Raw genomic sequence first — 60,948 nt, 5'->3', positions numbered from 1 at the left:
TTGCTACAAACAGGAACTAACAGCAAAACGAACTGGATAGTCAGCGTTAGCAGGGATACCCTCTTCTGTGGGAACACGCCAAAACACCACTTACATAAGCTGAAATGGAAGTGTAAGTTCACGTCTGGCTACGTTGTTAGATGTTCAGCTGACCTCTGCAGCGTAGGAACACGCTTGCTGCGAAGGCTTAGCAACCGAAACAAGGACTAATGTTGCACGTATTATCACGTTAATCTCATCCACGCCTGTGAAACCACCTCGTAAAACTCCCCCTTTCTGGTCATTTCATTCCTTTGCTGTACACTGAAACTCCTTTTACCCCTCTTCTTCCCCACTCTTCAAACCGCCGAGCTGGAGACCTTGAGCCAGCCCACATCCGTGTAGGCCCCCGTCACGTGCCAGTACAACGCCACCATCAGTTTGGTCCACACCATCTGCACCTCTGCTGGGAAGAACTCAGGAAACTCTTCAGACAAGACCTCCAGTATCACTCCGCTCAGGATCTGGTTGGTAGAAAGGAGGAAAACAAACTTTAACATGAAACAGAAATAAAATCGGACTGAGACGTGGAAGTGATACTGGGAAACAAAGGTGAGAAGAGACAAACGTGAAGCACGACATCTAATGAGACTGAAAAACTGGCAACGTTCTTCACTGGTTGGACTCCTTTCGCAAAGACCGGGACTACTTCATCTCAATAAATCTAAGAGAACATTTCTGAAGGAATTTTAAACAATATCAAGGCAGTTTATTGGTGTTTCTATGATGACATAAAGATTCTGTGACTCACTCTGAAACAGACACAGATGAGTGAAGGCTGAAAGAACTCCTTGGACAACCAAGCGCTGTTCGCAAACAAATGTTTGTATCAGGAAAATTCTAGTATGGTGAGCGCCAGAAGGGATGGAGGAACACATGGATGTAATTTATTTGACCCTGATGTGAACAGAATTTAAATGGGGGCAAGTTAAAAGCACATGTGAATTGCATTTCAGTCTGAGAATGACATTTTTTGTTGAATGTGAAATGATGCAAAGTAGATTTTCTGACGCTTGGAGCACGTCCCAGCCTATTCGCATCCGAGTTTCAATTGAAGCCAACTTGTTTTCTGATGTTTTCAGATATAATCTGTGTACGTACAGGGAAAACTGTGAGCGTGAGACTCTCCTGTTTGAGAAAAATTTTTAGCCAAGCTTTGGAATGAGTGATAAAAAGTGGAGACAATTTTGGGCTGATTTTTTATTTTTCCTAAAACATAACCTGCGACTTTGTCAAAACCGTAAAGAATATCAAAATGTCCTATTCGTCAAAGTTTTGTTCTTTTCTGACCTGTTTAACTTGTGAATGATGGTTTAAGTTGAAAGTAAGCCTGAGCCGTAGGTAGGGTATTTCGCTGATTCCCATTCAGTCCTATAGGAAAAAAGTTGCGATGTTTTGTAACATTACATAAACACTATATGATGTTTGTTTGATGTAACTTTAATGGGGGTACGACCAAAGCTACGGACAAAGTTAGATGCCAAAATTCCTGAAAAGTGATGGTAATATGTGTCTCTAATGCTTTCATAATCAGCACCAAAAACAACCAGTGGCGTTCCATTATGGGGCTCCTGCTGTTTTTTTTTTTTTTAAACTATGTGCTCCAATTCGCTCCAGTTGTGAAAAACACACAATACGTTACCATAACTGTACTGTTTACACATAAATGTACAAAACCACCTCACTATTTGTTATAGACTATTTTACATTTCAAAAACTGATCAAATGATGAATTTTATTCTATTAAAGACTAAACTGAAATGACAGTTCTTGGTACAAAAAAGAAAAAGATTAAGCGTAGAAGTCTGTGATATATCGTTATATAGTTAAATGTCATTAAAATGGTCTTTTTAGTGGTGTCTGTTCCCATTACCAAAACAAGTGAGTAAGTTACATCTACTGGCTGTGGGTACACATAGATGATAGCTGCCATTTTTGTGCCATCATTTTTACATCAGTGTCTATGAATGGACAAACAATTGTGTGTGTGATGCAAGAACCTCTGAGCTTTTATCTGTATATTACGTCTATATGCATAAAAACTCATCAAATCTAACTAAAACAAGGCATTTTGTCATTGTGATATTCATTAGGCAGTTGTGGGCAATATGTCATAAGTTATCACAATATTCTACGCAGTCATGGGCATTATGTCGTGTAAGTTATCAAAAAAAAAATTTACGCAGTCGTGCGTATAATGTTACAAGTTATCACAATATTTTACTCAGTCGTGGGTGTTATGTCATGTAAGTTATCATGATATTTGACGCAGTAGTGGGCATTATTTCATAAGTTCTCACATTATTTTATGCAGTTATGGGCATTATGTCATGTAATTTATCGCAATATTCGACGCAGTCGTGGGTATTATGAATGTAAGTTATCGCAATATTTTACGCAGTCGTGGGCGTTAGGTCGTGTAAGTTATTCATTCATTCATTCATTTTCTGAACCGCTTATTCCAATTCAGGGTCGCGGGGAAGCTGGAGCCTATCCCAGCTGGCTTTGGGCGACAGGCAGGGTACACCCTGGACAGCTCGCCAGTCCATCGCATATTACATTTAAGTTATCACAATATTTTACGCAGTGGTGGGCGTTAGGTCATGTAAGTTATTGCGAAATTTTACACAGTCGTGGGCTTTATGTCGTGGAAGTTATCACAATATTTTACGCCATCATTGGCATTATGTCATTGATGTTTTTGCAATATTTTACGCTGTTATCGGCATTATGTCAATGACGTCGCAGACTAATACAGTTGTAAAACAGACACCAGAAAAAGGATCAATGTGAAACTTAACCTGTTTCTTTCTTCATGTTTTTATTACCCGCATTTCAATTACATTTTTTTGCTAGATAAAAGCAATATTTCTAATATTCAACAAACAACGGTTGCAATTTGCAGGTGTTTCTATGAAACAGTGCATGAATCTCAGTTCTTGTGAAATTTCACCAGATTCGAGGTTTATGCGAGGTAGCCACGTAGAGTTATTTTGAGGTTTTCTACTTGCTGCTGTGAATTTGCTACAGATTTCCGAAGCTTTTCTCCCTTATTTTATTTTTTTAAAACTCGAAAATTGGCTGTTGTTTGTTCCACACATCCTTACCGGAAATGAACTGGTCATGATCTCCCACGTCACTTCTGGGGACACGTAAATACAAAAAAGTTTCCATTACACTTTTGCGGTATATTTCTATATTGAAATGTCTGAAAAACCCCCTCATGAGAGCGTTAAAACCTTTTAGCCACATTTGAGATTTTTTTTCATAATGTAGATGTTTCCATTGCCTTTTTTTATTGAGATATTTAGTTTTTATTGCGATATTTAGTTTTTGTGCATTTCTAGATGATGGAATTGCACCATTGTTGGATGATTCCAGTTTAATGGTGAGAGCTAGTGAGAAAGTAACCATAGCAACCACAGGTGGGTGTACCTGAAGGCATCGTCCGCAGATGGTTTAGACTAAGTGCAGCGAGTCACAGTTGCATGTTTACTGACTGTATTTTAGCTTGTTTAGATTTTCACATGAACCAGTAAACTGAACCAGTAGATCACCTGTACTGGTGAGTTACTGAGCGTTCCTCTCTGACTGGATGTAGAAGCTAATCGAGTTGTTTCATGGTGCTGAAGCTGTCTGTGTTGCTTTAAATCAGCATTCATAGCGTGTTAGCTGCGTACATCTTTGTGTAGTGAAGCTGGATGGTGTGTTTAGTTTGGTACCTGAAGTGGAACTTTAAGGGCTGTTTTCGGTCGACACAACGCAGACGACATCCTCTAAAAACAGACCTTATTGTCTCGTTTCGCCTGTGACTCATCGTCCTCACATTGTCTGTACTGTCTGCTGCAGGTGCAGACAGTAAAAACTTCACCTCCAGTCAAAGTTCAATAAACAAACAGCTAAATCTCTGAGATTAGATCATTTTAGCTCTGATTGGAATGAACTGTTTCCATAATTTATCTGTACGTGTTTGAGACTGAATCCAGAGCAGAAAAGTAAACAAGAATATTCAGAGAAAGTTATTACCTGAGTCTTTTAAGCTTTATGTAAATGATGAAATGAAAGAGTTTCTATAAATACTGTGACTGTGGATGTGGCGTGCCTGCTGTAGATAACCAGCAGGTGTTCTAAAACCTCAGCTTTTATTTATTATGCTGCTTATTTTGGGGCTTTTGCAAGATTAAAATAAATATCTGATGTTTTAGCTCCTAGGATTTGAGAGATGGATGAAAATTTTAAGTAATGTGTGAATGTTTTACTCGGTGTTTTTAAAGCTGAAATCTGAAGGCTCAAGTTTTCCCGATCAGACTGATCTGTTGGTTCGGTAAGGTGGCCAGGAACAACTTTAGTGTTACGTCCCATAACTTCCTATGTAAAACTGATTGTGTGATCTCCACTAGACCGTTGGTTGACTGCTTTGTTTCCACCCTACTACTGGCTGCACTGCTGCTTCCAGGATTCGTTCCCTCATCATCATCATCATCATCATCATCGTCTTCAGCTGGGCCAGCTCGTCAGCCCTATTTAAGAAGCAGGCTGGCAATCATTCAGGGCAGCTGAGTGTTGATGGCTCAGTTTGCCTCACTTTGTCTTGGTTGTCAGCCTGGGAAAATGGTTTTTGTGGTATAGTACGGATTTGTACTTTGAATCTTTCTGTTTGTGAGCCCAGTAGGGGTGTTTTGTAAACTGTCTTTAAAAAAGCAGTGGTTTGGTTGTGAATACTTTGTACCCCTTTTTGTTGTTTAGGTTGTGACCTGAAGCCTGTTGCAATTTTTGTTTCTTTATTCCTGCCTGTTTGTCACGGGCAACAACATTCATGCCTGCAAATAAACACCTTTTTATTTAAAAAGAACTTATTTGTGGGTTTTAATGCTTACAAACCTCTCCCCCTTTTCACTGGCGAGCTGAGGGTTTGTAACATTAAGTGGGGGCTCGTCCGGGATACAGTAACCTGATCCTGTGACATATAAGGTAAGAATTGATTGTGTTTTGTATTGGATCCTGGTTGTACCAGTTACATTGTAGAAATGGCTGAATTGTTTGATGTGGCTCACTTTATGGCACAGCCCTCGCTGGAACAGCTAGATCAGTGCCATAAAGATGAGCTAGCGCAAATAGCTGCCCACTTATGTGTCCTGAGGTGTGATATGAAACACCTTTACAATCTTCGGGACAGTTTGCAAAGCCATAACCTGCAGGTGATATTGTGAGGGGCTACGTAGCTTTAGCGCTTCAACATCAGGCGGTTCATGACATGATCGTCTGACAGAAATTGATTAGACGGCCACGAGAGTGCGTGCAGAATGGATAGGAAATCGACATGGTGTCATTATGTGTGTGTGATGCAAGATTAGCAAACCATGTATACTACGGATGAGCAATACCAGAACTTTTCCTGTCGATATACCATTTATAGTATTTATTCATTATAATACTTCTTGCCCCTAAAAGGAAAATCTCGATCGATGAGCAAATGTACTTTGCCAAGTAGGGTATTATGAAAATAAAAGTAGAATCCAGAATATAAAGGGGAACATTATAGATATAATGCTTGATATTCAGGATTCTATTTTTATTTTTCCATTTATTTTTGCATAATTGTTTGTATTTCAGAGTTTGCACTGCTGGACCGGACTGGAGAAGATAGAAGAGGGACAGGATTTGCTCAGCAGAACACAGCATCCAGTGAAGTTTTGTAATGATAATTTACTGGTTTAATGCAGATTATTGCACATTCTGTTACATTTCATTTAACATATTTTTATATATCATCATTCTGCTTGCCTAAATGCTAGACAAGACAAAAAATATCTTGATTGTACGGTTCTCATTATCATGTTTATTATAAAGGTATATGGAACATAAACAAAACTGAAGAAAATTTATTTAAAACAAAAATCATACTGATGAGTAAATTAAACAAAAATAAAACTGAATAAATCTGTTAAAAATGATAAAATAACTAATTGCAGAATAATATATTTAACATTTATTAAAAACCATCATATATAAAAATATGTTAAATGAAATGTAACAGAATGTGCAATAATCTGCATTAAACCAGTAAATTATCATTACAAAACTTCACTATGACTAACAGCATAATCATGGCATTTGATAGGCTGCTGTGATCATGTGACACAGAAGGAACGCCATGCGGCTTCACAGTGTTTTTGTCTAAAACTCTCAAAAGTAAAAGAAAAAAAAAAAAGTTTTTTTTTTACCAGCAATACTCAAAATATCAAATCCGCTATTTTGAAGTACCATCTGCAGAGTATCTACACACATATCTCTGGTGTAAACTCATTTGTGTGTAACTTTGTGTAGTTGTGTTTAGATGCACACACAAATATTTAGAATTTACACAAAAAATAATGTACACATGCACAAATTATAAAAATGCACCAACATGAATAAATTACATCAATGAAAGTCTAAATCTGAACATTATGACACTTTTAATGTAGTAAATTCTCCATTTTTTCCTGACACACTTGTAATTTAACTTCCAGCATCCCTGTGTACCCGGTCTGTACCGCTACACTCCCTGTCTTCCTACTTTAGGTGGCGGTACGATGTTGGTCTTTCCTCGGATGGAACTGATCGCATGGTGTGTCCATCAAAACAAAGCTCCGCCCATCTAAAGACCCAGTTCTTTGGCAGGAATCAGTTATTCTCGTTTGTTTCACAAAATCGCCCAGACTCAGTCCAGCTGAGGACTTGGTCCAGCTGTAGGGGGGTGTATCCATGTGGACTGAGACCGTGTTCACGCTGCACTTTGGTCAAACCAGCCAAACCATTAGAATAATATCTCCCCATTCCCACCAGAGGTGGCGCTGCACTAGTATTTAGCAGAAGAGAGGACCAGACCGGCGTGAAGAAGAAAACTCTGTTTTCCTCCACCTGCCAGTTAAACATGGAGACCAAACTATGGCTGTTTTGGGTTTTTATTGTGTCTTATGCAAGTATACTGCAGAAATCCACTGCAACAATGGAGGCAGTATGAACACCAGACGAGGCAGAGGACCCTTAACGCCATCGCTATGGATTTACCCACAATGCAATGCTACGCCACATGCAGGAAGGGACTTTTTTGTAGTCCGCTTCCACTATTTGGTCTGATTGAAACGGGCTGAGACCTGCGTTTGTAGGTGGACTGAGTTGCTTCTTTGGTCTGAATCAGAGTCGGCAAATTCACATTTCACCAAACGAAGGGGACTTCCTGAGCAAACGGAGTGAGATTCGGATCAGAAAGGCTGATGTGAACGTGTCGTTAGAGCCGACTCATTGATGCACGACTCGTCACTAAAGTGTTAAACTCAACATGATTATAATTTGTTTTGCACTTTGCCAACCGTTGTAATATGAACGGCGCTGTTTTTGCTGGTTGTATTAAACTCTGCTTTTTTCTTTTTTTTTTTACCCCATCAAAGGAGCTTCATTATGTTTGCTGATTTTATTGTTTTTATTTAAGCTTTTTTTGTCTTTTTTTAAAAAAATAAGTCAGTAGATAAGCAGATGGCTGCCTGTCCTTGAGCCGGGTTCTGCCGGAGGTTTCCTTCCTGTTAAAAGGGAGTTTTTTCCTTCCCACTGTCGCCAGTGTGCTTGCTCAGGATGGGAGATTGAGTTGGACTCAACTCAATCTGTTGGTTTCCTTATATAGGCTGTTATGAATTGGCTTTCATTATGTTTTCCCCTCTGTCTGTAAAGCGTCTTGAGATGGCATTGCCGTGATTTGACGCTATTGAATAGCTGAATTGAATTGAATCGAATTAAAAGCTGCAGCAGAGTTTGCTCCTGTCCTTGTCTCTCTTTTTAAAAATGATTTTTAAAAAAAACATAAAACACTATTTAAAAAAAGGACAGCATCTCGAAACACTAGGACCCATCAAAGCCTACATTTCTAACCAATGTTGTCTTTTTAGTATGTTACCATTTTTATTGGGGATAAATAAAGTATTTTTCATTTGATTCATTTCATTATTTATGCTAAAATTCACATAAATAAATAGAAACTAAAGTTGGAAAAAAAAAGTGTCTTAAAGTAATTTTATGAAGGTTTTAAATCTGTCTGAGCGATAGATAATCATCTTTGCCCATTGGGACTTATCTGTACCGTTACTTTATAAAAGACGGATACATCTATCCTCAGAAGTTAATTTAAAGGCCTTTTCTTCACAGCTGTGTTCAGGAAGCAACTGTGGACGGCATTCAGAAGGCGTGAAGAGGGAAATAATGCGCTTCCCTCTTCAGGCAGATGAAGAGGGAAGTTCTATGCTACATATTCACCATAAAGCATTTCGTTCACATGCAGCTTTTTGTGCCTTAACATGTAATTTTCCACCATTTTCACCTTCAGACTTCACCTCATTTATCGACTCCTTTCAGAGATTTAATGGTTGAATCAACTCGTGTATCTGCAGCCTGAGTTGCTCGGTATCTTCAGGCATAAAACGTCTCTGAAATGATTTTGATTTACACAATAATGCATGACAGCAGCTGTAACTCATGAGAATATCGATACTCTGGAGTCGATACGTCGATATCAGTCAGTCAAAATATCCAATTTGATACTCGTTTGAGGACTGAGATACGACTCTGATGATATAAAACATAAATTTTGTTTACATTTCTGAGACTTTCAGGTAATACAGTTACTCGTAAAACCCAGAAACGCGTTATGTTGATGATGATGCTGTTAGTGATGATAAGGTATTTTACCGGTTCAATGCAGATTTTTGCTGCAATACTTTTACAACTTACATATTTTATTTTCAAATAAATCTATGTGGAAAATTAATTAAATTAATCCATAGTTCAATTATTTTTAGGATTTTAAAGTAAATTACTTCTAATATTTGGTTGTATAATTGCTTTAAAAGCATTTCTTTCATATCCTGATGTTCTGAAGTTATATTTTATCCCATAATCTTGTTGCGTTTAGATTTTATACTCACTGTGAGATTGTAATTTTCCTTTAAAAAGTATCAATATCAGTATCTGTATCACTGAAAAAGTATAATAAACAAATGGTGTCGTATGGACTGAGAAGGTTGAGGTATCACCGTTCCTTATTTCTCACCTTGCTGCGGTCGCACTGTAATAAAAAAACTGTCCTTAAATGCTGTTTAACTATGTTTTATTATTTATATTTCTTTCTTTTCTTTGTTTTAGCTTTAATAATTTCAAACTAGAGAAACTGTAATATCCTTTATAATGTAGTTTATAAGATAATGAAGGTAAATGGGGCTGGAGCTGCTGATGCATGTAGAAAAAAACAAACTCCATTATAACACCACCCTTTCTGGATGGAGGGCATGAGACAATTACTTTGTCTGACCTTATTTGTTTTTTATTTTCACACTGATTATGTTTCCAAATGAGAAAATGTCCCCTCAGGGAGACACAAACCCCCCGTGGACATTTAAACAGAGACGATCAGCGTAGCTGATTAGTCTTTAATGTTACCTTGAAGTACATGGGCTCCACTTTGTGTTTGATGGCGTGGGCTTTTCCCACCACCGCCAGCACGGACGACACCTTCTCCGGGTCGTGCAGGTTCTCCACCACGGTGTTGATGGCGTTCATCACCCTGCAGGCGTGTTGTCGAAGCTGGCTGCTTCGCTCCATCTCCTCCGGGTCATCCATGTGCTGAAACTGGCTGAAATACTGTTTCGCTGACGGGAAGTTGACGAAGAACCTAAAGAGGCAAATAAAATGATGAAAGATCAGAGAGGTGGGAAATGAAGTATAAGACCTGGAAAACTCACTGTTTTTGTTTTTTAAATAAACATAAACATTCTTTAACACTTCTCTACTCTTGTGGTTCCCAACCTGGGGTGGGTCCCAAGACGAGTCACAGCTGTGTTTTTGTCATCTTTAGATTAACAAAAAACCTATTTATCACAATAATATCGCGTCACTGAAAGTGATATGGGGGTCACATGATCACTTCCTTTCATTTTATGTAAAGAGCCCTTAAGGACTACAGATACATGTCCCACGTTTGTTTGTCCGGTTTCCATAGTAACCACACCTGTGTTTGCCCCATAAACTGTATATAAAAGATGGGCGGAGCCTCCGTGACGTCACCCGTAGGTTTCTGAAGAGCTGAATAGAAGCTCGGTGGGCGGTTCCTACCATCACCATCTTGGCAGGGGCATGCGTGTCGTCGCTCCCGGAAAATACAAATATGGGCAAAGAGGTGGAGCTGAGAGGGGGGCTGTGAGCGTCATGGTGGATGATTGACATCGAGCGAACTCCGAGCTTTCTGTAGCTAAGAGCTAACCGAGATAACCCGGAGATAACAGGAGCTAATCAGCTAACGGAGGTAAGCGGGCTAAAGCTAAGTCACGTTGTTAACTGGCTAAAAACCGTGGTTCTACGTTCTTCTGACTTGAAGCGGGAGATTAGGTACCTGTCAATCACAAGGACACACCCCTAAATATGCAGAATTTCGAGAATAAATTACTTTTAAACGGGCGAGTTAGAAAAAAATTCACTCCCCCCACAGTTGTCATGAAGGTAAACCTGACCTGTTAAACCTAAAATGGATTTTTGTACCAGGCTGTAAACATGTTTATTCCTGCTGTAAACATGTTTATTCCTGCTGTAAACATGTTCATTTCTGCTGTAAACATGTTTATTTCAGCTGTAAACATGTTTATTCCTGCTGTAAACATGTTTATTTCTGCTGTAAACATGTTCATTTCTGCTGTAAACATGTTTATTTCAGCTGTAAACATGTTTATTTCTGCTGTAAACATGTTTATTTCAGCTGTAAACATGTTTATTTCTGCTGTAAACATGTTTATTTCAGCTGTAAACATGTTTATTTCTGCTGTAAACATGTTTATTTCAGCTGTAAACGTGTTTATTTCAGCTGTAAACATGTTTATTTCTGCTGTAAACATGTTTATTTCAGCTGTAAACATGTTTATTCCTGCTGTAAACATGTTTATTTCAGCTGTAAACATGTTCATTTCTGCTGTAAACATGTTTATTTCTGCTGTAAACATGTTTATTCCTGCTAAAAACAGTGGATGAGGGGAGAACTGCAAGCTTTGGCTTAATTTTTAACCGCTGCCGGAGGTTGCCGCTTGGTTTGCCAACATGGTTATCAGCGGGGACCCTCCTGGACAGGATCTCCGTGGCAAACGTTTTGTTTTCAGCTCGGAAATCTGGTTGCTTTTGGTTTCCAGAAATCTTCGGAAACTTTTGTTTTTTGACAGATTTCTGTTTTTTTTTCTTTCGCTGTTGAGAAGAAGGACAGGTGATCTCCCCATAGACTTAGTTAAAAATGATAAATATCTATTAAAAATTCTTCTTGCCATAGCAAAAAAAAAAACAATCACACGAAAATGGCTTCAAGTGGACCCACCATGTATCAAGGACTGGTTGGACCTAGCTGAAGAAACTCATAACCTGGAAAGACTGACATTTATGCTGAGACTACAACCTGGACTCTATTTCTCAAGATGGGGCAAATGGACAAATCAAATTCAAAGTGAATAGGGGGAAAAACAAACCAAGTAAACACACACACACACACACACACACACACACACACACACACACACAAAAAAAAGGATATTGTTCCCCAATTTTTTGCAATAATATATTTGTATTATGACATTTATTTTTCTGTCGCCAAGTTCATATTGTGCAAACTGTACCAACTGTAACTGTTATTGTTTATGTAAAAATTGCTTCAATAAAAATTAAGTATTAAAAAAAAAAGAGAATAAGGACAGGTGTGACTGAGTGCTCTTAGATCGGTGGAGCAGAGGATTTTACCTGTCCGGAAGACACCCAGAGGAGAGTCTTTTCAGTTCTAGCTCCATAAATCTGGAGCAGTCTCCGTCTGCAGGTTAGACAGGCTAACCTCTTCGCTGTTTTTAAAAGTCATTTAAAACTTATTTTTATTCTCTGGCATTTAAACAAGACTGAGTTGTCATCTGTTTCTTTTCAGATTTATGTATCTCTCTTTATTTTACCATTTTATTTTTTTACTTGTGCTGTTTTCACTCACTTGCTGCTACTGAGCAGCACTTTGTTGAGCTGTTTGTTGTTTTTAAAGTGCTTTAGAAATAAAAATGTTGAGGTAAAGCTTCACTCTTAGAGGAACATCAGATAATCTGGTCTCTTTTTCCAGATGAGGGACGTAACAGAAGAGTGGAAAAGCAATTCTCTGTGAGAGTCCTCCACATGGACGTTCATGCATTTTAATGTGTTTGTTTCTTCACGCTGCAAATGATACTGTATACTACATTCTCATACTTTAATCTCTCTGTTCTGTAAAAGAATAAATGCTGCTTTTTTTTAGTCAGAGGAATCCGATGAAGAGGCTCCGCCTTGACTTCTCTCTGGAAACTATGTCATAGAAATGCTCATTTGTTTAGAAAGCAGGAAAAACATCTGGTTGCTTTGACTTCTAGCTGCTGTTTGGAAATAACAGTGAAGGAAATAAAGCAACAAAACAAGTCGAAGAACGGTGAAACTGTCCGTCAACAAAAAGGCTGATTTATTTTTCTCTCATCTGTTTGTTGTTGCTTCCAGTGAACGCGTCATGCTGCACTGCAAGTCGTACATAATCACGTGAATGTGTTAATATTTAGTTTGAATGTTGCATCAGATAAACATGAACATAATTTAACCGAACTACGTTCATTTAACTTGTTAAAAACCTGTTGGGTCCGTGTGTCGTTCGTTCATTGAATAAGCAATTCAAAACCAGAAATAAAAACATAGTCAGCTTGTTTTCAGTCTTTTGTCAATATAAAAGAAATAATTAAAAAAAAAAAACAAAACGGGCTATTTTTGCAGTTTTGATTAAAGAAAATAAGAACGACAGACGGACAGGAGGTTATTTTTATGTTTAATTTGTCTGAAGTTGCCGTTTCCTGTTTGGCGACATATCAGAAGCCACGTTTACACGGACAATCAGTTTGACATCATCACGATTTATGATGTCAGAGCACCTGTTTCCATGGAAACTAATCTATTCCAATATGGCATGTGTGTGCGCTAAGGTTCAAGCAGGATGTTCCTGTCTGACATGCGCAGAGAGAAGTTTACATCACGTGATTGATGACAGATGGAAGAGTCTACGATCCAGTTAGCAGAACTTTAACGCAGCGGCGGGATGCTAGCACGCTCCTGCAAACGACGAAGAAAAGTCGTAGAAACAGAGTCTGAATTAAAAACAAACTTTCTGCGGATGAGTGGTGAATCTGCTTGTCCGCTGCCATCTTTACCAGGGGAAGAAACGTCGCTCGCAGAGCATCAATGTGGTGACGCAACCTGCCGACTTTCTGATTCAGTGTTTACACGATCCCATCGCTTTGGGAAAACACTCTCCGCCTATGAAATTCCTTTGGCGTTTCATTCGGAACGACGTTGTTTCATTCTGACAGTTTCAATCGGCGTATGTATCTCCATGTAAACGTGACCAGTGGTTTCCAAACTCAAGCCATAACCCCCCTAAAATAACATGAAATGGTTTTAACTGGTTTTCCTGATGCTTCCATCGTGTTCCAGTCACAGTCGGCTGTTATCTTGGATGAAATCTCGTTTCCTTCTTAGCAGCATCTTGGTGCATTTCTGGCACCAACTGGTCAGCAGTGAGGATGTCCGAAGCCAAGACGTGCTGTACGATACGTCACGTTTCATCTCTTTATGTTCGGCTGGAAAACTGAGAATCTTCAAAAGTAAGGAGGATAAAATGGTGTTTGTGGATTCGGTTTACAGCTAAATCAGCCAAAAAAGGCTTCAGGATAATTCTGTTCATTTGTTAGAAAGCCTGATTGAAAAAGGAACACGTTGTTTTATAAATGATTGATTGATTGATTTTGAAAGTAAAAAGGTGGCGCAAATACAAAATATAGATTCTTAAAGTATCAATTATGACAGTAAAACATGAATGTCAACATGTTGAATAAATGCACAAAGCCAACAAACAAGAGGCTGTTTTTCTTATTTCAAACATTAAGAATGTTTTTCAGCCAACAAAACATCCTGCTGCAGCTTTTAATCGTTCTGAATGCAATAAATCTTAATCAATCTTTTCTTCCTCCTTATTTAAAGTGCAGTTTAGAAACGTAGGTGAGATTTTTCCTGCCAGGAAAGTGTAATTTGTCTTGACAGTGTCAGTTTAGCAGGAAGTTCCCAGCAGAGACCTTTAAAGTGGAGAAGTGCTGATGAGAGCCTGTCGGTAAAATTGATCAGTCTCTCACAGTTTAATTGGATGCAGGTGTGCTGAAAACGGTGTCTAATTTTCTGGCTTGTTTAGTGTTCGCCGTACGCAGCAGAAGCCGCCTGACAAATATACACGAGGAAGATTAAAAAGATGCGTCTGTGGTATGTTTCAGGTTTCACAACCACTCTGGTTCTGATGCTTTTACTCAAAGAAAATTGATTGAAAGGTGAAGAGTAATTGCTGAAACTCTGTTGTGATTAATTATCACTGTTGGAAAGAGCAGAAAAACATTTTAGGGTTTTGCCTACTTTAAGTTTTTTTAACAACTCCTGCAGCTTTTCATTTTAGTTGATCATTTAATCAGAAGAACGATTCACTAACGCTGCAAACAGTCAGCATATCTTCTGTCACCAGGTCCACCTTCTGGGTCCACCTTATGGATGTTCAAAAGAACAGTTCATGATCAGGAAGAACTGCACATGTTCAGAAAGAACTGTGAATGTTCAAGAAGAACAGTATATGTTCAGGAGAACCATACATGTTTAGGAAGAACCGTTAATGTTCAGAAACAAACTTACATGTTCAGAAGAACTGTTCGCGTCCTGCGTAGCATAAAGGAAAACAGTCAGAAGAAGTGTGTGATGTAGAGGAGTTGAACCGAACTACCAGGGTTCATCATACGTGACGTTTGGCGGTCGCAGCTTTGGTTTTGTCCTTCAACTTGTAAATGAACTGATACTTATGGCGTTTTTCTAGTCTTACTGACCTCAAAGCACTTTACACAACATGTCACATTCACACACACACACACACACACACTGACACATCGTGGGGGCCAAGGTAGGGTTCAGTACTTTTCGGCTTGTAGTCGGGGAAAGCCTGGAATTGAACCAGTGACCTTTCAGTAGGAAGATGACTGTGTAAAGAGCGGTCACGTGAGATGACAAATAAACCACAATCAGACACTTTGATTCTCTAATGGCCATTAATTTGTAAAATCTCCTCAAAATGGAACAAAAATCAAAACAAATTTTCTTGCATGAACCGAACTTGACTCATAAAACTGTAATTATGTGTGAAACTTGTCTCTAATCCATCCGGATCATGTCTGACGTTTATCCACTGAGTGAAACTGGAGATATACATGTTGTATATTCCAGCCAGTAGGTGTACGAGGGGAGGTAAACATGGCTTAAATCGTCTTGTGGGATTGTAGGTATAAAGTATTGTTTGGATTTGGGCTCCAGCAGTTTTATCTCAGCTGTCTGTGGCGCTCAGCGGCTCGGTGGAAAGAGGATGTTTCTGCAGGATCACTTCAGAAACTAATTACTGTAGGAAATTTACTGACAATGCAAAATGGAACTGTTGCCGTTTGCTTTTATCTTTTTAGATTTACAGTGAAACTGAGACGAACGGTTCCTGAATCACTTTAAGTCCATCGATAAACCCAAACAGATGCAGTAACTTCAGAGGTGCTGACTCGTGTTTTTAAAGTCTCGTATCTCATGTGGAAAGATTATTCTGCGCCCACAGAGCTGCGATATTCCTGCTGTTAGCAGTGCGTTGCATATGTACGATGGCTGCAGCGTGTTCCCAGCGGTCGTTTGGCGTGTTGGCCGATCACGTTGATGCGAGATAATGCATCGCAACTTGAACGTTGGAGGCATTGGTCTGAACAGCAGTATGAACACACGAGTTCAGAGGTAAACACGGCGTCACAACTACCGGTATTTTTATGATTTCTCGTCTCTGTCGCACAGCGACAAACACTCTTACCGTAACTGTTAGCTGCAGACAGGTAAATGGTTGTTTACTTTTACTTTTAAATCCAAGTTAAAAGCATTTTTCTCCACATGAACTCTGCACAGTAACTTTAAACTTATTTTCATTTCATTTATAATTTTATCATGATTTTATTATTATTTTTACTGTTTTTTACTTTATTTTCACCCTCTATAATCTTATTAATTTTTTATGTAAAACACAGAATTGTTTGCAATGAAAAATTTTATTTCTCTATTTTTCCATTGTATTTCGTTCTTGTCTGCCACATTTTACTCATGTCTCTGTTTGGATTTTGTGTTTTATTTTCAGCTTTTTTTCATGTTGTTCTGTCTTATATCTCTGTGTATGTTTACTTATTGATAAAACTAATTTTAAAAAGTTGCCTTATTGATGTTTCTTCTTAATTCTGATGCTTAGTTTGAACAAAGCCTCCTGACAGCTACTCCTAATAATGCCTCCATTTATCTCGGCCTGGATGTTAATAAAAGCTAAATTAAGCCGCTTTAAGTTTTTTGTACCTTTTACAGTTTAACAAAGCAGAACTTTACAGTTCTACATGTTCTTTTTCTGATAACTTTACCTTTAGGAAGGCTACAGAAATAAAATCCTAATTTCCTTCATGTTTACATCCCCATCCTTCTGATCCTGTGTCATGCTCGGCTTACAAAGGCTCCGCTTGCCTGCAGCAGCTCCGACTTGGCTCTAGCAGCCGCAACGACGGGAACAGACTCTGCTGTGGTGACAGAAATAATTTAGACTGTCTAGTAGCTCGTGTTCCGCTGTGGCAAACATGAAAGCTGACTGCTGTGCTTTAATAAAAGAGCTTCACCTCTGATGGGTTCTCTTCAGAAAAAATGTTTGTCTTTGCGTGATCTTGTGTAGCCGAGACGAAGTCCAGGAACGTACAGCAGGAAGAGGAGCATGCAGAGGCTTTCCATCTGCTGCAGCGTGTAACTAATGAAAGGAAGGAAGAACTGCGTGGTCTCCCACGACGGCAGGAGTCAAAAGTTGCCCGTCTTTATTTTCAGAAGAACTGTTTTTTTAGGTGAACTGTTTATGGTCAAAATAACTTTCTGAAACCATTGTTGATGTTCATTCATGTCCTGGAGAATAGTTTGTTTCTGAAGAACTGTTCATGTTTAGAAGAACTGTTTATGTTCAGGACAATCCTTCATGATCAGGTGAATCCTCTGTGTTTGAGAGAGCTGTTCAAGTTATGAAAAACTGTTCATGTTCAGTAGAATCGTTCAAATACGAGAGAATCGTTCATTTCTGAAGACTGTTTATGTTCAGGAGAACCGTTTATGTTCGGGAGAATCCTTCATGATCAGGTGAATCAACTGTTCAGAAGAACTGTTTATAGTTCTCCTGTTTTTAGAAAATAATTTGTGTTTAAGAGAACTGTTCGTGTTAAGAAAAACTGTTCATGTTCAGAAGAATCATTCATTTCTGAAAACTGTTTATGTTCTGGAGAATCCTTCATGTTCAGGAGAATCCTTCATGTTCAGGAGAATCCTTCATGTTCAAATGAATAAGCTGTGTTCAGAAAAACTGTTCATTTTAAGAAAAAACGTTTTTGTTCAGAAGAACTGTTTATGGTTTAGAGAATCTTCTGTGTTCAAGAGAACTGTTCACGTTAGGAAAAACTGTTCATGTTCAGAAGAATCGTTCAAGTACAGGAGAATTGTTCATTTCTAAAGACCGTTTATGTTCTGGAGAATCCTTCATGTTCAGGAGAATCCTTCATGTTCAAATGAATAAGCTGTGTTCAGAAAAACTGTTCATTTTAAGAAAAAACGTTTTTGTTCAGAAGAACTGTTTATGGTTTAGAGAATCTTCTGTGTTCAAGAGAACTGTTCACGTTAGGAAAAACTGTTCATGTTCAGAAGAATCGTTCAAGTACAGGAGAATTGTTCATTTCTAAAGACCGTTTATGTTCTGGAGAATCCTTCATGTTCAGGAGAATCCTTCATGTTCAAATGAATAAGCTGTGTTCAGAAAAACTGTTCATTTTAAGAAAAAACATTCTTGTTCAGAAGAACTGCTTATGGTTTAGAGAATCATCTGTGTTCAAGAGAACTGTTCATGTTCAGAAGAATCGTTCAAGTGCAGGAGAATTGTTCATTTCTGAAGACTGTTTATGTTTTGGAGAATGGTTTATGTTCAGGAGAATTCTTCATGTTCGGGTGAATCATCTGGGTTCAGGAGAAGTGTTCATGATCAAAAGAACTTTTTGTGCTTAGAACAACCGTTCATACTCAGAAAAATAATTTATATTCTGGAGAATCGTTCATTTTCTGAAGAATTGTTAATGTTCAGAAGAACTGTTTATGTTCAGGAGAATCCTTCATGTTCAAGTGAATTAGCTGTGTTAAGGATAACTGTTCATGTTAAGAAACACTGTTCTTGTTTAGAAGAATCGTTCAAGTCCAGGAGAATCGTTCATTTTCTGAAGAATTGTTAATGTTCAGAAGAACTGTTTATGTTCAGGAGAATCCTTCATGTTCAAGTGAATTAGCTGTGTTAAGGATAACTGTTCATGTTAAGAAACACTGTTCTTGTTTAGAAGAATCGTTCAAGTCCAGGAGAATCGTTCATTTTCTGAAGAATTGTTAATGTTCAGAAGAATTGTTTATATTCAGAAGAATCCTTCATGTTCAAGTGAATCATCTGTGGTCAGGAGAACTGTTCATTTAAAGAAAAAACTGTTCTTGTTCTCGGTCCTGTCCGACATTCCTGGTATTTAGACCTTAAAATAAAAATAAAATAATAACTTAATAAACGTCTGACTTGATGCTGGTGTGTAGAAATGATATCTTTGGGCTCCATCCACGTCAGGAACCAGTCCTCCCATGTCCATAGTGGCTGCTGCCATAGCAACCAGTCAGCACTCCGGGGATGTCAGACCCCCTCCCACCCAGACAAGGGCCATCACCATGGCAACAACCCCCAGACCAAGCAGGCAGACCCCCGAGTGTGGAGGATCCTTCTGACTGGATTTTATTGTGGCCCAATTTGGAACCCATTTAGCCAGTCCATAATGGTCCCCCAGGACCACTCAGCCCACCTTCATCCCTGATGGGGCTCATACAGCCCACATGGGCTTCACACACTGGGCCCGCATAGCTGAAACCACATGCAACCTGCATAATCTGCCCAGTTCAAGCCCAGTTAGTTCCCACATGGCCCAGTTGTAACCCTCATGCGCCCAACGTGAACGTTCTTGGAGGGTTACAGACTGCGTTTCATCTCTTCACTGTGACCTCTGATTATCAGAGATTATTTCAGCCTACAGTCGTCAAAGCGCTGCAGATCCTCGGAGCGTTCTGACACTAAAACAACATTTTTCAGACCAGTGAATCGAGAGGAAATTAACTGATTTGTGTCACAGGAACAAACTCCTACAACGTCTTGGAAAACTGGCGTTTCTGTGAGGAGAAACTGAAAATGTTACGTCGCATCTGGTGACATTAAAGCCCGTTTTCAGAAAATATCTGCTATGTTTTCATCCGCTACATGTTGGCTGGGTTAAACAAGCTTATTGCGGGAAACCACGAAGCATTTAGAGGATTCAAATACAAACATTCGTGGGTCTTACTCTGCTTTGTTGTTATAAATACCTCCAATTAATCATGCATGAATATCTCCAGGCTCAGTATCTTTCGCTGGGAATGACAATGTGCTCAATTCCCTCCTTCAGACTACGACGCTTTGATTGTGCTCACAAAGACGCCATATGCAGGCTGTGCTGAAGCCTGAGGCGTCCTCACTCTTTGGTGCAATTGCATTTGTGCGCGATCAGCTGAGGCTTTTGCCACTGCCGACCCTCCGTACGCTTCCATGCATGGAAATGTGAATCTGTGCTCATATCTGAGATGCTGTGGACAGCTCTCGGTGGTGCGAGCTGGAGATTTGACCCCGTGTCAGCCTCAGGGACACATGCTGGATGACAGCTGTTGATAATTACACTCAGAGCTGGAATAACAAATATACCGTTTCATCTAATACTAATTGAAAATGCATCTTTTAGCAATCATTTTATGTTTCATATTATTATGAATACAATATATTATTTTAACTCTTTAAGCAACCCTGCAACAGACTGGCGACCTGTCCAAGGTGTACCTGCCACTCTCGTCCAATGATTGCTGGGATAGAATCCAGCTTCCCCGCGACCCTGAACTGCACAAAGTGGTTAAGACGTGATGTTTCAGCCTCAGCTGTCAGATTCTGAGGCTATAATAATGTAAAATGAACGAATGAATAGATACAGCAGCATAAAGAGCAACCAGAACTTTGTAGAAATATCACACAGATCAACAGCGACCAAGTCTTTTGTCATCTGCACATCATTCTCTCACGTCTGAAACAAACACACTTAATGTGAGACTTGAGACTTGAGTCTCACATTAAGCAGGTTTATGTTAACACATGCTGCTGCATCACAACATCAGGAATTCATTCATATGAAAAGAAAAGTGGGCCAAGTACAGATCCATGTGGGACACCTCTGACCACCTCTGAACTTAAAACTATTTACATATTTACACTTTTCACTCATTTCTACTTATTTATGCTACTATTTAGCTGCTATCCTCAGAGAAAGCCAACTCAGCTGCCTCTTGTGTTAAAAACGTCTTCCTGGCTTTACTCAAACCATAAAGGATCATTATTTTTCTACTTTTCTGCTCATTTTTTCTTGTCCATCTTTGGCTGCTCCTTATTACCGTCAGTTTAAAATCTCTGATTGGTGGAAAGTTTCACAGAAAGTGGCTTCATCATCATTTCCAGGTCAAAATCAAGGTCTCTTAGCATGGCAGTGGTTTTTTTATGATAAAAATATGATACAATGCCCCCCTGTCCCAAGGTATCCACCATGGTTTGGTGGTTGGTCCTCTCCTCTTCACTCTATACGCCCACCGGGTTGGTCAGATCGTGCACCGTCTTCATGTTATGCTGATGACATCCGACTCTACATATCTACCAAATCTGTCAACTCCCAGATCCATATCACTCTTTCAAACTGTCTTTTGGATATTAGGGTCTGAATGCAAACAATTTTCTCAAACTAAACTCGAGTAAAACTGAGATTCTTATCATTGGTCCAGATTTCCTCACCATCACAGTCACAGATTTCCACGTTTCATGTCACCTTCGCCCTACAGCCATAACCTTAGTGTTATCATCGATAACAAACTCACCCGACACATTAAACTGGTTTCCACCATCTGGAAAATAGAGCTCACCCCCACTCGTCTCTCTCCTTCTCAGCAGCTGAAACCCCTGTTTCATGCCTGCTGATTCATGCCTTCATAACATCCCACTTAGATTATTGCAATAGTGTTCTTATGGCACAACCACAAACTCCTCAATAGACTTCAGTTAATCCACAACTCTGCTGCTCACCTCTGGATCCACACCTGTTCCCGAGACCACATCACACTTGTCTTCCAAAACCTCCACTGGCTCCCCATCCCAGACCGCATGAAGTTCAAAATCCTCTTGTTTAGCCAAGAGGCAACCTCCTGTGGTTAAAAGCGAAGGTTAAAAGTGACGCAGACGTGCCAAACATTGTAGTTCCCCCTTCATCCACAATACAGCAAATCCCCATCGATTCCCATGTTGAAAAGACCAACTTCACAGCGGAAATAAACATGTTTACAGAAGATATAAACATGTTTACAGCAGAAATAAACATGTTTACAGCGGAAATAAACATGTTTACTGCCTGATACCAAATCCATTTTCAGTTTATTAGGTCAGGTTTACCTTCATGACAACTGTGGGGGGAGTGAAATTTTTTCTAACTCGCCCGTTTGAAAGTAATTTAATCTCGAAATTCTGCATATTTAGGGGCGTGTCCGTTTGATTGACAGGTACCCGATTTCCTGCCTCAAGTCAGAAGAACGTAGAACAACCGTGGTTTTTAGCTGGTGAACAACGTGACTTAGCTTTAGCCCACTTACTACCGTTAGCTGATCAGCTCCTGTTAGCTCGGTTAGCTCTTAGCTACAGAAAACTTGGAGTTCACTTGATGACAGCCATCCACCATGATGCTCACAGCCCCCCTCTCAGCTCCACCTCTTTGCCCATATTTTTATTTTCCGAGCGAGACGACACGCATGCCCCTGCCAAGATGGTGATGGTAGGAACCGCCCACCGAGCTTCAATTCAGCTCTTCAGAAACCTACGGGTGACGTCACAGAGTGTCCGCCCACTTTTTTTATATACAGCCTATGTGTTAACCCATATAGCCTCCCCAACCAGGCCCCCTTCCACCTAATAAAAGACATCCATAAATCCCTTCATACCCTTCCTTCCACAAATACCAACCTCCTGATCATCCCCAGGACCAAACATGGAACCTGGGGGAACGGAGCCCCAACCCTCTGGAACTCCTTACCCCAAGACATCCAAGACACCACAGATCCTGCCACATTTAAACTAAAAAGTCACCTGTTTCATTCTGCTTTAAACATTTAATTTATTTATTTTAAATTTATCATTTTACCTCTCTTTTTTCTTTTATGTGCTTGTTGTAATTTTTCTCCTTTTTTTACCTCGTCTTTTATTGTGTAAAGCATCTTTGAGTTTTTGAAAAAGTGCTATAAAAATACAGTGTTAATTATTATTTTTATTACATAAGGGTGTTCCCATGTATCACTCATCATGGACTTACCATATAGTCTCAGAATATTTGATGCTAAAAATATGGAAGTGCAAATTATTCAGACAAAATATGTGTAAAGATCTTTAAAGCTTCAATGACCAACATTTTTCTGGCTTACCAGAGACTGATTCCAACCAGGGAACAAAGCAAAGTTAGCAGTTGTATATATTTATTTTATTTAGCCAAAAAAAAAAAAAAAAAAGCAAATTGCATTGCTGTCCTTTCATCTTTGCACCGTCTGCATGAAACATTCTGGCATATATGCAAATATCTGCAGCATTAGCCTTTAACCGCGCAGCTTTACCAACCAAACCCTCCACTAAAATGTCCAGAAGGTCGTCGTATGAGACAAGAAGATTGTTGGACTAATGTTCCAAAAGCATTTACTTGCATTTGCCTGCTTCTCAGGTCCCTTTTTGTTTTAACCTTAATCTACCTCCCACTTACTGGTCTTGGATGAAGAAGGGTATGTTCTGTAACTGCAGGCAGAACCTTCAGACACACACCGCATGTAAATGCTAAATATGCTGAATAAAAGAGGGATAACTTCCATATCTGCTTTTTTCTTTCTGACGTCAGCAATGTGACTACAGTGTGTATGATGAAATGATCAGTTCAGGTGATCAGGATTACAACACACAGGTGAAAATTTACACATACCTGGGATTAAATGTTTGCTGGTTTTATAGATCCATAATGATCTGGAATTTATGCATCTGAAATGGATGCGTAACTATGTAAAGTTTACCAGTTAGTTACATAAAGAATAAGTATAAGAAAGAGTTTAATCATTTCTAATTATTTCACATATATGTGTGTTTATAAACCATAGACTGTATATAAAAGATGGGCGGAGCCTCCGTAACGTCACCCGTAGGTTTCTGAAGAGCTGAATTGAAGCTCGGTGGGCGGTTCCTACCATCACCATCTTGGCAGGGGCATGCGTGTCGTCTCGTCCGGAAAATACAAATATGGGCAAAGAGGTGGAGCTGAGAGGGGAGCTGTGAGCGTCATGGTGGATGATTGACATCGAGCGAACTCCGAGCTTTCTGTAGCTAAGAGCTAACCGAGCTAACCCGGAGATAACAGGAGCTGACCAGCTAACGGAGGTAAGCGGGCTAAAGCTAAGTCACGTTGTTAACCGGCTAAAAACCGCGGTTGTTCTACGTTCTTCTGACTTGAAGCGGGAGATCGGTACCTGTCAATCAAAAGGACACGCCCCTAAATATGACGAATTTCGAGATTAAATTACTTTTAAACGGGCGGATTAGAAAAAACTTCACTCACTCCTGCTGTAAACATATTTATTCCTGCTGTAAACATGTTTATTCCTGCTGTAAACATGTTTATTCCTGCTGTAAACATGTTTATTCCTGCTGTAAACATGTTTATTTCTGCTGTAAACATGTTTATTCCTGTTGTAAACATGTTTATTTCTGCTGTAAACATGTTTATTCCTGCTGTAAACATATTTATTCCTGCTGTAAACATGTTTATTCCTGCTGTAAACATGTTTATGTTCCGCATAGGCTTAATTTTTTCACCAAGGTTGCCGCTTGGTATAAACATTTAAAAACGTACTCCTCGGCTCTCAACTGCTGCTCGTTTCCTGCCGTCTTGTGCGAAATGAATTTTGGGAGAAAAGAAGGTGCGACGGATCCGTCGCTTGCAGGCCAGACGAAGTTTGGGTGGATCTGAAAGAGCCTTTGAAATGGGACGGTACTTGGCGCGACTATGACGTGTGAATCCGCACTTCCAAGTGTGCAGACCCTGAACTGGGACACAGCTTATATGTGCAGTGATGGCTACCATGGAAACGTGTCAGCCAATCGACGCCAACAGCCTCTCTGACCACCTTGGAACAGTCATACTCACTCATACCAGCGATACCGAGAGTTCAAACCTTGCTCGCTGCTCGAATAACCGCCAACCTACTGGCCATTGGACGACCCACTCTACCACATGAGCCACTTCCATACCAAAATCTCATCTCAAATACTTAATACTGCTGTAAGTGATCATAAGCAGATGATGAGTCTGCACTGATGTTGCTGCAGAGCATTGCTGATTTCCTGTACCGTGTACGATTTGTGCTTTAAAGTCGGATTTCCTGAGTTTCCGGCAACAATACTCACAAACTCGGAAAAGCTGCCAATTCCCAGATCTGACTTCCGACCTCCGAGTCCAGTCGAATGCACCATTATGTTCGAGTGCACAATGCATCATGGATAATGTCGGATGAAGCAGATGCAGCGCCTGGAAATGAAGCCAGGACCTGAAACAATCTGAACAAGTTCAAGTTCTTCATTCGCAAATATGTTCTGCAGCTGCAGGAATTAGAGGAAAAAGAAGTGAATGAAAGAGGAAATGAAGGCTTGAATGGAAGCCTGTAGGAGCCAAAGCCTGTTGTTATCATCCACAGATAAAAGTGCAAGACACTGAACGCTCTCCGGACCTTCTGCTCAGTCACTCAGGGAATCTCATTACCCCGAACTGAACATCAGCTTGTCTCTGCAGCATCCGTCTCCTTGGATACAACTCGCTGCCCCTTCGGGGTTTGATTATAATAATGATTTAATTAACTGTGAAGCTGGAAAGGTTTAGCTGAGGACTTTCAAAAGTTTCCTCTTCTTTTTTTCCTTCTTTTTCATTTCAGTCATTTTGTTTCTTTTTTCATCTAAATATAAACCCAGCTGCGCACTGAAGCCCTTTGCAGTGAAGTCAAATAGAAGAATAACACTTTCCAGTGTCTGCAGCCGGTTTGCTAAGAGGCTTTTGAAGATCAGACTCCTTGAAAAGTGTTTGAGATTATTTTGACTGACATATTCTCATAATTAAAGATGGCAGGGATGACAATGCGGTGGAGAAACAACAAACTGAAGGAAGCTGCTTAAGTCCGCCCATCCACAAGGGGGCAGTGTTGAATTCCGAGTTCGCTTCCATGTTTTGACACCAGTCGGTAACGGTAACGCACCGCTTCAAGGTTGTTAACAACCGTCTGAAAACACCAGAAAAAAACAGAAGAATACAGATGTTTTTTTGTGCTTTTTCTGCTTCTTCTTCAGGTGATTTATATTTGCTCCTCGTAACAGTGCGCCACACTGAGGCTCAGGAAGTAATTGGAGCAGCACCCATCAAAATATCTGCAAGTTTTGGTTCGGACGAAAGTTTATTGGAAGATTAAGATCCACGAGGTGTTGAATGGAAACAATCCTCAAGCAGGACTGAAATGACAGCCGGTGTTTCAGAGGAACATTTTCTTCAGCCGTACACTCCAACTTCACAAGTCTCATGCACGCACATTTATCGGTGCCGTGGTTTTTCGTGTGGGCAGGAAAATCATTTCAGCGTGTTGCCAGATAATTGCAAAAAATAAAAAAAACAACATTTATCTATCAACTTTGGATTTTTATCAGGTCAGTAAAAAGTAAATCATTAATGAGGAGATAAATACGTGAAATTAGCCACTTAACTTTTTAACTTCCTGTGATGAACTGGCGACCTGTCCGGGGTGTACCCCGCATCTCGCCCAAAAACTGCTGGGATAGGCTCCAGCTCCCCTGCGACCCTTAATCAGACTACGCGGTTCGTATAATGAATTATTTAATTCACTTTTTAACTTATTAACACATAAATAGCTAAATTAGAGCACATGTCATAGTGCAAATCTGAATATGGTGTTACCTCGGCAAGGAAAACTGATTTAAGGCATTTAGATGTTTTGTCACAATGATGTGCGTTGGTTATGCGTAATTTGGTGGACTTTTAAGGAGCTTCGCTATCTATCACCTAAGGCAGAAAATGACGCAATACCACTGGAAACCACATGCGTTGTAAAGCCAATCACAGAAAGGAACAAACTAGAGAAGAAAATAATCCAGAGACAACCAAATAAAAAGAATCTGAAGAGGAAAATGACAAGTGAGGAGAACATGAACAACTGTAGACGTGGTGGGAGCGTTTGAAGAGAGGACGTATGGGCGTGTCGGCAACTACAGCTACCAACCGCTGTTATAACGCCAACTCTGAACTCAGCAACCAAAGGAAGAACCAGAGAAGAAGAGGAACAGGCAGTAGCAACCTAAGAAGATGCAGAAAAGTTCTTCTGGGGTTTTTGGATGCTTGAAAAATTGTCAAAAGAGTGTTTTACGTCGACGTTTACGTACAAAAGGAAGCATTTAGAGAAGTATAAAAGTTGGTATCAGGTAGTGATTGACTACAATGTATTGATTCCTTTGAAGTTTGTTTTGTTGACCTCATTTTTGGGCCCCAAAGTTATTATCATAAATCATTTATGCTTTTTTGCTCCTTTGATAAAACCAGATGCATTTTCTGATCCCCGGAGTCTCCTGGTGTGTTTTCATGCAGACGTGCATCGTTTTAATTGTAGAGTGGAAAATTTAAACAGTTGTTGAATGTAAAAAAACACCAACTGATATTTAACAGGATTTTTTTTTATGAATTAGCTGAATGATTTTAACAAAGCATGATGACAAAAACCAAAATAGTTAATAATTTTGATAATTATAACAATAACCATTTACTTTAACCAGTTTGTTTCAATGCTAAACAAACCCTCAAATAAAACATATTCAGACGAAGTCAGTATGGTTTACTGGAAACAGCAATGATGCTCATTCAGACACATCTGTATATCTACACGCATAAACTGTAAAAGAAACGTTTAATTTTAATAATTAAAACAGCAATAATTTGACATTATTATACGGATTAATGGCCACGATTCATTTCACAGAATGATTTTGGATTTTTGTGTGTCGTATGTCACAGAAAGATAATGTAAAATTTCATAAAACAGAGGATGTTATGTAATTTTACAGTGTTTGCCAGCATGCTTGTTTATTTATAGACAAATACATTCTGAGGGACATACATGTACAATATATTATATTTAATACAATGGAACTTTATGCACACGCACAACTGTTACTGTTTGAAACCAGTGTATTCTGTATTATCATTATTAGATGTGTATTAGATGTGTATTAGATGTGAATTAGATGTGTGTTAGATGTGTATTAGATGTGTATTAGATGTGAATTAGATGTGTATTAGATTTAAATTAGATGTGTATTAGATGTGAATTAGTGTGAATTAGATGTGTATTAGATGTGAATTAGATGTGTATTAGATGTGTATTAGATGTGAATTAGATGTGTATTAGATTTAAATTAGATGTGTATTAGATGTGAATTAGTGTGAATTAGATGTGTATTAGATGTGAATTAGATGTGTATTAGATGTGAATTACATGTGTATTAGATGTGTATTAGATGTGTATTAGATGTGAATTAGGTGTGAATTAGTGTGAATTAGATGTGTATTAGATGTGAATTAGTGTGAATTAGATGTGAATTATATCTCAAACTGATAAGATTTACAAGTGCAAATGTAGTTTTGAAACATTCTTTATAATGCACATGGGATTCACATGATATTCACATGATATTCACTTGTGCTTAATACATGTGAACCACATTTCACGTGTGGATCACATGTTTCAGGACCTTTTAGTTATTTATTTTTGTGTCTGTGGTGTTTTCTTGTGTTTTGGTACAAAGGATAGCCCCTCTCACTGCACATCTAATCTTCCTCCAGGTATAAAAACAGTTACCTTGATGCTGATGTTTTTCATATGTGCATGTGCACGTGGACCACATGTGACTTTTCCATAATCGTTACCAATAAATCAGATTTGCCGGCAGATATTGGTAAATGGTAAATGGACTTGTACTTATATAGCACTTTTATAGTCATGCAGATGAGTAGTATTGATGAGTTTTCAGTTACTGCCAACCTTGTCAAAGAAACTAGTAATGCAGGAATGTGTGTAAAACAGGGGAAACCATCAGCACTACAGTGCAGCGTGTTGTCGACCCTGAGGAATGTCTGTTTCTTGCTGTTTTGTCATTTCCACCTGGAACTGGTCTGCACATGTGGGTTGTGTGTTTGGATGACCGGTCCGAAGGCAACGCCTGCGTTTACTTCCAGATATGCAAACATTTTGGTGAAATTCAGCAGCTAAAACCATTTTATAGAAAAAGCTGCAGCTTCATTAATCCAGAGTAGCATTTCTGTTACTTTTCATGTGTTTGGCAAGTCTGACCAATTGTGCAAAAGTCCTGAAAGCTGTTGCCGTGGTTGCAGATGCATGGTTGTGGAATGATGCAGATTTATTTCCCTTGTTACGTTTCTTCTTCTGAGGCTAGCCTGGAGCGCGGTGTTGGCTCGGCTCAGTCAGTCATGGCATTGTGCAGACAGGCTGCAGAACTCAGGCTGTTGTCCTTCAGCAGGACTTAAACTACCAAAGATTTAAAAAGGTTCAAAAGGTTTCCACTGAAGGAGTAAATGCTGACAAAATGTTTATAATTTGTGTATAGATATCAGGGAAATTTCTGCACATAAAGAATAATAAAGCTGCATGTGATCTAAAAACAAAGAAAAAATCATTTGATCTAATTGCATTCTGAAAACATTTATATTGTTTGTCACTGACTTTGAATTGAAAACATCATTTAGCTGAAAGACACAGAAAGCCTTACAGGTTGAGGTCAGGAAGGGCTTAATTAGGAGATTAGAAATTGTCATTTAATTAGATTTAATGTCATTTAAATGTTTATGCTCATTTGTGATGTTAAGCAGTTTGTGCTGCACGTTATGAAACATGAAAGAGTTTATAATAGTTCGTTATGCCAGCAGTAATTACTGTTGCATCACTACATTTTGCACAGCAGGTATATGCAGGGGCGGATCTAGAAAATCTTTGATGGGGCAAACAGGGGCACAAGAGGGCGGGGGACAATGTGGGAATAATTAAGTCAACCTGAAAAAGACTTGTTTTAAATCTAACCTGCAGATGATGCTTATAAATGCAGCATTGTGATGATGCAGAGCATTATAGTACATTAAATGCTGCATTCACTTGATCCCGAGGTTTAGTTTACTTTTCATTTCTATAAAGAACCCCAGCAAATGGATGTAATTGTGTTGAATTTAATTCTTCGGGACGATTCAGCAGATTTTAGCATGTTTTAAAGGTAGAGCTGGATAATTTGGGCCAAATATCATCAGTATTGTAACGATATACAGTAATGTTCTTGGTGAGTTTAACTGTTCAGATGTTCTGTTAACAGGCTGTGATACTGATATGCGTGGAATTAAAGACAGATGTGTGTTTACAAAGTGAAAGGAGTGAGGTAGAGGATGATGGGAAGGAGGTTCTTTAGGAGCCCTGATGTGCTGATATAGGAAGTTGCATGGAGAGAACTGAGCAATTTGTTGGGGTACTCTTTGTCTTGGGGGCTGCTGCTGGTACGATTCCAGCCCACAAGAACCATTATTAATATCGTTGTTTAAGAAACAAGCTTCCATCCATTCTTCAAAACATCCTGCAGGACGCTACTGTATTGAGAGGCTGGTATTGGGATCATTTGACACCGTGACGGGATCGATATGTTTTGTTTTGGAGGTAAAAAAAAAAACAAACAAAAAAAAAAAACAAAGAATGTGAATTAAATCCAACTTTCTTAAATAACTGTGTTATAAAAAGGAATAATGGAGTTTTATTTATTATTTTGTTACATTGTTGATGTTGTCATTCCTTGTTTAGAAACAAAAAGATTTTAATTTAAATTTCTCAGTTCTGCCATGTAGTTTGTGAATAAAAATCTTTCATTTGACTAAAGTTGGAATTTATTTGTATGATCATTATCCGGATCAATAATTAATTAAAAGCCATGAATGATGCTGAAAGTTCCAGAAAGAAGTATATCTGCATCAACGATACTTGTACTATCAGCCTGAATCTGAGGGGATGAAAATGATCCTGTTCTCCTGTCATCACATCCTTCCATCCCCTCAGATGCGAGAAAAACAAGAGACAATAAACAATAAATAAATAAAAACAATAGAAAACAATTTTTTTTAAAAAACAATAGAAAAACGAGTTGAATCCGAACTGAAACTTGATCATGTCTGAACTCAGAACAAGAACTCACCTTATGAGCACAGACACCCCCACGTCCTCGCAGTTCTTGTAGACGTGCCCCCACGTGTCCTGGATGATCTCCCTCTCCGTGTCCGTGAGCGGCTCCGCGCGCTCCGGGCGGTCCTCGCTCTCCTCCTTCTGCCCCCCCAGCAGCTGAGGAGGCGGAGAGGGAGGCGGCGGAGACTCCCTGCGAGACATCCTCCTGCGGCGCAGCAGCCCGGAGGCTCCCAGCAGCGCCCGGGGGAGGTAGGGAGCCAGGGAGGGGGGAAGGGAGATGGAGAGCTGAGACCCCACGGCGGGAGCTGGGAAGGAGTCGGGATGAGAAGAGGAGCAGAGGAGAGGACGAGGAGAAAGAGGGAGGGAGGAGAGCCAAGCAGTGCTGGTAACCCCCCCAAACAAGAAAAGCAAGGAGGGGGAAGAGAAGCTCCTGATCACCCTGCTGCCAGTTGAGATGTTCCTCCCAACTCCCCCTCGCTGCTCTTCTCCCCAACTAAAAACTTCTGTCTCAGTTGTCTCGCGCTCCGCCTCCCCGTCCTCCCCCCTGAGTGAGGGATGCTGGTGCTGCTCCTCCGTCTCCTCGTGCTGTGGAAGAGGAGGAGAGGCACGCGCCGGCTGTGCTGAGAGGACCTACTGGAATGAGAGCGCAGAAAAGGAGGGGTGGAGAAATCTGGAGGAGACAGAAGAGGAGGAGAGAGGGAGCGTTGAGGGTCTCTGACACCAACCCCCCCCCCCCGAACTCACATGACTGAACGCACATATTGACACATCCAACCACTGAGAATCCATCTCTGTATGTGGTTGGCTGGTTTAGATGCTGTGCAAATGCCTGGAATAAGGACATCATTAGCAGGGTTGGCTCGAGGTTAAGTTGGATTAACCTTTAAAACTACATGATTTTTCATATAAAATGCATGAAGCAACTCAACCGTTTAATCCCCGTCAGCATGCAGAAGTGATGTTTCCAGGCAGACGTGATGTTTCCATGCAGATGTGATGTTTCCACACAGACGTGATGTTTCCATGCAGATATGATGTTTCCATGCAGACCGGGTGTTTCCATGCAGACATGATGTTTTGAGTCAGACGTGATGTTTCGAGTCAGACGTGATGTTTCCAAGCAGACGTACTGTTTCCATGCAGATGTGACATATCCATGCAGACGTGACGTTTCCATGCAGATGTGATGTTTTCATGCAGACGTGACATTTCCATGAAGACATGATGTTTCGAGTCAGACGTGACGTATCCATGCAGACGTGATGTTTCCATGCAGATGTGACATTTCCATGCAGACGTGATGTTTCCACGCAGACGTGACGTTCCCATTCAGACGTGACGTTTCCATGCAGATGTGACATTTTCATGCAGACGTGATGTTTCCACGCAGACGTGACGTTACCATGCAGACGTGACGTTTCCATGCTGATGTGACATTTCCATGTAGTTGTGACATTTCCATGCAGACGTGATGTTTCCATGCAGACATGATGTTTCATGCAGATTTGACGTTTCCATGCAGGCGTGATGTTTCCATGCAGACGTGATGTTTCCACGCAGACGTGACGTTTCCATGCAGATGTGACATTTCCATGCAGACGTGATGTTTCCATGCAGACGTGATGTTTCCACGCAGACATGTTTCCATGCAGACGTGACGTTTCCATGCAGGTGTGAGATTTCCATGCAGACGTGATGTTTCCATGCAGATGTGACATTTCCATGCAGATGTGACATTTCCATGCAGTTGTGACATTTCCATGCAGACGTGATGTTTCCATGCAGACATGATGTTTCATGCAGATTTGACTTTTCCATGCAGACTTGATGTTTCCATGCAGACGTGATGTTTCCACGTAGACGTGACTTTTCCATGCAGACATGATGTGTCATGCAGATATGACATTTCCATGCAGACATGATTTTTCCACGCAGACGTGATGTTTCCACGCAGACGTGATGTTTCCACGCAGACATGATTTTTCCACGCAGACGTGATGTTTCCACGCAGACGTGATTTTTCCACGCAGACGTGATGTTTCCACGCAGACGTGACGTTTCCATGCAGACGTGACATTTCCATGCAGACCGGATGTTTCTATGCAGACGTGATGTTTCCACGTAGACGTGACTTTTCCATGCAGACATGATGTGTCATGCAGATATGACATTTCCATGCAGACATGATTTTTCCACGCAGACGTGATTTTTCCACGCAGACGTGATGTTTCCACGCAGACGTGATGTTTCCACGCAGACATGATTTTTCCACGCAGACGTGATGTTTCCACGCAGACGTGATTTTTCCACGCAGACGTGATGTTTCCACGCAGACGTGACGTTTCCATGCAGACGTGACATTTCCATGCAGACCGGATGTTTCTATGCAGACGTGATGTTTTCATGCAGACATGATGTTTCGAGTGAGACGTGATGTTTCGAGTGAGACGTGATGTTTCCACGCAGACATGATGTTTCCATGCAGACGTGATGTTTACACGCAGACATGATGTTCCCATGCAGATGTGACATTTCCATGCAGACGTGACGTTTCCACGTAGACGTGATATTTCCATGCAGACATGATGTTTACACGCAGATGTGACATTTCATGCAGATTTGACGTTTCCATGCAGATGTGACATTTCCATGCAGACGTGATGTTTCCACGCAGACGTGACATTTCCATGCAGATGTGATGTTTCCATGCAGACATGATGTTTCATGCAGATTTGACGTTTCCATGCAGACATGATGTTTCCATGCAGACGTGATGTTTCCACGCAGATGTGATGTTTCCATGCAGACGTGATGTTTCCACGCAGACGTGATGTTTACACGCAGACATGATGTTTCCATGCAGACGTGACGTTTTCATGCAGACGTGACATTTCCATGCAGACCGGATATTTCTATGCAGACATGATGTTTTCATGCAGACATGATGTTTCGAGTCAGACGTGACGTTTCCACGTAGACGTGATGTTTACATGCAAACATGACATTTCCATGCAGATTTGACGTTTCCATGCAGACGTGATGTTTCCTTGCAGATGTGATGTTTCCATGCAGACGTGATGTTTCCATGCAGATGTGACATTTCATGCAGATTTGATGTTTCCATGCAGATGTGACATTTCCATGCAGATGTGATGTTTCCACGCAGACGTGACATTTCCATGCAGGCCGTATGTTTCCATGCAGACCAGATGTTTCCGTGCAGACGTTACATTTCCATGCAGACGTGACATCTCCATGCAGACGTGATGTTTTCATGTAAGCGTGACGTTTCCATGCAGACGTGATGTTTCCATGTAAGCGTGACGTTTCCATGCAGACATGATGTTTCCATGTAAGCGTGGCATTTCCATGCAGACATGATGTTTCTATGCAGACGTGATGTTTCCACGCAGACGTGATGTTTCAATGCAGATGTGACATTTCCATGCAGACATGATGTTTCGAATCAGACGTAACGTTTCCATGCAGATGTGATGTTTCTATGCAGACGTGATGTTTCCACGCAGACATGATGTTTCAATGCAGATGTGACGTTTCCATGCAGACATGACGTTTCCATGTAGACGTGACGTTTCCATGCAGATGTGATGTTTCCATGCAGACCGTATGTTTCCATGCAGACCAGATGTTTCTGTGCAGACGTTACATTTCCATGCAGACGTGACATATCCATGCAGACGTGATGTTTTCATGTAAGCGTGACATTTCCATGCAGACATGATGTTTCCATGTAAGCGTGGCGTTTCCATGCAGACATGATGTTTCTATGCAGACGTGATGTTTCCACGCAGACGTGATGTTTCAATGCAGATGTGACATTTTCATGCAGACATGATGTTTCGAATCAGACGTGACGTTTCCATGCAGACATGACGTTTCCATGCAGACGTGACGTTTCCATGTAGATGTGACGTTTCCATGTAGACCTGACGTTTCCATGCTGATGTGACATTTCCATGCAGATGTGACATTTCCATGTAGACGTGATGTTTCCACTCAAACGTGATGTTTCCATGCAGACGTGACATTTCCATGCCTCAGCTGTCAGATTCTGAGGCTAAAATCATGTAAAATGAATGTATGACTAGATAAAGCAGCATAAATACCAACCAGAAGACAAAAACAGAAGTTTGTAGAAATAACACAGAGATCAGCAGTGACCAAGCCTTTTCTCATCTGCACATCATTCAAAACACAACATCTAATTATATATTAATATTTTTAATAGAATATTTGAACATTTTTGGTAAATGTGAGACTTAAGCTTGCAGACAAGGTTATGTTAACCCACACTTCAACTTCACAGCAACAGGAATTCCCTCATATTAACAGATACCGTAGTGGGCACAGTACAGATTCAGCTGCATCACAAACGTCTTCTTGGCTTTATTCCAGCCATAGAGGATCATTATTTTTCTGCTTTCTGTTTTTTTGGCTGCTCCTGATTGGACATTGCCATTAGTTTAAGTTCTCTGATTGGTGGAAAGTCTGACAGGAAGTAACTTCATCATTATTTCAAAGCTGTCTTGAGGATGAAGATGTGATAAATAATGGTGGATTTACCATCTAGAGTCTGAATAAACACTACATGTTGTGTTTGGATTGTAAACCTCCTGGACGTATAGAAATGCTGGAAAAACTCGGTAGACCAGCTAAAGGTCAGATATCCATCCCACTTTACCTCTCTGAGTAACACGCTAACTGTTCCTGAGACACTGTTGTCAATGGAAGTGACAGGTGTGATGAGATGATGCTGGTTCAACACCATGACGAAGATTTGAAGTGTCCCTCAGGTTACAGGTTCATTGGAGGTTCAACACTCCTCATCTCCTTACATTTGTTCAGCTCTCACCTGTCAACTAGCTGTTAATTTGATCCCAACGTTCCAGATGTGGATCTGGGTCAGAAGATGATGTAAGAAAGTGATTAAAATAAAATTCTGTGGTGTCTGAAGTGGTGGGCCATGATTCATTGGAGTGGTGTTTTGTTCACAAACGAGCCGACTCTAAGAGCCGATTCATTTTAGTGAATCAGAAGAACAGATTCCTGTCTGAGACAGCTGAATCTTTAGAAAGGACTGGTTTTTACTTTGACTGGGATGATGTCTCTATATTCAGAGGAAGCGAAAGTGCTGAGTGTTGTTAAAAAAGGGTGAAATAAACCAATTTAAAGTGTTCAAATGTTGTTCAGAATTTAGCTTTTTTTGTGCTTGACTCTGTGTTCAGTAGTTCAGTTTAAGGCTGGATCAAAATATGAAACATAACTATATTTACAAATGACAAATCCACTAAAATAAAGCTCTTTAATGAAAAAAAATTAATGAAAATATGCGTACCAATGCACAAACACACTGTTGCTAAGTTAAAATAAGTAGAAGCTCTGAGTGAAACTAAATTAAACTACAGATTAATATGAAAATATTCACATTTATTAAATGGAAAATATGTTATATAAAAGTAATATGATGTATTAAATATGACAAAACGTGCAATAACTTGCATTAAACCAGTAAATAAATGGCTTTGCTATGATACGATATCTGATTGGCTGATATGATCATGTGACACTGAAGGAAAACAGTTTTTCTTGGCATTAAATGCAGATTATTGCGTATAGTTCTCTGTAGTGATAACAACTGTTCTGTTTTGTATCACAAACCTTTGAAAAATGATGTAATCTGATATTCTGACTGGTTGTTATCGACGTATCGACTCCAGAGTATCGTTACACCCTCTCACAGACTTCACCAATGCTTTAAAAACACCTACTTATCCACTTTAAACAACTACAGATCCCAGAGGATTGATTGATTGATGCCGTTTATAAGCCAATAAAAGCTTTACAAACATCTTGTTTCATCTTTATTAAACCTTCAGATTCTTGGACTTTAAGGGGAAACAAACCATCAGCAGTGATGTTGCTGATGGTTTATATATATCATCATATGGTTTATATATATAAGTATATCATCACTTCATATTCTGTACATCATTTAGTGGAGCGGAGGATATCGCATCAGGACAAACAGCAGCTGAGCAGAAAAATAAGACAAGAAGCTGAAACAGTGCACAAGCAGGTTATAAACTACAGCTGAGCATTACCACTAAATCACAGTCCTTCTGGAGCCACTTCCACTAAAACATGGTTGTTTCCAGACTTATGAGCTTCGATTTATCCCAGACTGTGATCACACCCAGCTCTGCTTCGTGTTTGATAAAGCTGCTCCCTCTCTGTAATAACTCCTGGGACTCGTCTGGCGTTGCTGCTCTGAGACTCCATCACATGTTAGGATGGTTCCAGAGACTGCTTTCATTCCTTCAGGCTCCCAACCAGAACCGATCCGAGAAATCTCGTCTGCGGACGTCGTGTTTCTAAAAATACAGAGACAGATGGAAACCAAACATAAATGTTGGTGCTTCTGCATCAGCTGAAGGAAAAATGTCTGCAGTAAACCTTCGTATAAATCTGAATTCTAAGCTTCATCCATCCATCCGTCCATCATCTGTCCAACCATCATCCATCCATCCATCCATCCATCCATCCATCATCCATCCATCCATCCATCATCCATCCATCCGTCCATCATCTGTCCAACCATCATCCATCCATCCATCCATCCATCCATCCATCCATCATCCATCCATCCATCCATCATCCATCCATCCATCCATCCGTCCATCATCTGTCCAACCATCATCCATCCATCCATCCATCCATCCATCATCCATCCATCCATCCATCATCCATCCATCCGTCCATCATCTGTCCAACCATCATCCATCCATCCATCCATCCATCCATCCATCATCTGTCCAACCATCATCCATCAATCATCCATACGTCCATCATCGATCGATCAATTCATCCATTTATTCATCCATCCATCCATCCATTATCCATCCATCCATCCATCCATCCATCCATCCATCCATTATCCATCCATCCATCCATCCATCCATCCATCCATCATCTGTCCAACCATCATCCATCCATCCATCAATCATCCATACGTCCATCATCGATCGATCAATTCATCCATTTATTCATCCATCCATCCATCCATTATCCATACATCCATCATCCATCCATCCATCCATCATCTGTCCATCCATCATCCATCCATCCATCAATCATCCATACATCCATCATCGATCCATCAATTCATCCACTTATTCATCAATCCATCCATCCATCATCCATCCATCCATCATCCATCCATCCAACCATCCATCTATCCGTCCATCCATCATCCATACGTCCATCATCGATCCATCAATTCATCCACTTATTCATCCATCCATGAGAGAGATGTCTGTTTGTTGATGCAGTGAATAAATTGTTTATGAAAATTTAACTTATACTGAACATAAATCACGTCTTCCGTCTTGTTCTTCTCAGTCAGGATTTCCTACATTGTTCAGGTTGACATGAGCTGAACTGGGAGCCTTCTGGTTTTCTACTGGGAGGATGATGCAGGTTTTAGTGGACCAGACAAATACAGCGTATAAACACTGTCACAAGGAGGTTTTCATTCATCGTTTTTTTTATTAGAACCCGGGCTGGTTTTCGGTCCCAGTTCCAGTCCCAGTCCAGCCCTGGGATTCACGTCGTGTTGGTCCGCATCCAGAGGGAGTCTCCTCCTGTAAAGTCATCTGTAAAAACATGTGAAATACTTATAACTATGATGAGAAGTCTTATGAAGGCAAAGCTGGACGGGACACGTTGCAATAAATAACTAAAATAAATTAAATCAGAGGGAAGTGTGTGTGTGTGTGTGTGTGTGTTGTGTTTAGGAGGTGCTCTGGGGTCATTAAAGCGGACTGTTGGAGAAAGATCAAACAACAAATCTGATCACAGATCTGATCACAGTGTGACTGTCTTCGATCATTCTTCTAATTTCATCCGGCTACGAGTGTTCAGCTCAGCGTGCAGAAAGAAAATACTCTTCTCCTCATGTAGAAACATTATTTCTGCACCGTAAAAACTCGGCGACACAGAAAATGTCCTCTTCAGGTGGAGACATGTCGGAGCCCTGCAGACGAGGACGTAGAGCCAGAGGAGGTCACGCGTGTTTATCAGTCCCATCTGCTGCCGCGGTATCGAACACGACATGTTTCACTTTCCTTATCTCTGCCTGCAGAAGGTGGAGATCTCTGATAAATGGCGGTCTAGACAAAAAAGGGATGGATCTGTGTGTGTGTGTGTGTGTGTGTGTGTGTGTGTGTGTGTGTGTGTGTGTGTGTGAGCTCCATTGTGCCCAGAGGCGACTTGAGAAGCCAATAATTAACCCTCCAACCACCAGCATGGGGAGGGTTCGGTTTGCTGGTTTATGGTCCAGGCTGGCATCACTGCTGGGGGGCCTGTGGCCCCCTGGGGGTTGCCATGGTGTTATGCATCTGAGGGAGATGGGAATGGGGGGGGGTCTCGGCTCTGGGCTCTCCTTAAGCTGCTGGTTGACTGGGACCTTTGGTCCTATTGGTGATCCTTGGAGGGGGGTTGTTTGTATGATTACTCAACGCAGCTCAATGGTAATGTGTAGTACACACACTTACACACATTTACACACACACACACACACACACCAGCAGACAGACAGACACAGGCAGACACACATAGAGACATGCTGGTGTTGTGTTTATGTGTTTGTGTGTTTGACAGTTTTCCTCCTGATGGTGTGTGTCGTGTTTCCTTCCAGGTTCAGACGATGTTTTGTTGCAGCAGCTTGTTGTTAAAACACTGCAGAATGAATCTTCGTTTGTTTTGTTTTTTATCATGTTTTCAAAATGTTCAAAGTTTTTCTGTCTTTTCTTATTTCTGCTTTTTCATCATTTTACCTCGGCTGTTTCTCCGGTCCAGTCTGGTCCAGTCCGGTCTGGTCCACTCTGGTCTGGTCCACTCCAGTCTGGTCCAGTCCGGTCTGGTCCACTCTGGTCTGGTCCACTCCAGTCTGGTCCAGTCCGGTCTGGTCCAATCCGGTCTGGTCCGGCCTGTTACAGTCTGGTCAACTCCAGTCCAGTTCTGTCCAGTCTGGTCCAGTCCAGTCCAGTCCAGTCAGGTCCGGCCTGTTACAGTCTGGTCAACTCCAGTCCAGTTCTGTCCGTATCAGTCCGGCCCTGTCCGGTCCAGTCCAGTCCAGTCCAGTCCAGTCCAGTCCAATCTGTTTTAGTCTGGTCCGGTCCATTTTGGTCCAATCCGGTCTGGTCCAGTCCAGTCCTGTCCGTTACAGAACGGTCCTGTCCAGTCCGGTCCGAACCAGTGGCCGCCAGACCATCACCATGCTGGACAGACAGGTTAAAAAGTATCCTGGCGAGGAGAAGTGTCCAGCTCACATGAGTTGAAAACAGGGGTGCCTCAAGGGTCGGTGCTCAGCCCTCTTCTCTTCTCACTCTACACCTCCTCACTTGGTGCAGTTCTCACGGCTTCTCCTATCACTGTTATGCTGATGACACTCAGCTTTTCCTCTCCTTTCCTCCAGATGACACAACCGTCTCAATGAGAATATCAGCTTGCCTTGCTGATATCTCGGCATGGATGAAAGCTCACCACCTTCAGCACAATCTGTCCAAGACAGAGCTCATTGTCTGCCCAGCCAATCCTTCCTTACATCCGCAATTAAGTGTGAAGCTTGAATCTGTCACACTTGTTCCCACGCCTGCTGCCCGGAATCTTTGGGTCTTGGTGGATGACCGGCTGACCTTTAAGGTCCATGTTGCCTCGGTTGCCCATACCTGCCGATATGCTCTCTACAACATCAAGAGAATCAGACTGTACCTGACAGAATACTGCTAATCGTTTTTCACTGGCTTCCGGTTGCAGCTCACATCAAATTCAAAGCCTTGCTTCTGGCTTCCAAAACAATAACTCAAGCAGCTCCCATATACCTTCACTCCCTAATCCAGGCCTACATTCCCTGTCGACAGCTACGTTCCACCAGTGAAAGACGCCTCGTGTTACCACCACAACGTGGGACTAAATCACCAGCCAGACTCTTTTCCTCTGTTGTTCCACGATGGTGGAATGATCTCCCAAACTCTGTCCGCTCTGCAGAGTCCCTGTCTACTTTTCAGACCCAGCTGAAGACTCAGCTCTTCAAGGAGCACTTCAACTCTTAGTATAGTTGTATTTATTGGAAAGTTGGAGAACTTAGCCCAGTTCTTTGCAACAAACTTTATGATATGAATTTTTTGTATTGTAACACAGGTGATATTATATGGTGGGAAGGGAGTAAAACCAAAAAAAAAAAGAAAAAGAAAAAAAAAAAAGCCTGTAGCACTTCATGCAAGGATTTGCATCCAACTGGACAGTCCACCAGCATCTTCCTACGATGTCCTCTACTGTTTGTTTTTGTGCTTGTTTTGTTCTCACTCATATGTAAGTCACTTTGGATAAAAGTGTCTGCTAAATGACTGTAGAATAGAAAAGAATAAAAAAAAAGATGGTGGACTGAAAGAAATCTAAAATGACCAGAATGTGTCAGATTATTAGTGAAGGTCATAACACATCAATAACGACACAGAAAATGTTATAAATGTCCTTTTAATGTGACTCCAAATGGAAATAAGCTATTTTCTCCTCATCTGAATATTTTTTGCTTCTGTAGATAAAAGCCGTTATCAGCGCGAAGTTTCGCAGAGCTGAAGCGAAGAGGTGGCGAAGCCTTTTTCACTCTGCAGGTCATCAATGAAACTTAAAGTCTGACTTTTGTTGCTGATTGTTAACATAAACCAGTTAAACCGTGTTGGATAATGTTTATTTTTGTGTTTTTAAACTATAAAACTGACTGAAATGTTGGCAAATAATAGAAGTTTAAAGGTTAAAATATAAGAAGTTGAGAAAATTTGGTATGATTCGGACTGACGCTGGTTTAGAAAACAGATGTTTATGACACCTCAGGATTATTTTACAGGTAAACCCATATTAACAGGAGCAACAGTACAAACCGTGTACATGTGCAGCATGTGAACATACATGAGAGGGTAAAGACGGAGGAGAAGCGATGAAAGGTTTGTGTTGGATCTTACTGCCATCTGCAGCCTGCACGAGGTACGTTCAGCCAAAATACTACAAGTGTGTATGACAGAAAAATGTTTAATTGTTTTATTGTTTCAAATGAAAATCTCTAAAACATTAACTCATAAATTCATGTTTACATGTTCTTACAGGGAATATAAATAAAACAGAATGTAATTAAAGCTGCACGTTGAATTAAATGAGTTTAAGATGAAAAGTTAAAGAAAAATTATATATAAAAACTGGACGTTTGGTGCAGTTTTAATTAAAATGAGGCTAATTTCTAGATGAATAATTCACCGTTTGACCCGTATGGAAGCAGCTGCTGTGGAATATGAGTGTTTTCCTTGACTTTGCAGCATCTGGTCTAAAACTGGATCCGGCTGGTCTCACAGGTCATCAAGACGGTCTACCTGCAGCAGGTGGTATATCACCCCCCCTTTGCGACTAAGATTTAATCATAGTCCCAAAGAAACGGATGGAAATGTGGACAGAGTGTAAAGGAAACCGGACCAGGGGGTAGCGAAGAGGACAGACCCGAGAGGACAGGCCCAGGAGGACTTAGGAGGACAGACCCAGGAGGAGAGACCTAGGAGGAGAGACCCAGGAGGAGAGACCCAGGAGGAGAGACCTAGGAGGAGAGACCCAGGAGGACAGACATAGGAGGAGAGACCCAGGAGGAGAGACCTAGGAGGCGAGACCTTGGAGGCGAGACCCAGGAGGACAGACCTAGGAAGACCTAGGAGGAGAGACCCAGGAGGAGAGTCCTAGCAGAACAACCCAGGAGGAGAGACCTAGGAGAACAGACCCAGGAGGACCTAGGAAGACAGACCCAGGAGAGACCTAGGAGGAGAGACCCAGGAGGACAGACCTAGGAAGACCTAGGAGGAGAGACCCAGGAGGAGAGACCCAAGGGGCGAGACCCAGGAGGACAGACCCAGGAGGAGAGACCTAGGGAGGAGAGACCCAGGAGGAGAGACCCAGGAGGAGAGACCCAAGGGGCGAGACCTAGGAGGAGAGACCTAGGAGGAGAGACCCAGGAGGACAGACATAGGAGGAGAGACCCAGGAGGAGAGACCTAGGAGGCGAGACCCAGGAGGACAGACCTAGGAGGAGAGACCCAGGAGGACAGACCTAGGAAGACCTAGGAGGAGAGACCCAGGAGGAGAGACCCAAGGGGCGAGACCTAGGAGGACAGACCCAGGAGGAGAGACCTAGGGAGGAGAGACCCAGGAGGAGAGAGACCTAGGAGGAGAGACCCAGGAGGACAGACCCAGGAGGACAGACATAGGAGGAGAGACCCAGGAGGAGAGACCTAGGGAGGAGAGACCCAGGAGGAGAGAGACCTAGGAGGAGAGACCCAGGAGGACAAACATAGGAGGAGAGACCCAGGAGGAGAGACCTAGGAGGCGAGACCCAGGAGGAGAGACCCAGGAGGACAGACCTAGGAAGACCTAGGAGGAGAGACCCAGGAGGAGAGAGCCAAGGGGCGAGACCTAGGAGGACAGACCCAGGAGGAGAGACCTAGGAGGAGAGACCCAGGAGGAGAGAGACCTAGGAGGAGAGACCCAGGAGGACAGACATAGGAGGCGAGACCCAGGAGGCGAGACCTAGGAGGAGAGACCCAGGAGGACAGACCTAGGAAGACCTAGGAGGAGAGACCCAGGAGGACAGACCTAGGAAGACCTAGGAGGAGAGACCCAGGAGGAGAGACCTAGGAGGACAGACTCAGGAGGACCTAGGAGGACAGACCCAAGAGAGACCTAGGAAGAGATACCCAGGAGGACAGACCTAGGAGGAGAGACCCAGGAGGAGAAACCTAGGAGGACCTAGGAGGAGAGACCCAGGAGGACAGACCTAGGAAGACCTAGGAGGAGAGACCCAGGAGGACAGACCTAGGAAGACCTAGGAGGAGAGACCCAGGAGGAGAGACCTAGGAGGACAGACTCAGGAGGACCTAGGAGGACAGACCCAAGAGAGACCTAGGAAGAGATACCCAGGAGGACAGACCTAGGAGGAGAGACCCAGGAGGAGAAACCTAGGAGGACCTAGGAGGAGAGACCCAGGAGGAGACCCAGGAGGAGAGTCCTAGCAGAACAACCCAGGAGGAGAGACCTAGGAGGACAGACCCAGGAGGACCTAGGAGGAGAGACCCAGGAGGACAGACCTAGGAAGACCTAGGAGGAGAGACCCAGGAGGAGAGACCCAAGGGGCGAGACCCAGGAGGACAGACCCAGGAGGAGAGACCTAGGGAGGAGAGACCCAGGAGGAGAGACCCAGGAGGAGAGACCCAAGGGGCGAGACCCAGGAGGAGAGACCTAGGAGGAGAGACCCAGGAGGACAGACATAGGAGGAGAGACCTATGAGGCGAGACCCAGGAGGACAGACCTAGGAGGAGAGACCCAGGAGGACAGACCTAGGAAGACCTAGGAGGAGAGACCAGGAGGAGAGACCCAAGGGGCGAGACCTAGGGGGACAGACCCAGGAGGAGAGACCTAGGGAGGAAGACAGACTCAGGAGGACCTAGGAGGACAGACCCAAGAGAGACCTAGGAAGAGATACCCAGGAGGACAGACCTAGGAGGAGAGACCCAGGAGGAGAAACCTAGGAGGACCTAGGAGGACAGACCCAGGAGGAGACCCAGGGGAGGGTCCTAACAGAACAACCCAGTAGGAAAGACCTAGGAGGACAGACCCAGGAGGACCTAGGAAGACAGACCCAGGAGAGACCTAGGAGGAGAGACCCAGGAGGACAGACCTAGGAGGACAGATCCAGGGGGAGAAACCTAGGAAGACCTAGGAGGAGAGACCCAGGAGGAAAGACCCAAGGGGCGAGACCTAGGAGGACAGACCCAGGAGGACAGACCCAGGAGGACCTAGGAGGACAGACCCAGGAGGAAAGACCTAGGAGGAGAGACCCAGGAGGAGAGACCTAGGAGGAGAGACCCAGGAGGACAGACCTAGGAGGAGAGACCCATGAGGCCAGACCCAGGAGGACAGATCCAGGAGGACAGACCCAGGAGGACAAACCCAGGAGGAGAGACCTAGGAGGGCCTAGGAGGACAGACCTAGGAGGACATAGGAGGACAGACCCAGGAGGACCTAGGAGGACAGACCTAGGAGGACAGACCCAGGAGGAGAGACCTAGGAGGAGAGACCTAGGAGGAGAGACCCAGGAGGACAGACATAGGAGGAGAGACCCAGGAGGAGAGACCTAGGAGGAGAGACCCAGGAGGAAAGACTTAGGAGGAGAGACCCAGGAGGAGAGACCCAAGGGGTGAGACCTAGGAGGAGAGACCCAGGAGGACAGACATAGGAGGAGAGACCCAGGAGGAGAGACCTAGGAGGTGAGACCCAGGAGGACAGACCTAGGAGGAGAGACCCAGGAGAACAGACCTAGGAAGACCCAGGAGGAGAGACCCAGGAGGAGAGACCGAAGGGGCGAGACCTAGGAGGACAGACCCAGGAGGAGAGACCTAGGAGGACAGACTCAGGAGGACCTAGGAGGACAGACCTAAGAGAGACCTAGGAAGAGATACCCAGGAGGACAGACCTAGGAGGAGAGAACCAGGAGGAAAAACCTAGGAGGACCTAGGAGGACAGACCCAGGAGGACAGACCCAGGAGGAGAGACCCAGGAGGACAGACCCAGGAGGATGGACCCAGGAGGACAGACCTAGAAGGACGGACGCAGGAGGATGGACCCAGGAGGACAGACCCAGGAGGATGACCTAGAAGGACGGATGCAGGAGGATGGACCCAGGAGGACAGATCTAGAAGGACGGACCCAGGAGGACAGACCCAGGAGGATGACCCAGGAGGACGACCCAGGAGGACCTAGGAGGACAGACCCAGGAGGACCTAGGAGGACAGACCCAGGAGGAGAGACCTAGAAGGATGGACCCAGGAGGACAGACCCAGGAGGATGGACCCAGGAGGAGAGACCCAGGAGGACAGACCTAGGAGGATGGACCCAGAAGGACGTACCCAGGAGGATCTAAGAGGACAGACCTAGGAGGACAGACCCAGGAGGAGAGACCCAGGAGGACCTAAGAGGACAGACCTAGGAGGAGAGACCTAGGAGGAGAGACCCAGGAGGAGAAACCTAGGAGGACCTAGGAGGACAGACCCAGGAGGACAGACCCAGGAGGACAGACCCAGCAGGACAGACCCAGGAGGATGGACCCAGGAGGACAGACCCAGGAGGACAGACCTAGAAGGACGGATGCAGGAGGATGGACCCAGGAGGACAGATCTAGAAGGACGGACCCAGGAGGACAGACCCAGGAGGATGACCCAGGAGGACCTAGGAGGACAGACCCAGGAGGAGAGACCTAGAAGGATGGACCCAGGAGGACAGACCCAGGAGGATGGACCCAGGAGGAGAGACCCAGGAGGAGAGACCCAGGAGGACAGACCCAGGAGGATGACCTAGGAGGACGTAGGAGGACAGACCCAGGAGGAGACACCTAGGAGGAGAGACCTAGGAGAACCTAGGAAGACAGACCCAGCAGGATGGACCCAGGAGGAGAGACCCAGGAGCACAGACCCAGGAGGACAGACCCAGGAGGACAGACCCAGGATGATGACCCAGGAGGACGACCTAGGAGGACAGACCCAGGAGGAGACACCTAGGAGGACAGACCCAGCAGGATGGACCCAGGAGGAGAGACCCAGGAGCACAGACCCAGGAGGACAGACTCAGGAGGACAGACCCAGGAGGACAGACCCAGGATGATGACCCAGGAGGACGACCTAGGAGGAGAGACCCAAGGGGCGAGACCTAGGAGGACAGACCTAGGAGGAGAGACCTAGGAGGAGAGACATAGTAGGACAGACCTAGAAGGAGAGACCCAGGAGGACAGACCTACAAGGAGAGACCTAGGAGGACAGACCCAGGAGGAGAGACCTGTACTGTCTTCATCAGGACTGCTTAAAAAATTAATAAAAAATGAATAACAATTATTCTAATGAATATAAAAAATAAATAAATACTGTAAATATTATTATTATTATTATTATTATTATTATTATTATTATTATTATTATTAATAATAATAATAATAATAATAATAATAATTGTAATAATAATAATAATATATAATAAATAAATAATAAATAAATAAAAATTAACTTTATCAATATAAATTTGTATAATAGTTGAATTCAGTTCAATTTTATTTTATTTAAGAAAAATACTTAAATAAATAAATAAATAAATAATTGGATTATATTAAAAATAAAACAAAATCAATAAAATGTGTTTTAGCAAGTAAATGATGAACTACAGCAGCTCCATCCGTATACAGCAGGGGGCATTGTTTGATCACAGTTTGAGTTGTCAGTTTTGATGAATCATAAAACGAATAAAAAGAAAAAAATCCACAAATTAAATAAAATTTCTCATACATATAGTTATGTACAATCATATAGATGTATATACATACATACATGTATATGTATAAATATGCACACATGAAGCTCGTACAGTTGTGCTCATATTTATTCATACCCTTTTATTAAAGAAGGAATAAACAGCTGCATGTAAAATAAGATAAAATTGACTAAAATAGTAATAAATAAACATTTTCATGAAAATCATTACATTATTTTCTTATTCTGGTTCGATAGATTAAAAAAAACAAAACAAAAAAAAACTGAACAAATAAGATAATTGATTACATATTACATCACTCATAAATCAATATTTAGTTGAACAATCCTTTAATGTTTCCGCTCCAGTCAGGTGTTTTCTGTTCCTCTCAGTCAGACTTCTGCACCTGTTGACAGGTATTTTGTCCCACTGTTCAACAGAAAAGTCTCTAATTTGTCCAGGACACATTTGTTTGTTTGTTTTTTTCTTTCTTCAACTCAATTAAATGAAAAAACAGTGTCTTACATTACTAAATTATATTTTTGCAAATTTTTAGTTATTGTTCATTTTTTTAAAAGTCTACAGTTATTTGAGTGACTGTTCAGCCTTAAATTCAGCCTTTTCTTTAATGAAAGGGGATGAAGACGTATGAGCACAACTGTACATATACAGACAGACATGCACATCCACATACATAATAAAAAGTTGAAAACTAAATATTAATCAGTTGTCTATATATTGATTAACCCCCCTTCTTCGTCCTGCCGAGGTCCTGATCCATCCAATCGGACGCAGGTGCTGCCTGCTCGGGCGGCAGTTGTCAACTATCAAAGTTTTAGCATAGAATTTATTATTGAACCAATCACAGCAAGGCATCAGACTTTGACAGCCAATCACGATCCAGATTTCCGTTGTGGGCGTTGGCCTGAATTAGAGGGCGGCGGTGCGGCGCATCGTCCTCCCGGGCCGGGGAGAGTTCGGTTGAGACGGTGCTGCATGGTGGAGGGGGAGTGCCACTGATGAGAGAGCGGGCGCTGTTGTTTTAGGGCACGTTTTGGGATTAATAAGGCGATCTATTGGAAAGTGACAAGCACCCAGACGGGGTTTATCCGTTCTCAGCTCGTGGTAAGTCCCGCAGAGGAGCAGGTTTTATGCAGGGATGAAGCGGTTAGCAGCAGCCAGCTAGCGGATTATTGTTCCCTGACTTTTTAATGATGGAGGACGGACACACACCGCCTTGTGCTGCTAACCGGCGCCGCGGATTTAGCCGTCTTTCTCTCTGTTTAACGCAGTATTTCACATGTTACATAAGCTGAACCTTAAAGCGCTGATGTGGAGCCTGGTTTTTATCCCCGGCCAGGCGTCTCCGAGCCGCCCACACCCATGATGGGATCTGTCGGATGAGGCTGCACACTTCATCCCAAGAATGCCCAATTTTCCTTCCAAACTCTACCGTTTCAGTTATTTCTGTGGTTCATATGCTGTAGGAATGTAAAACAGTTTGTCAGGGTCTCACGGGTGAAGTTAATTGGTTCTAAGTGCTGCGGAGCATCTTTTGGAGAGAATGGGATCTGGGGCTCCACACGCCGACTTGGAGCTAACCCCGGCTAGCTGAGCTAACCCATGCAGCTGTTTGGCCTGGACAGAAACAAGATGAGTCCACAATAAGCTGTTTTTAACCCATGCAACCTGGACAGAAACCAGATGAAATTAAATAATTAAAAAAAAACTTTATTAATCCCCAAAGGGAAATTCAGTATTGTAGATTCAATTCAATTCAATTTTATTTATATAGCCTGAAATCACAGCAATGCCATCTCAAGACGCTTTACAGGCAGAAAAAAAACATAATGAAAGCCAATTCATAATAGCCTATATAAGGAAACCAACAGCTCCCATCCTGAGCAGGCACACTGGCGACAGTGGGAAGGAAAAAACTCCCTTTTAACAGGAAGGAAACCTCCGGCAGATAATAATTAACTAGAGGAGGTCTTGTTCCGGAGGCTGATGGCTGCTGGCAGGAATGTATCTTTCAGTCTTACTGGACCTGAAGAAGCCTCTCACTGAACACACTTTGTTGTTTCATCACTGTGTTGTGGAGAGGGTGTGAAGAATCCTCCATCATCTTCATCAGCATTCTTCTTTGGACAATCAGCTCCAGCAGCTCCAGAGTTACTCCAAGCACAGAAGCAGCTTTCTGGATCAGTTTGTTGATTCTCTTCAAGTCTCTGGTTCTGATGCTACTACCCCAGCAGATGCTGCAAAGCTGACTGCACTCTCCACAACAGACTTATAGAAGATATGCAACATCTTGGTGCAGACGTTAAACCATCTCAGCTTCCTTAAGAAGTACAGTCTGCTCTGACCTTTCTTGTAGATGTAGTCAGTGTTGCATTTCCAGTCCAGTTTGTTGTCCAGCTGAACTCCAAGATACTTGTATTCCTCCACCACCTCCACCTCCTCTCCCAGGATGGAAACAGTGCTTTGTTTATTCTTCTTCCTCCTGAAGTCAACAATCATCTCTTTTGTTTTGCTGCTATTTAATATGAGATGATTGAATGAGATGAGTCCACAACAAGCTGTTTTACAGCTAACTGCAGGCTGAGTCTCAGCCCCTCGTGTCGGGACATCTTCCTGACATAAAGTGACTACAAACAGCATCAATCTGATCCTCCATCCTCTGACCTGACCCAGATTAATATCCATACAGCGCCTGATTTAAGCATGACTGGATTACTGGTTAAACATCAGCAGCTAAGACGCAATTTTATTATTTCTATTTACTCAGACACATACTTTAACATGAGAAAATACTATTACTGTAACCTGTGGCGCCAAGTAACTAATACTGTTATATTCAAAGTACTAAATGCAATAAAATTTCCAATTTAAGTATCTGAGTTTATATTAAATTAATCTAAAATATGACTAAAATCTTATCAGTTATTTCATTATCAGAGTAACCTGATTTTCCTACTTTTTTAGATTTAGATATAAATATGTTTACTGCCTTGACATTATAGTTTATTTTAGTTGTAAGTCAGATGTATTAGTTATTATAGGTTTTTTTTCTCTCTTGGAAGTTATCAGATATTGAAGGTGATGTACTAAACAAAGGGATTTACTGTAAATGGACCTAATTTAGGTGATGGAAAAGCCAGCAATAGATTTATTTAATTTAAATTATTTTTTTTTAAAAACTTTAACAGGAGATTTTTTTTTTTTTTTTAATTAATTTATTAATTCATTAATTTATATATTAAAAAAAAGGGAGAGGGTCCGGTTTGGCCACCAGTATCAGTCTACTTGGGTAATTTACACATTTTCAGACTTTTTATGGTCTGTCAGTAATATTACTCTGCATTAATGGGAATATATTATTATTACATCAGGCGTTATTATGTGGAGCAGTAGAAGAATCTTTCGAAGTTTAAAATGATCATCAATGTGTACGATTTGTTGCTTGGTTGGATCAATTCACATGCTGTAATAGTTCATATTAATCATGATGCTACAACTATTAACGTTATATTTGCCCAAAAACGGGACAAAGTTCTGAAGCCTTTAAAGTGATATCCTTTTACATATATATATATATATATATATATATATATATATATATGATTGATTTTTTTTTTTTTTTTTTTCCAAATAAATAAAATTAGTCCACGATAAAACTTTTGTCTTATTGGGTAATACAGCAGCAGAATGATGGTCTGGCTACTGTTTGTTTTTTTCTAACTAAAATCAAGAAAAATTACAAGCAAAAAAAAAAGAAAAAAGTTTTACCTTTTTCTTTTTGTTGTTTTTAATCTACCAAAATCAGCAATATGAAAGAATTTTTAAAATCGCAATTTAAATCAAATCGGCATCTAAAAAATCAGAATCAAATCGGGACAAAAGGATATTGTGACAGCCCTGATAAATATATATATAATTTAGGTCAACTGAAATATTTTATTTAGCTAAATAAATTTAAATTTAAGCATTTCTGTTTGTAAATAATATAAAGCAGCAACAATGCAGCAAATCACTAAATTGTCAATTTTTTTTTTTTTTTTTTTAAATCACAGTTTAAGAAAAAGTTGGTTTTCACTCACATTTTTTGGGTTTTTGCCCCCCAAATCACGCTGGTGTCGAGCGATACTAGCCTTGGTATCAAGTGATACTGGCCTAGGTATCGAGAGATACTGGCCTAGGTATCGAGAGATACTGGCCATGGTATCGAGCGATACTGGCCATGGTATCGAGCGATACTGGCCATGGTATCGAGCGATACTGGCCATGGTATCGAGCGATACTGGCCATGGTATCGAGCGATACTGGCCATGGTATCGAGCGATACTGGCCGTGGTTTTGATGCTATTGATCTTTGGATCTGCTCAGTTGTGCTTCTCATCTGTTTAGGACTGTTTTTATGCCAAAATGAGCAACAGTTTGTGAACTACGACCTCTCAGAAGGATCTTTAATGCCACCTATTTGATTCGAGGGGGTAAAACTTTGTTGTATGATTGAGTTCTTCTTTCTTTCCTCGCTTTAGGCAGCCTGGAGTGTTGTACTTCGGGTTTCCAACAGCGATGTCACAGAGGAGCGGGCAGGAGGACCCGGAGCGGTACCTCTTTGTGGACCGCGCAGTGGTCTACAACCCGGCCGCGCAGGCCGACTGGACAGCCAAGAGGCTCATATGGATCCCATCTGAGCGCCACGGCTTCGAGGCCGCCAGCATCCGCGAGGAACGTGGAGATGAAGTGGTGGTGGAGCTGGCGGAGAATGGGAAGAAAGCGGTGGTCAACAAGGACGACATCCAGAAGATGAATCCGCCCAAGTTCACCAAAGTGGAAGACATGGCGGAGCTGACCTGCCTGAACGAGGCGTCTGTGCTTCATAACCTGAAAGACCGATACTACTCTGGCCTCATCTATGTGAGTATGACAAGGGAAAGCATTTCCAGTAGTTCTATACCTGTTAAGTGTCGGTAATGACTCGCAACGCATCACGCAGGGCACACAGAGATAATGATGAAGCGTGTTATCAATAATAGATGGAGGTATGTAGTGTTTATTAGAAAGGAAGACGAGGAAGCCTTCTGGGTTTTACCAGGCAGAGAGAAGCTGTTTGGATACCTCGGACATGGTGAAAGGATTGCATCTCCCAACTGGGAGTGGCTGGAGGCTTCAGCTTGTGGAAGGCCTCTGCTCCTGCTTGCGACTCTTCGCTGCTGACTCTGAAAGGGACTTTTGAGAATGCCTGAACAGAGTAGCAGGTTGTGGAGGAGTTGGTTAACGATGGGTTTGTTGTGTTGTTAGATGCTCGCTGACTAATCTCACGCCTTTAGCTTGCTTAGTTCTGATCAGCTTTGCTTATGGAGGCAGAATATTACACTATTTCAGTCACGTCTTAAACCCCAGCAGAAATATGACAGTGTGCGTTTCTATGAAAACACAGCAGCTGAGCGGTTTGAACCCGGTCTTATAGATGATGTGCATGAGACGTTTTTAGTATGTGAACTTCAAAATACCTAAAAACACAACAAAAAACCAGCTGTGGAAGTGTTTATTAATGCTAAGGAAGGTAAGAAGCTGTAATTTAGTGTAATAATGATTCCAGAAAGACGTCTTGTACAGTAAATATGTACGTTTTCTATGTTTTTGTCATTCAGACATGATGGAGTGACATTTGTCTGCATGATGCAACACATGCAGCAGTTATCTGTGGCGAAGAGGATGACACGCTGTATCAGCACATACATGCATGTTGACGTTAAAATATGTTTGAGTTCGGCTGATTCACCGTTTAATCGATTCAACAGTTGTTTCGTAAATATTCCACTACGATTATTTTTCATATGTAGATGACAGAAACGTAGCTGTAAAGTGTAGCAGGAAGCTAAAAGTTGGGAAACGGTAAACAGCAGGGCTAGCAGGAAGCTAGCAGCTAGCCTTGCAGCTAGGTCTGGGCGATTAATCAGATTTTAATCTCAGTACAATCTGGGTTTCCAACGATGATAAAAATAAAAGGGTGTGATTATTTCTCTCTCTGCAGTTTCCTCTCCTGCTGTCTTCAGCTGCTAATCGAGCGTCTCTGGCGTTGCAGCGCTGTGCTGTAAACTCCTCCCACAGCCGCTTTGCTTTCATTCACTGTTGCCAACTTGGAGACTTTCTTGCTAAATCTGGAGACTTTTTTTGTTAAAAACGACAAATCTAGCAGCTTTTACTGGAGTTATTAGAGACTTTTCTGGTGTTTTGGCGACTGACTTGAAGGCACATATTGTTCTACAGTTACTGTAAGGAAGGAGCAGCGGGAGCCTCTCCCGTCCTAAAGCACTCCCAGGCGGCCAGTCTCAGTCGGCTCCGGCTGCAGGTCAATGTAGAATAACTGCAGTAGATTGTGGAAGTTCACCTAAACATACTTTATACCATTGTCAGTGACAACTGGCTGCATTATTTTCCTATACATAGTTCGGCCAGTTAAACACTGTAATATCCCTCCGTTACGGGGCGTTACCATAGCAACGCGTTAATCTTTTAACAGGTGAAAAAACGCGCTGTAGCCTGACGGTGGTTGTTTGGGATAAAAACTACATGAAATAGTTCGTATACTTCAGCATGTTTAGCAAGTGTTGTAAAAAAGAAATTCAAATTTGTTATAAAATGTTTACTGTGTGGGACCATGGTATAAGGGTATTAAACAACTCGGAACCGTGCATTAGACGGTTATAATGCACAACACGGAGGCTAGAACACCACGACGCGCAGTGTTGTTTAAAAATACTGGATAATTGTGTTAAATAATCGAGATCTCAATTTCAGGTAAAATAATCGTGATTATAGTTCTTGTCATAATCGAGCCGCCCTACTTGCAGCTAAAGTTACTAAGTGTGAAATTTCCACGTTGGGTCTGAAGGCAGCGTTTGGAAACATGCTGGTTTTTATAGACATGAGAACAGACGAGACCTGGACGAGACTTCCTGCGTATGGAAGCTGTTTAACACCAAAATAACATCTGATAGTAAAACTACGAACATGTGGCAGCAGCCCCTTTAGGAACAACCGTCTCCTTTAGCTGTTGCTGACACATTTTTCCCGAAGATTTAGGTTCGATCAATCTGTTTGATATGTGTTGGTCTTATTTGTGGTTCCACATAAATAAAAGAAAGTGAACATAAATTTGTTTGGTTAGAAAAAAACCCTCATTGGAGGATAAAAGATGCATAAAAATCCTTGTAATTGTTTACTAATCAGATTGTAGCCTCTGAATCGTATAAACCTAGATGCTAGCATTAGAAATACTCACCAACCATACCAAAGAGGATCGGTGAGTATTCCTGTCTAAATGCCGCCCATTACTATGGAAACAGAATCTCTTTTTTCCCGTTGAAGTCCTCCACGCACGCAGGAATTTACGCGATCATTCGTGGCGATAGTTTGGCGTTGGTCAGGGAAGAAACGGCTGCGCAGCCACTGTTGTGCTAACATTTAGCATTAGTTATGTTATTATTATTATGTTATTAGTTGTGTTAGCAAGTTAGCTTCATTTCTGTATTTTATATGGTTAAACTACAAGAAATATTTATATATTTTATAGTTTAATCCATGCAGGGTCGTTGGATGATTCCAACAATATTATACATCAGAGTCTAGAATAAATTCGGTTCGGTACTCTGTATCGGCAGATGCCTAAACCCCGGATGTCGCTATCTAGAAAAAAAAAAGGGTATCGCAACGTTATTTTAAGAAGACGCAGGTAAAACCTAACCTGGTCTGCTCCACTGAAATGCCGTCCTTCATCTCATCAGCGTTTCATCAGATTGTCTGAATTTATGAGACAGAAACTTGTTTCCTTTAATGTTTCCTATAATCTGCAGATATTTCCCTGTGATTACGATGCACTGAATGCATTCCTGGAATAGCCCAGACGTGCAGCTTATCATGATGAGGAGGAAGGTGCAGCGGCTGGAAAAGCCGTCCTGACAGTTAACTGATGATTCTGTTGGAACAGAACGTTGGTTCGGTCGTCAGATACCGTTTATGTGTTAAGTTTAAAGAAAGCAGAGAAGCGAGGAAGGAAAGCCACATGTCTGAGCGCACATGGAGGCCAGTGCTGAGTCACACGGTCATCAAACCGCTGTCACAGAGCTCTTTGTGCTCACTGATAAGCAACATCTGTCCTCTTAAGTAACTGAATTCTTTTTCTTCTTCTTCAGTTTTACTGTGAGGAGGCGTATTGGTTCATTTACAGCTAATTCATGTCAGCTCCTGCGTGGTTATTTCTGCTCTGAAGGGTCACAGACGTGGCTTTTGTTCTGGTTCAACTATGTAGTTTTTATGTGGCTTTATTAGATTCTTATCTTTTCCAGTTCCTAAGTGTGAAATTAGGGAACAAGGATTTTAAGGAGGTTTTATTTAGATGTCAACGTGGTCTGTTCTGAAGCATTTTATGTTTTTCTGTCTGTCTTTTAAGGATCGTCTGAGTTTAGGCTGACTTGGTGCCTAAAGGATGTCTGAGCTGCTCTGTAGTAGCATTATTCCGGAACGAGACTGTGTTCACACTGCACTTCTCAAATAAATAGTACCTTTTAAAAAAACTGGTTTCACTCTCTACCATAGGCAAGAAAACATGGAGGTGATCAGGTCCTAGTGGTCTGGATGGATCAGGTCCTAGTGGTCTGGATGGATCAGGTCCTAGTGGTCTGGATGGATCAGGTCCTAGTGGTTTGGGTGGATCAGGTCCTAGTGGTCTGGGTGGATCCGGTCCTAGTGGTCTGGATGGATCAGGTCCTAGTGGTCTGGATGGATCAGGTCCTAGTGGTCTGGGTGGATCCGGTCCTAGTGGTCTGGATGGATCAGGCCCTAGTGGTTTGGGTGGATCAGGTCCTAGTGGTCTGGGTGGATCCGGTCCTAGTGGTCTGGATGGATCAGGTCCTAGTGGTCTGGATGGATCAGGTCCTAGTGGTCTGGGTGGATCCGGTCCTAGTGGTCTGGATGGATCAGGCCCTAGTGATCTGGGTGGATCAGGTCCTGGCGGATCAGGTCCTGGTGGTCTGGATGGATCAGGTCCTGGCGGATCAGGTCCTGGCGGTCTGGATGGATCAGGTCCTGGCGGATCAGGTCCTGGTGGTCTGGATGGATCAGGTCCTGGCGGATCAGGTCCTGGCGGATCAGGTCCTGGTGGTCTGGATGCGGCTGCAGATAATTGACGTGTGACGCTACAGAATGTCGGACGGAAAGACGCCGCAGGAAGTTGTCTGGTTGCCTGTAGAGCCGGCGGATCACCTGGTGTTGATGTCATCACTGTAGTTTAGACCCAGGTCTACCTTCATCCTCATGGCGGCCTTGTCATGTGACTGAAACCCAACGTGGCGTCCGTAATGCTGTAATCGGCCGAGGTTTTACACGTTTGTCCCGGCAGTAATACTGCGTTCATCAGTTCATCAAAGCAGGTGGAAGAAGAACGAATCAGTGTGTCCAGATTACAGAGCGGAGGCGGGGAGGGGGGGCTGTTGGCCATCTGGTGACGTTACCCCCAGCCTCCATACGTATGGACAGCTGCAGGATACGACCACCTTTACTGAGGTCTTATTGTCAGTATCCACACTTTTAATGTTGATCATGTCCTGCATTAACTTTCTGCTGTTTGTAAATAAATAATTCATGATGAAATGAATCCGTTGTGTAAAATATTTAGTATGTTTTAATGACCAGACTTGTGTTTTTGGAAAGTGCATCCCTGTTAGTCCCTTGCACATACAGTCCTCACTGCACCTGCAGCATGTTTTGGTTGAGCCAAGATTTTTCCAGTCCAACAACTGGGTTAGCAGGCCCCGGACCCCCCAAGCCCACTGGCGGGAACAGAAAACATAATTACGGAATGTGACCTCACGGCCCGGCCAAGCACGGCAGCCAGGAAGGTGAAACAGACGCCTAAAGGAACCGCTGATCATATAACGCAACACACTTGTTGTCTGTAATAATCCTGGATTTAATCCTGATTAACTTTAGATATTCATGCTCACAAATTATCCTCTGAAATTAATCTGGTGTTTGTGCTGTACCTCGTACCCCCACGAGCCGCTGAGTCTGGGATTAACCCTGTCCTGGCCCGTCTGGCCGCCTGTCTGGCTGCGTCTTTACTGCACTCATTCCCCTTCTGCATCTCATTCCCCTTCTGCACCTCATTCCCTTTCTGTACTTCATTCCCCTTCTGTACTTCATTCCCCTTCTGTACCTCATTCCCCTTCTGCACCTCATTCCCCTTCTGCACCTCATTCCCCTTCTGCACCTCATTCCCCTTCTGCACCTCATTCCCCTTCTGCACCTCATTCCCCTTCTGCACCTCATTCCCCTTCTGCACCTCATTCCCCTTCTGCACCTCATTCCCCTTCTGCACCTCATTCCCCTTCTGTACCTCATTCCCCTTCTGCACCTCATTCCCCTTCTGTACTTCATTCCCCTTCTGTACCTCATTCCCCTTCTGCACCTCATTCCCCTTCTGCACCTCATTCCCCTTCTGCACCTCATTCCCCTTCTGTACTTCATTCCCCTTCTGTACCTCATTCCCCTTCTGTACCTCATTCCCCTTCTGTACCTCATTCTCCTTCTGCACCTCATTCCCCTTCTGTACTTCATTCCCCTTCTGTACTTCATTCCCCTTCTGTACCTCATTCCCCTTCTGTACCTCATTCCCCTTCTGTACCTCATTCCCCTTCTGTACCTCATTCCCCTTCTGCACCTCATTCCCCTTCTGCACCTCATTCCCCTTCTGCACCTCATTCCCCTTCTGCACCTCATTCCCCTTCTGTACCTCATCCCTCTTCTGCACCTCATTCCCCTTCTGCACCTCATTCCCTTTCTGTACCTCATTCCCCTTCTGCATCTCATTCCCCTTCTGCATCTCACTCCCCTTCTGTACCTCATTCCCCTTCTGCACCTCATTCCCCTTCTGCACCTCATTCCCCTTCTGTACCTCATTCCCCTTCTGCACCTCATTCCCCTTCTGTACCTCATTCCCCTTCTGTACCTCACTCCCCTTCTGTACCTCACTCCCCTTCTGCATCTCACTCCCCTTCTGTACCTCACTCCCCTTCTGCACCTCACTCCCCTTCTGCACCTCACTCCCCTTCTGCATCTCATTCCCCTTCTGCACCTCACTCCCCTTCTGTACCTCACTCCCCTTCTGTACCTCATTCCCCTTCTGTACCTCATTCCCCTTCTGTACCTCATTCCCCTTCTGTACCTCATTCCCCTTCTGTACCTCACTCCCCTTCTGTACCTCATTGCCCTTCTGTACCTCATTCCCCTTCTGCATCTCACTCCCCTTCTGCACCTCATTCCCCTTCTGTACCTCATTCTCCTTCTGCACCTCATTCCTCTTCTGCATCTCACTCCCCTTCTGTACCTCATTCCCCTTCTGCACCTCATTCCCCTTCTGTACCTCATTCCCCTTCTGCACCTCATTCCCCTTCTGCACCTCATTCCCCTTCTGCACCTCATTCCCCTTCTGCACCTCATTCCCCTTCTGCACCTCACTCCCCTTCTGCATCTCACTCCCCTTCTGCACCTCATTCCTCTTCTGCACCTCACTCCCCTTCTGTACCTCATTCCCCTTCTGTACCTCATTCCCCTTCTGTACCTCATTCCCCTTCTGCACCTCATTCCCCTTCTGCACCTCACTCCCCTTCTGCACCTCACTCCCCTTCTGCACCTCATTCCCCTTCTGCACCTCATTCCCCTTCTGCACCTCATTCCCCTTCTGCACCTCATTCCCCTTCTGCATCTCACTCCCCTTCTGCACCTCATTCCTCTTCTGCACCTCATTCCTCTTCTGCACCTCACTCCCCTTCTGCATCTCATTCCCCTTCTGTACCTCATTCCCCTTCTGTACCTCATTCCCCTTCTGCACCTCACTCCCCTTCTGCACCTCACTCCCCTTCTGCACCTCACTCCCCTTCTGCACCTCATTCCCCTTCTGCACCTCATTCCCCTTCTGCACCTCACTCCCCTTCTGCATCTCACTCCCCTTCTGCATCTCACTCCCCTTCTGCATCTCATTCCCCTTCTGCACCTCATTCCCCTTCTGTACCTCACTCCCCTTCTGTACCTCATTCCCCTTCTGTACCTCATTCCTCTTCTGTACCCCATTCCCCTTCTGCATCTCATTCCTCTTCTGTACCCCATTCCCCTTCTGTACCTCATTCCCCTTCTGTACCTCACTCCCCTTCTGTACCTCATTGCCCTTCTGTACCTCATTGCCCTTCTGCACCTCATTCCCCTTCTGTACCCCATTCCCCTTCTGCACCTCATTCCCCTTCTGCACCTCATTCCCCTTCTGCACCTCATTCCCCTTCTGTACCTCATTCCCCTTCTGTACCCCATTCCCCTTTGTACCCCATTCCCCTTTGTACCCCATTCCCCTTTGTACCTCATTCCCCTTCTGTACCTCACTCCCCTTCTGTACCTCATTCCCCTTCTGCACCTCATTCCCCTTCTGCATCTCACTCCCCTTCTGCACCTCATTCCCCTTCTGCACCTCACTCCCCTTCTGCACCTCACTCCCCTTCTGCACCTCACTCCCCTTCTGCATCTCACTCCCCTTCTGCATCTCATTCCCCTTCTGTACCTCACTCCCCTTCTGTACCTCATTCCCCTTCTGTACCTCATTCCCCTTCTGTACCTCACTCCCCTTCTGTACCTCATTCCCCTTCTGCACCTCATTCCCCTTCTGCACCTCACTCCCCTTCTGCATCTCACTCCCCTTCTGCATCTCACTCCCCTTCTGTACCTCACTCCCCTTCTGTACCTCACTCCCCTTCTGTACCTCATTCCCCTTCTGTACCTCACTCCCCTTCTGTACCTCATTGCCCTTCTGTACCTCACTCCCCTTCTGCATCTCACTCCCCTTCTGTACCCCATTCCCCTTCTGCACCTCATTCCCCTTCTGCACCTCATTCCCCTTCTGTACCCCATTCCCCTTCTGTACCTCATTCCCCTTCTGTACCTCACTCCCCTTCTGTACCTCACTCCCCTTCTGCACCTCACTCCCCTTCTGCACCTCACTCCCCTTCTGCACCTCATTCCCCTTCTGCATCTCACTCCCCTTCTGCACCTCACTCCCCTTCTGCACCTCACTCCCCTTCTGTACCTCACTCCCCTTCTGTACCTCATTCCCTTTCTGCACCTCATTCCTCTTCTGTACCCCATTCCCCTTCTGTACCTCATTCCCCTTCTGCACCTCATTCCCCTTCTGCACCTCACTCCCCTTCTGCACCTCACTCCCCTTCTGCATCTCACTCCCCTTCTGCATCTCACTCCCCTTCTGCACCTCACTCCCCTTCTGTACCTCATTCCCCTTCTGTACCTCATTCCCCTTCTGTACCTCATTCCCCTTCTGTACCTCACTCCCCTTCTGTACCTCACTCCCCTTCTGCACCTCACTCCCCTTCTGCATCTCACTCCCCTTCTGCATCTCACTCCCCTTCTGCATCTCACTCCCCTTCTGTACCTCACTCCCCTTCTGTACCTCATTCCCCTTCTGTACCTCACTCCCCTTCTGTACCTCACTGCCCTTCTGTCTCTCACTCCCCTTCTGCATCTCACTCCCCTTCTGCATCTCACTCCCCTTCTGTACCCCATTCCCCTTCTGCACCTCATTCCCCTTCTGCACCTCATTCCCCTTCTGTACCTCACTCCCCTTCTGTACCTCATTCCCCTTCTGCACCTCACTCCCCTTCTGCACCTCACTCCCCTTCTGCACCTCATTCCCCTTCTGCACCTCACTCCCCTTCTGTACCTCACTCCCCTTCTGTACCTCACTCCCCTTCTGTACCTCATTCCCTTTCTGCACCTCATTCCT

The 60,948-nt window shown here is 42.8% G+C and overlaps 2 protein-coding genes across 2 annotated transcripts in view; one reads left to right on the top strand and one right to left on the bottom strand.

Moving 5' to 3' along the window:
* Window positions 1–338: 338 nt before the first annotated feature.
* cygb2 (cytoglobin 2) lies at window positions 339–30,897 on the bottom strand (the record flags this gene model as incomplete). Its single annotated transcript, XM_079264838.1, has 3 exons — window positions 339–503; window positions 9,508–9,739; window positions 30,710–30,897. The coding sequence occupies 3 exons, from the start codon at window positions 30,895–30,897 to the stop codon at window positions 339–341; spliced, it is 585 nt and encodes a 194-aa protein (XP_079120964.1).
* A 17,200-nt stretch (window positions 30,898–48,097) lies between these two features.
* myh10 (myosin, heavy chain 10, non-muscle) overlaps window positions 48,098–60,948 on the top strand; it is an 83,112-nt gene continuing 70,261 nt past the window's right edge. Inside the window, exons 1-2 of the mRNA XM_079265005.1 lie at window positions 48,098–48,224; window positions 51,641–52,022. Of these exons, the coding sequence (XP_079121131.1) occupies window positions 51,678–52,022 (345 nt within the window). The 5' untranslated portion in view covers window positions 48,098–48,224; window positions 51,641–51,677. The remainder of the gene's footprint in view (window positions 48,225–51,640; window positions 52,023–60,948) is intronic.

The sequence above is a fragment of the Telmatherina bonti genome (genome assembly GCF_933228915.1).
Source record: "Telmatherina bonti genome assembly, chromosome: 3".
NCBI classification, from domain to species: domain Eukaryota; kingdom Metazoa; phylum Chordata; class Actinopteri; order Atheriniformes; family Telmatherinidae; genus Telmatherina; species Telmatherina bonti.
Note: the sequence above shows the minus strand (reverse complement) of the source record. Positions and strands in the feature narration are given on the sequence as shown.